This window comes from Bactrocera oleae, chromosome 3 (genome assembly GCF_042242935.1).
Source record: "Bactrocera oleae isolate idBacOlea1 chromosome 3, idBacOlea1, whole genome shotgun sequence".
Taxonomy (NCBI): domain Eukaryota; kingdom Metazoa; phylum Arthropoda; class Insecta; order Diptera; family Tephritidae; genus Bactrocera; species Bactrocera oleae.
This window is the reverse complement of record NC_091537.1, coordinates 77,384,542-77,456,630: the sequence shown is the minus strand read 5'-3', so window position 1 is coordinate 77,456,630 and position 72,089 is coordinate 77,384,542. Positions and strand designations below refer to the sequence as shown.

Below are 72,089 nucleotides of genomic sequence, written 5' to 3'. Positions count from 1 at the left end.
CACTATTTCATCTATAAACTCGTAATTGTACAGCAAGAGATATTGATGAAATTTTTCATGGCTTAGTACAATAAAAATGCATTAATTGTATACATATGTAGAGCAAACAAGAGCAGCAAACAATTAAATATTTTTATTAATAATTTGTTGCTTCTGAAAATATATATTTATCGGCACATGCAAACATTTATAAATTATATTCTATTTGACCACAGCAGCAATGCAAAATCTCTATATACACACCGACCTAGATTGATACAATAAAAAAACACAACAACAAATTATATATAGTTTTTGCTATGGAAACAAAGAACTTTAACATTTTTGACAATATTTATTAATATTTCTGCCTAAGAACGAAGATGCACCCATACACATTAAACCTATATGTACCTACAAAAGTTCTGTTTACGTAAAAAAAAATCTAAATTAATACAGCAACAAAATGCACAGATTAAATATGAAAGCTAAAAGTGCTTTGTATACAATCCCAGTGGGCAAACGTGTTAATAAGCAACTGGTCCTAAATTAAACCAAGTCAAATGGGTAGAGTAAATTAATTTAAAGTATAACCTGTATTCAGTGGCGGCAATTAGTAAGCGTCTTACATAGCCTATCGTATAGCCAAATATCATTTTGACCGAAAGTTTGCGTAAGCTAGATGAACTTGTTAAGTAAATAGGTGCTGTTATCTCTGTATTATCTGGTTATAGATAAGTAGAAAGAATTGATTGGCAATTACAACCAACAAGGAATCTCAAAAATACTCGTACAACTTCATATATAGTATATTAATAAATTTATTTAAAAATCTGAACTTTTTAAAAATTTCACCATAAACATTTATCACTTGATGCTATTTAGTCTGCCTCCGACCACGAACTTAGCCAAAGTAATAACAAAAACAGCGTTATTATCATCACTCAATTGCTCCAGCTGAGTCTTGTCATTTCGGTTACCTTAATTTTTTATGTTCCCGCCATTAACAGCCTTTAAGAGGATTGCTGCTTAAGCCAATTAACTGCGGATTGGCGTTGGCTGTGTGCTGTGTAAAAAATGTTACGACGATTTTAATCCGACACTCATTTATGCGTGTGATTAGTACTGAAATGTGGCGCTATTTAGGGTGTTTGTTGAAGTAAAGAGAGAGAAACCCGGTAGGAAATAGAGGTATACCTAGCAGAAGTAAAACTAAATTAGTTACAAATTAACTTTAAAGCTAATATACTAATATATAAACAGTTTCCATTATTCTTCTTTTAGCCGTGGGAAGGAGGTTATAATTTAGTTGACTCAATGCTATATAAAAGAGTATAATCACTGAATTATAGCTGAAAAATATGTCATCAGTCTAAGCTAAGTTGAGTTTTTGTTTTAACAGCCTTTTTGTCTTTCCTCCTGACTTTATTAATTAATTTATTTTTTCTGGGAACAAGAAATATAAAGCGATTGTGACAGCCTATTTTTATACCCAGAAAATGGTATATTAACTTTGCCACAAAGTTTGTAACACCCAAACGGAAACGTTAGACGTTTAACCATGTCTTTCTGTCTGTCTTTATATACGCAAACTAGACCCTCAGTAGCTGAAGAATCAAAACAAAACTCTTGCATGAAAACATTTTTTATTTGTGAAGAAAACAATATAATCAATGAAGCATGAACGTTTTTGTGAATTTGAAAGTGAATTTTTTTATCTTATCCCGCGGTTTCTAGTAGAGTTTGTAAATCCTTCGAAAACATAGTTATCTCTAGTTCAAATTGAACTAATTAATTAGCAGATATATACAGTGCACTAATATCTGCAATAATGCAGTAGAATGCCAATGACGGGCCAACAAGCATGGTGATGACTAAAGCCAAGAAACTGCGTGTATTTACAGCTGTACACCAACAACTACACAAATAACCAGTTATTGCAAATTGAATACGCCTATTGCTGCTGCTGATGTTTTGTTCTCCCTAAGATTTGTATTGAATTTGATTTCAAATTCATCGTTGACTGCAAAACAAGCATTAAAAGACTTTATTGTCTATTAAGTGCAAGCGTTCAGTTCCGCGGTGGTGATGCTAATATTTAGCGCGAACAAATAAAGCACAAATCTGCTGACAGCTTAACTGGCACAAACAGCGCTGAGTATACGTGTAAGAACTCTGGAAGCTTATGTTGCTGCTAAATGCAGGCAGAAATTGGACTGACAAAGAGCCTGTAAACATTTTTCCTCTCTAAGGAAATTATGGAATTCTGTGTAAAGTTAAATATAAATATGATGATTTGGTTGTGGTTTCTTTTTTTAGGACCATTAGTTTAAATTAGTTAATTTAGAAATAGATTTCGATTAATTTGAAGAAGTTATGATGTCTGTAAATGTCGAATTATTTTTCTTAATTTCAAAGCCTCACCCCTTGAAAATCACAATAAGTTGTAAAACGTTTGTTCTAAGCCTTAATCTAATATATAAACTTTTCACTGCAAAGTTTTAGTGGAAAACCTAATATAAAGTTTTCGCCATAGATTCAAAAGTGATCCAGCAAAAATTAAGAAAGATCTCTCTCTAAAATTTTAATTGAAAACTTGATGAACAAAACATGAATAATCCATATATTGTTCTAAAAAATTCATTTATTTAAAAATCCGTTTTTAACAGAACATTGTTCTTATCATATTTAATTCACTATTCCAAGATGGTATCAAAACTCAAAGTTACACTGCTTAATAATTATATTGACAATCACTCTACTAAACTTTTTCTTTTAATCAAGTGATTCTGCATCAACACATTAAAAGTTAAATACACATAACCATCAAATCTCCACAGTGGATTTATTACGGCATTTCATTCTCCAACTCATGTATCGGGTGATCCATTTCGATGTTTCCTGCTTTTTTAAAGAAAAATACATGAACATTTTAATTTAATAGGGAATATTTTTTATTATTCGAAAGAAGATTTTTTGGCATTTACTTTTTGAAGATTATCTCTTTCAAATGTTGACCGCGACTACGTCTCAGATGGTCCATCTTTTGAGTTCAATTTTCGATGACTCGTTCGAGCATTTCGACAGTTAACTGGCAAATGACACCCGTGATATTTTGCTCCAAGGCCTGCACGAAGTGAGATTGTCCGCAGAGATTTTAGACTTTACATATCCCCACAGGAAAAAGTATAACGGTGTGATATCACACGATCTTAGTGGCCAATCGACTATGCAGGAGTGAGACCATCTGCAGAAATAAATATCTACAATTTCCATATAAGTATGTCCATAATCCGTTAAGTAGGAGTTTAGCAAAATATATATAATATTAGTGAAATAACTTCAGATGTACAACTTATACTATATAAGAGTATTATTGTATGTGTCGCTTTCTCTGTGTGTATTTCGTAGTTAATAGGATGTCATGAATTAATTTAAAGTGAGTGCAAGAGACTAATTTCATGTCGAATACGACACGTTGTGACGTTATATCTATATATTACATATTAGTATCGTCGGATTATCATAATTCTCCTTGCAGCCAAATATGAATATGCTTAAATGTGTAAATTTATAGGTCTGCTTAATTGAAGACATAAGCTAGGAAATGTAAATTGCAACGGATGTGTGTGAATGCCAATAACTCATTTATGTTGAAGCGCTCTAATATTTTTTGAAAAACCATTTTGAATATTTTATTTTTTCTCATATGTACCCTTGAAGATACTACCTGTAGTCGACGCACTCTATATTTGCAGAATATAAGCAGTTTCCTTAATAAGAAATACAATATAATTCCTCCAATTTGTTATTTAAATCATACTGCTACATTTGATATGGTACAGTTTTATCCAAGTTTTTCGCATTTCAGAACTTTGAAAATGGTGTTTCGAAACTACGCATTTAAATTATTTTACTTATTTTATTTTCCTCTCCTCACTTGTTCTCCAGCGAACAAAGCGATTGCGGAACGAAAAGTATGTAATATAAATGTAGGTTGTTCAAGTTTTTCCTTCTGCTACTCGTGTATAATTCGTTGCGCATAGGGTAACCTATGATATAGGTTTAAGAGGCCGATCCTAAGAGGAATCTCACTTGGACAACTTAGAACGCCGGTCCGCTGTGCTACCTAAAACTCTGATATAATGGATTATAAGGCACTTATAAATCGAAAAAGCGCTTTGAGTCTATCACGAATTTATTGCCATGGCTAATGTCAGTTTCAGCTATGTCTTCTGGTTCGCAAAGATAAGACTACAGAAATATTCCAGCCTCAGCCTTCAAAAGGCTGGAAAATGGGAAAAACTGCTTGGATGTTGAAAATTAGCGAACTTTTCAATTAACGCATGAAAGTCTATTGGACCGAAGTCCTTCACGGCCCCTTAGACTACAGGATTTCACTTTATTTTTTTTATTACCTAGATCTTCATCAAAAGACAACAAAGATCTAGATTTAGAATAGGTAATCGATATTTAATAACTACTCCTTTTTTTCTATCAGGCTTTAGGCCAAATTTGGATATAAGAATCTTTAGAATTTTCCTCGACTTACTGTTGCAATTGAAAAAGTGAACATTTCGGGAACAATAGACTGCAATCGAAGGCTAATTTTATTTTTCATCAATTTCTGTATTTTAGCACAGTTTGCTAAATTTAGATTGTACTGTCTGTAATAAAGTTTTCAAATTTGTTCGTAGACCAGAAAGAAAAACATTTACGTAGCTGCTGATGCAGAATTCTGCCTGATATGTTTCTGGTCTGATTCTTATATTGGACTATGGGATAAATGTGACAATTGAGTGCTGCAGATGGTTGTATTTTTGATATAGACTTTTATAGACTTAAAAGATTGATTAAAAGAAGTTGAACCACTATATCTCCCAAACAGTTTGAGTTAGTGTAATTCCTACTTGAACTAACTTATGATTATTATTCATGTTCCATCCGGAGTTATTGCTCCTTATCTGCGATAACTACGAAAAAAATTACTAAACCGATTACGTCCGCTATAGACTCTTTTTACTTACTATCTCATCGTCTACACAAATTAAACAACTGCCGCATGAAGAAGACTACAACGGTATTCGTTTGTTTGCAATATTTAGCTAAAGTATGAATAGTAGCATGCAAGATACCATTTACTAGATATACTTATAAAAGTATTTACAGTTGTTGCTGAACTTAAATTTCCGTATCGAGAACGAGTACTACTTTTGCAAACTGCCTAAGATGTAAGGTTAAGTTTAAATTACAAGTAGTTGAAACTTTAAATATTTGAGCCCATTCAATGCCAGTATATTTTACAACATCCAACAAGACTGCAGCAATATGCAAACTTGGTCGGTTGGTATTGACACTCAAACATTGACAAACGCATTGCAAGCAGAGCTTACCTTTTCATTTGAACGTACATGCAGTCGCTGTGGATTTTGTGGTGGAACTTAGAGGGGTATCGCCGCAGACTTCTGCTTCATTCACATACTCAAATATTTATGCAATGTGGTCTTGAAATAATTCCGTAATATTTATATGGAAAATAGTTAAAGTTTTACTAATTAACTTCCGTATTTACTTTGAATGTTCATATGCATATATGTATTAAAAATTTAGCAATACGCAATATTTAACCACAAGAAGTCACCAGTGTTATTTCTGAAGAATTCAAATATGTAGCACGCATTGCAGAAATTTCGTAAAACACCCACTCACACATATATACTCGTACTCACAATTGCTAGTGTAAAAACCAATATTGAAATAAATATGTGTATGCTCACATGCAAACCATGTAAATAGGTGCGCGTTGGTTTTCGGTTAGACTGCACGTATCACGCTTCAAGCATTTCAAGTTAATAAAAAGCTTTGCATTTTAATTAAAAGCTTAAGTATCCACACAACTACTTGAAACTATATATTTTCCATTTAATTCAATTTCATTTCATTTGCGTAAAAGTTTTAAGTGCAAATTTACTTTGCATTATTTTTGTTTTATTTCTTAACTTCTGTTACATACAGCCACATATGTGAGTGCATTTACATAATACATAGAAATTGTAGAAGTAAGAAATATATAATATATACGAGTATTTTTTTTGTACATTCGCTATGGCTAAAAATTCAGTAGAAATTTTTTAATTGCCTATTAAAAATAATTAGTTACACAATTTCTGAAATTAATTAGTTATAATTACTATTTTATTAGTTTTGTGGAAACATTTTTAGTATTGTAGAGAACACATACTCTAAATATTGAACTTAAACTTTTTTTGAGAAAAAAAAAAAAAATCAAGAAATTAAATTTATATCCGAATAAATTAAATTTTGAATATTGCCTGACAAGAACATGATTTTGGTAGGTCTGTTTGATTTGCAGCTATATGCTATTGTAGTCTAATCTGAGCAATTTGTTTGTAGATTATAGCGGTAGGTTGCACAGTAATCTGTACTGAATTTCCTGAATGTACCTTGTAAAATTGTAACAGTAGACACCGGAGAACGTGAATTTGCGTAATAATATTAAATGATTTCCAAGCGTTGTACCAGAGTGAAACAGGACATGATTAAATGGCAAACCGCCACGAGCTGTCAAAATTACGTCATCCCTATTGGTAGACGCTATATATTATATTACTCTGCTTACTTTGCTAACTATGAGCATTAAAAAATTTCACATGCGATAGAAATAAACCCTATGTCATCCAAAGACTTAGCTTCCACAAAGTTCTTGTTTATTTGGCAATATGTAATAGAATTTTATAAATCTTAGGGAAAGTCAAGGACTAATTGTTGAAGCAATATATGCTAAATTGTGTCACAGCGCTGTAGCGATCGAATGAATCTCTAGACAAATCTAATCTTCAAGGCAAATGATAAGTAAAAGAAAAATATTAGATATTTCGAATTAGGAATCCTTTTCAAGCAAATATAAACAGTAAGCCAATCGATGACTTAGCTGAATTAAACCGATTTCTTACGTCGTTTTATAACTATGGATGAGACTTGGATCGATCGTTTACAGTGGACTGAAGTGGACTGGTTGTTCAGCTCCAAAGCAGGTGAAGTCACAACGATCAGCAAAGAAGGTTATGGCATCAGTTTTTTGGATGCAAAAGGAATTTTGTTGATTAAGTATCTGCAGAAAGGTAAAACAATCAACTCTGAATATTATTGTAGCCGTTTGGATCAGCTGGATGAAAAAATCATTGTTCATCAAGACAATGCACCTGCCTACAACGATGTTTTATCAATGGAAAAATTCAACGAATTAAAGTACGAATTGCTTGATCCTCCACCGTATATACCAGATTTGGCTCCCAGCGACTACTACCTCTTCAGAAACCTAAAACGATTCCTTTGCGGAAAGCGTTATTCATCGAATGAAGAAGCTATTACAGCTGTAGACGGGTATTTTGCAGAGCTTCCAAAAAGTCATTATAGTATGACATAAAATTATTGGAGGATCATAAGAATAAGTGTATTGAAGTTAAGGGAGATAATGTTATAAAATATATTACGTAGCAGTACCAAAAACAGCGCATTTCGATCGCAGACACTTTTCAGCCAATCTGTATAGAGCTGTATTTATTGTTTCAGCCATACATAGTCGAGCTCGATTTTTCTCGGATAGAGTAGGTAATATTATAAACTGGTCGTAGCTTATATATTGTTACAAAAACTTTCGAAAATTAGCACCAAATTCACTGCAAGCGAACGAAACTGTTCAGGTCCTATTTATTGTACTACAGGTCGTGTGAAGAAGTTCTCCCAAAATGAACTTTGACTTTTAGTATGGTCAGATACATACTATTATTCGACTAGGCGGACACAAAATAATTTAGTAGATTCCAATATGGCTTTAAAATATATTTTTACAAACCATATCTAAATCTGTTATTAAATAATCAGGTTTCTACAATAATATAGCAAATGATTTTATAAAGTAAACCAGTTGAAATGGTGAGCAATAATATCAAATTATTTCAACTGAAACAAGTAGCTCCCAGTTATTTGTGCTTAGTGTGTTTGAAACAACATTATCTCCGTCCTAGCAAAAACAGTAACACTAAATAGCAACAAAATAAAAAAAAATAAAAACTCATAACACTTAGGTAAAACACCTGAAACCAACCGAAACAAGCAAACAACAGAAACCAAACCAAAACAAGTTGCGCAACCAACCAATCAAACTAAATTGTCAACACCACAAAAATTAACAAAATACTCGCTACAAGATGAAGGAATAACAAGAAGTAAGAGAAGTGTTTAGCGATAATAGCGCTGAGAGTGAGGGAATGTTGTTGAGTCTTAAAGAAGAAGAAATTGAAACTCTAAAAGCGATGGTACTGCAACCAACGTATATATTAAATATTTACACCACTTATACATATACTTATGGAAACGTTATATCCTATAAGTAGTTTACCCTTTAGCAATCGGTGTCTTGCTACTGTCGGTTTATCACTCCACCACCAATCACCAATGCCATCGAAATTGTCAAACTGTATAAGTCAAAATACATTTTCGTAATTATAAAGAAATTTCAAGCTTCTGTTGTTGCTATCTGGGCACAACTATATCCATTTTCCCCGTTTATATAGATTCAAGTACTTTCGAAAATCAAATCAAATCCTTCGAGAACTTTTTTAGACTTGATTGACTTAAGATTCTGAACCGTTTTTTAGGAAACATCGCAACAGAAAGACGTATTTAGACGTGAAAAAAGGAAAGGGTGAAGAAATCTACAAGGTTCTTTCATCTGCAATTAGTGGACTAATAAGCTGAACAGATAGGAAAATTATACGAATCTTCTTACTATAATTACCTTCCACACTTATTCTAAGTACCTTAATTATCGTCCGCCGAAACGCCAAAAACCACTATATTAACTTCGCTTGTACCGAAGCTATGATACCCTTTACAGGTGAACATATTTCATATACTACTACTACATTTTGCATCCGAAAGAAGACGTTTTGCTAATAGCCTTACTAACTACGTTCTTTGATATAAACAACATCAAATCGAATTATAATTATTTGATAAGGAAACAAAGATTTAATTGAAGCAGCTGTATGCTATAATGATCGGATCTATACAATTTTTTTGGAGATAGTAGCGTTGCCTTGAACCATAACTCTGCCAAATTTCGAAAATATATTTTACTTGACAAATAACAAAGCTTTCCATAAACGGACTTGATTTTGTTCGATCTGTTTTTATGGCAGCTAAATGCTACAGCGATCCAATATCGGGGGTTCTGACCAAATAGCAAGCTCATTTGGAGAAACGAACGTGTTTAAAATCTCAAAAACTGAGGGTCTAGTTCTCATATATATGAACAGACGGACATTTCATTCATTTTATTTATATGTATAAATATAGGGACTCCGACAAACATAATACAAGTACATGTACGTTCAGGGTATAGATATGAATTCATACAATACATGTATCCACTTATAATAATAATAATAATAACCGTTAGAAAAGAAACCCCAAAATTTTAAAATGAATTTCGCCACTCATGGGACAACACGACTTGTAATTTTGAACACTCAACAATAAAGGACGACAGCGGCAAAAATCCCCGAGAAAGAATAAATGTTCCACATAAACTTTGAGCATAAGCCCCGTCTGTTGAAGCACCACATGCAAATACATACAGTACATGGCAAAAGTATGAGTACAATTACGATGGATGCTCTACTAAAGTTGAGGTACCTGCAACACAAATAGACACGAAACAAGCATGGAAATTATTTAAAAACAACAACAAAAACAACAAGAACATGGCCACAAAAATGTGTATTCGCTCGCTTACGCTGTTTGAGAAATTGCAACAAAAGCCTAGTTGCAAGGTAACCAGCGGAAGGTGGCAAACGTACAGTGTGGTGTCAAAGTGCATTTAAAAATCTCTTAAACCATACAAGTACGTGAGCGTAAATGTACGACGGCATGCACACTTATATGTAACAACATAAAGATTATTCATAAAACCGCAATGGTTGCTGTGCATAGCGATATTCTCGAAGGTACTTATACTCGACGAGTAAATGGTTATTTTCAATGAATTCAAATTTTATTTAAATTCTTCCTAGCTGAAGCTAGTTCCTCATATGATAGGGCCACCCCTTATTATTTTAAGCTTCATCAAATTGTCTACTGCTGCTTGATAAATAGATCAAAAATTAAAACGCTTGTTCTAAGACATAAGCCTATTGTCAACACCACACGTAGAAAATAAAACTCTTAAATAAATGTAAATGCGGTATATGTCTTAGATGAAGCTTGAATTTTCACCACTGATGACTGAGCAACTGATTCAGTTTGATGTATACGGTTTCCCCAGGACCTAAAAAACTTAAAATGACTTTAGATCAATGACTTTAGGAGTAATATATTTCTCACAGGGGGCCGTGAGAAAACCGACATTTTTTGAATGTTTTTTTTTTTCAATATTGTTAGTTTATACAATAATCATATTTTTACTAATCAATAATCAGTTATTGATTTATTTTTGAATTGACCACAAAGGTAGCAATCGTCTCGATAACGACGCTGACTTTTACCTTAGACCCCGCTTACTTAATAGGGTTTCCAGAGCATAATATATCCTTAACAAAGAAAAGTTAAATTTAGCAGCAATTTTTTGAAAAATTGTATACAATTTCTAAAGACAAACAATAACAATTAACAATAAATTTTGATAGCTTAAAATATTAAAATCGTCCAGCGAACTAACTCTAAGTTTGTTAAACGAATTTTAATGCAAACAGTCGAGCAGCGTATGCACAAGAAATTGGGGTTTTATAATTTTTGCGATAATTTTAGGTATTTTATTGAGGTAGTTGTTAAAATTGCACAGTATTATCAAACCACACTTGTATATTAGCTTCATTGGCTTGTGACATTACAACTAATGCTTGCTTGCATTGGTTTTACTTTGATTGATGATGGCACTATTCTGTTTATTGTCACTGCCGTTAACCGTTTAACCGCTAATCGCGGTTTTAGATGTTTAATTCCGGTTTCAGGATAAACTTTGTTCTGCCATGAATGTTTGTTAGATTTAACAGCCGCAGTGTCAACAATTTCTGTATAGCAAAGAAACAACAAAAACAATGATCACTACTGGCACGAAGGTGGCGCGTCAATATCGGAGACATGTGAAAAAGTATCTGACAGTTTTGCAGCAATCAAATTGCCCCTCACAGTTTTTGTGACTTTTACGAAATTTTATCAATATTTTGGTAATTTATTTTCTTACTAGTTTTCGCTGTATGCATTATTATTATATTTCATCCTTACTATATAGTTCCAAATTAAGCACAAGCGCATTCACAAAGATCTTTAATTCAACCACAATACACAGCCAAAAACTATTTATACCCACTTCCATGTAAAAGCGATGAAAGCGTATCAACCAGAAAAACCACTAACTTCGCTTGCACCTAGGCTATAATACAATTCATATATACAAAAACTCCTTACAAGAACTTTGATAATTCAGTTTATATGGCAGCTATATATTATAGTAATCCTATTTGAAAGTTTTTTTCGGAGATTACACCATTGCTTAAGGCAATAATACATGCCAAAATCCAAATGTAAATATTTTGATTTCAAATAAGTTATCCGGTGTTAGCAGCAGCCCATGGTGGGCAAACACTTTACTTCACAGCAATTGGTTTTAAGTATAATTCCCTCGCTTCGTACTTTATGCAAAGTGTATGAGTATTGCACTACATAACACAGTCGCTTGATCGGTCGATTGAAGGATCGTCGATAAAAGTTGAAATTAAGCTTTTATATAATATTTTTATACCAAGAAATCGCTTTTCAACGGCAGGCCAGCTCTTTCATCAAAGATCGATCCTATTGAGCATCTCCTCAATCATTGCTTTCTTCAAGCGTTGTACAGTTCTGCACATTAAATCCAATAATGGCCAATTGAGAAACAATTAAAGGGCTAACGCAGTCATGTGGTTTTTCTTAGCATGAAACAGAAACAGACCTATTTCTTATTTATATATTTAAATTTATGTGCAGTGAGTAGTTTCGAGAACAGAAACTACTTTGATGAATAAATATTTCTTGCAACTATCCTTGAAAGTGAGATTCAATAAATGTTGATCTTTATAAGATAATATAGTTCCTTGTTCTTTTACATCTCCTTTCATAATGTAAGCTAAGTTGATGGTAAATTAAACAAAATTTTATTCAAAAACTGATAAAAGTTGAAAGTTTCAACAGTTTTACTGCCGTTGGACCAGCAGTTCTGCTTCAAGCAAATAACTAAATATATTTGGAAAGCTACTCGAGCTTTTTAGGCTTAACTTTTGTGTCTGTTATTGCGTACTTTCATACTTTCGAGCTTTGACAACTTTATAGCAAAGCTTACATCTTGTAAAGTATTCAATCTGAGCGAGCCAGAAAAACATATTAAGAGTGCAAATAGTTGCTAAATATATTTTACATGTAAACTAAATTAGAAACCAAAAAAATGATAACATTTGCTACATCATAGCTGTAATACCCTTCACAAGAGCATTTTTTATAGCATAAATGCGAATAAAATGATCTTTATCTTGATTTTGATTTATCGGTTTATATGGCTACTTTCTTTGGATATTGTAGCGAACCATTAAATAATAATATATGCCAAATTTCTTGAAGATATCTCGGCAAATAACGAAGCTTTGCATACAAGCACTTGATTCCGATCGTTCAGTTTGTATGGCAGCTATATGCCATGACAAATGAGCAGCATCTTGGTGAGGAAAGGACGTGTGCAACATTTCTGTTTGATATCTCAAGAACTGAGGCACTAATTCGCATATATACAGACGAATAGACAGACGGACAGGCATTACTAAATCGACTCAACTCGCCACGCTGATCAATTATTTATATACTTTGTAGGGTCTCCCATGTTGTTTTTTGTGTGTTACAAACTTCGTTTCAAACTTAATATACGAGTATATAAAGTACGTGGCTCTGCTGATAAATAAGGCTTTTCAAAAAATAGTTTGTACCTCTGTAGCGCTTATGCAGAATGGCCAAGTTAGTACAGCAATGAAAATCCTACTTACCGTCATGAGAGGAATTGAATTGAAACTCAAATAACTTTGAAATTTTCTATGTAATTCTTATTTCTAATAACAATTCAGTACAAAAATAAATACATATTTTCTATGCAAAATGCTTGTCTGGATTTAAAACAAAAACTAATCAAGTTATTGTATTATAATTAAGCACTCTTAACTAAGTATCTGCTAGTAGCATTTTCAGCATCTCTGATTAGTTTCGTATAAAATACTAAGCTCTGGCTGTTCAACTCGCTTGTTATAATTCCAGGTTGAAAATGATTTCAGCGAACACTTTACGTAGTCCTGTAGGAAATAAAATAAGCAAAATTTTAATCTCCGCAACTCATTCTAAGAATTTAAGAGATATTACCTTACTGATATATCTTTGAATTCCTCTTACTTCATGGTTTCTAATAATAGCAATACTGGTTTTCAACTCTGAAATGTTCATCTTCATCTTATTCTGATTGAATTTACCTCCCTCTCTCCTTGGTGACATTTGTTAAGACTGCATAAAATAATTTGCGCCTTGGACCGCGACGTGATCTAGCCTGCTTAATCACCTTCTTTTACTTCATCTCTCAAGCTTTTCAAATATTGTATACTAATAATACATGATAGGAAGTTGTCCCCGCTTGAGATGGTGCTGCGGTAATGTTGAACTACTTTGATTGCTCCACTATATTAAATAACGAATCACCCGCCAACGCTCGTGCCTCCTGAGCAATATGTGCAATCCTTGTGTGAGATATACCAAACAACCCGCATAAAGACGTGAATTATGATTAGATGAAAAGGCGCTTGACGAATTCAGTGCAGTTGAAACCAGTTGCCCAGCTGACTTTGTACCGCAGAGCACATTGGACGCCATTTCGGACTTACAAGGTGAAGCTGAAAAGCAAAACAAAATTTTTTTTCAAAATACTAAAAAAAGTAAATACTAAAAAAAAACGAAAATGCGCGTTGGTTTTTTGAACACATACTGGATATATCGTGCTCTTGAGCTTATGATTTTATATTATTATCAGCAAATTTAATATGTACCATATACTTGTTATCCTAGCGATCAAAATTTTCTCTTTTCACGATTGAATATAAAAATTGCTTCAACATTAGAATATTGGCAACTTTTGTGTTTAAATGCTAGCTTGCATTGGCAGTGGGATGTTGCTGAGAACTGACTGCTTAGCCAACAAAGAGTCAAAATTTGCTCATCATCTAGACAGGCATATAAGACTGAAGGCAGTTGCAAAAAGAAAACTGACAGTAAAATGCTTCACACCCATCCAGTTTGGCAAAAGGCAATCGGAGGACGTTGACATACTCTCAGCTTATATACTTTTGCTTTTGTAATGAAAAACTATAATTCACATTTGTGTGCTCAATCTAACTGTGTACGTATCTTTATACTTTCCGCAATTACCCGCATGCAAATGCATTTCCTGCACTTTTGTCTTCCTCTGCGGTGTGATCGATTTTGACAGGCATAGTTGTAACTAACAGCATGTGCTGGTAAGCTTGTAGTGTTGAGTACTGCACGATTATTAAAGAGAGCAAGTGAACGTCACCCGAGAGTAAGTGTCACCTCAAGTGGCATAATCGTTTATCATATTGCCATAGTTGAAAGTGTGGCGCTTTTGTTGAGTGCAAATCGTGTATAAAACCATTGAAATTAAAGACATTGAAAACATGCGTTTTTTTTTTTGTCAAAATAATATGAGGAATACATGAAATCAGAGCTTATTGTCTTCTTTCAAATATGGAAATTTAAACATAACTTCTAATGCAAATTTTCAAATGATCTAAAATGGACAGCAAGAGATAACAACTGCTAAGTTCTATAATTGTTTTCAATTCAGTTGGCACTTGTTGATCGCTATGGAGATATCATTTTTTAAATAGAAAAGTGCAACCACTAAAATAAATCATTTTAAAATTTGTTTCAAACTGAGTCGAGATATTGACCTTAGGAACCAGTACAGTTGCGTAAATCGTAACTCTTGATTTTCACGTGGGCTATCTAAGTACGCCGCTTTTTAATCGTAGCCTCAGATATTCTGCGCCTGTGTTTGTTGGTAACAACTGATCATAAAATATATTGAAGCCAATTTACCATTTGGTGTGAGAATGCTGCCTTGCGGTACTCAGAATCGTTGCACCTGACATAGAACGACTAATTATGCAAGTAAAATTTTGGAAGCTTAGGCCTATGGAGATGTCAGACCTTGTTTAATGCTTGACGGACATCGGTAAAACAATATTTGAAAATTTTCATGGCATTAGTCATAAAGTGTCGTTACCGTGGCATTGCTTAATTATATTATACAATGAAGCCTTCAGAACCCAAGGTAATTCGAATTGTTTCTGTTCTGGCTTAATTTTATCTCAGCACATTTCCATTAGGAAGGGAAAGGGCAGAGTCTGAACATATCCTCAAGATCTTGACAATCAGGCTGATATCGTTTCCTGATAACGCTAATGAGGTGATTAAAGCTTTTTAAAGGAATATACTGCAATATTTCTCTTATGTACTCACATTGATTATACTCTCTCCCCGTGCTGTGATTCTGTGAATTCCATAAGCTCGCTGTTGCACCAATATAAACATTATTCGAGGATGATGACGATGAAATATCTGCGATATTCGATTTTGTGCGGTGAACTTTTTTACTGAAACGTTGATCTATTTTGTCGACGCAAATACCCATTAGAGTTGTAGTTGTCATTTTGTAAAGAAATAAAATAGACGTATGTAATAAAATGTCATAAAGGTAACATACGCATATTGATATATTTATATATTGGTATACTCATATATGCACTTTCATTCCAAAGTACCATTCACAAAACAACAATAAAAATAAAGGATGCAACAACTTAAGTGACAAAAGTAGCAATGCTATGGAATAGTAAATATGACAAGTTGATGCATTAAGCAGTTAAGGGCATTGCTCATGTAAGATAAATACAAGGATAAATGTTAAATGAAGCATAAAGGTCTTCATTTTATAACTGTATGCTTAACAGATGCCGAATTCACTTGAACAGAAAAACTTTATCTGTATGGCTTGTTGTGAGGAAGAGGACATGCGAAGAGTTTTGGAGCAGCGAAATTAACTTATATGTAAGAAATAATTGTTTCAAAATATTTGTTTATGTAAATTTATTTTTATTTTTTTCGGTATATAGCATTTATACGCACCTTTGTTGTTGTAGTTCGCAACCACCACTGGCACGGTATTTAGCGCCAATGTCGGTGCTACTGTGGTTACTGTCGTTGTTTGCGGAACATCTGCAATGCAAAAAGAGGAAATATTGCGCAGAGGTAAGGAGAGAGAAAAAGAGTAGAGTGTCGCATAGTATATGAATTAAAGTGGAAGATGCATAGTTGACCCTTTCAGTATTTAGATAAGTAGACGAATTAAATGGAAATCACATATATATGTATGGCAAGATTTTAAGATGTTTGGTTATTCGGTTTTGAAAAATACCTATTTTAAATTGAATATATTTGTAATAGTAGTTTTTATAAAGTTATCAAGAATCGGATATATAAAAATTTTAGTATTAAGTAAATAAAACGTAACGTAGAAAGTATTTGTATAAAACGAAAGCTTAAGTGTCTCATTCCCCCTCACAACAATAAAATTGAACCAATTGGGAAATACGTCCAACTAATAATTAGTACAATATTATTTATTTCACTATGATAAAGCGAAAATATATCAACGTCTGTACCACAAAAAATGTTTATTGGAAAGTAATTTTTTAATATTAAATTTTATTAATACAAATTTAATCTTTTAATATAGAAGGTCTAGTAAAAAATCTGCATTCTTTTTATACCCTAAACATGGTATATTAAGTTTGCCAAAATATTTGTAACACTCAGAGGGAAATATCGGAGACGCTTTAAAATATAAATCTAAATAATAAACGTGACGAGCTGAGTCGATTTAGCCATGTCCGTCTGTCTGTATATACGTGAACTAAGCCTTCAATTTTTGAGATATCGTAGTAAAATTTTGCACACATTATTTTTTCTCGAAACAGCGGCTGATTTGTCAGAACCGCCGGTCTCGGACTACTATAGCATATAGCTGTTATACAAACTGAACGATTGGAATCAAGTGGTTGTAAGGAATCTTTGGCATTTATGGAGGGTACTACAGCTTCCGTGCGACCGAAGTTAGAGTGTTTTCTTGTCTTTCATTAAATTGAAGACTATATTTAAAATAGTTAGAATGATCTGATTGAGATGAAATATACACAATTTTGGGTGAAATAGAAACACACGTTCATATTGGCAAACAAAAAAAGCTTCTCTGTGGCGATTTTTTTAATTTCATCAGCATAATTATTCGTAGAAAGGACCATGTAGTAATCACTTGCTGTCAAGTCTATTTGGCCAAAACTGGGCCTATTCTATGCAATTGTTTCTATGTGCTTCAATTGTTGCCAGTACTGGTCCGAATTAAGAGTTCGGCCGTAGGGGAGAAGTTTATAGTAAATAATTCCCGCCCAATCTTACCAAATATATAGCAAAACTTTCCTGACAGTCAATTATGGGTTGACTATCGTTTACGCCGCCTCACTACGACTCGACCATGGCTTAATTGACGTTGTCGAAGGTGAACCACTTTTCATCACCAGTAACCATCGGCATAAGATATGAATCGATTTGGTTGCGGTTCAGCAGCGATACGTAGATAAAAATTTAGTCCATGAGTTTTTTGCGGTAACTCGTGTGGCACGCATCCAGCGGGTTTGTTTTTGTATCCAACCTTGTTAAAATGGTTTCAAACTGTCTTTCGTGCAATGACTAGCTTCTAGGCAACCACAGCAGTGCTTACACGACGGTCGGACTTAATGATTTCCATTATTTTATCAATATATTTGGCAATTGGTTTTCAGAAACTAAAATTTCGCATGATTGAAAAACGAACGACGAAAAATACGTGTGGCACTTGGGAACTGCCGCAGTAAAGCTATTGCATAGCATTTTTTTATCAACTTATGCAATTATAATTATATATTTATTTTTATTGCAGTTTCTTTTCTTCTTTGATATTTTATTAAATTCCATATTTTTATTTGCCATTAAAAATATTGTATCCTAAACATGGTTATTTTTGCGTCACCCTGCTCTGTCTCTTCAATTTATTTGTTCTGCTTGAAATATGCGAAAATACGCCTAAAATTATGCAAACATTTTGCGCATACTTTGCAATCGTGTTAGGTTTATTTCCGTTACGGAAATTTTCGATTTAGTCCCGCGCTCAATGCCCGCGATAGAAGCTATGCAATAGCTTAAAATGTTTATTTATTTATTGGTGAGTGCAGAAACTTTTCAACCAACCTGTATATCAATTATTTTCAAACCGAAATCTTTTGATTTATTTACTAACACCGAACTTAATAATTAACACATGCCTTCAATTCTCAAATTGGCTAGCCACACAACAACTTGAGTGTTGACCTAAGTGGCTATGGCTCCTGCCCAACATATCAGGTATACAAGTTTAAAGTAGCATTTGAACACCTAAGAGTATGCTTTGATTGTGAGTATATGTATGTTCACTGTACATACCATATGTACAAGTATACTACTGTTCAACTCCATTATAATTAGTGCCACATTATTTATGCAATACTAATGGGTTGTTGCCAGCTAAGACACAGTCAAGTAAGTCTACATAGAGATGATAGACAAAGAAAATTGCCCAAAAACCACAACCAAGTTTGTAAATATGTAAAAAACTATTATTGTTGAGCATTCACACATTAAATTCTATTTCAAGCCACTTAAGGTTCAAGCTTTCATATAAATAGTTAAATAATACATTATATGTTTATAAGTGTGGCTTGCTAGCAGAAGCAGAAACAAGTTGATGTTATTCTGGTTAAGTATTTGTTTGTGTTGCGTTGCTTGAAGTAAGCAATAAAATATTTTAGCTGTTCTGTTTGTTCTACCAATTTCATTTATTACCTCAGAAATATTTGTTTGTAATTAAACAATTTCATAGTCTAGAATACAATAACCATATTGAACGGTATACAGTAAATACTTATTATTAGAGACACAATGTAAGTAATTTCTTGTACATATATTTGTAAACTTAGAATATTTTTACAAACTTCTTATTTCGACTCAGGCATTTTTAATTTCTGAAGGATTAACTATAATAATTGTGGATGTAAATATATATGTAAGGTGGCCCTGAATAATTCCGCGGTTTCTACAACTCGCAAGCATTTATTGCAGTACGAGTATGTTATCCAGTAAATTTAATGGGCTTAATTCACATTATGTCACAGTATTTCAGCAGTTATGAATAACTTATATAATTCCGACAAGTGAAATATACATATTTCGAGCTTAAAGTTTCAAGTATACATATATAATAGAGGTCATTCGATCATTCTCAAGGTGATAGAGCATTTAATATATTTTGATGTGGGGAATATTACTGACCAGTCTATTTTCCTGCCGCTCACGTATAGATCATTACAAGGCAGACCTTCTATGGATGGGGTTATAAGCTGGAGCCTATAGCATGTTTATGTTCGCAATATGACAAGCAATAATATGTAAGCTTTCTTAAAATATTTCGCATCCAGCAAAGGTATTTTTCACTACAGAAACGTTGTGTATTTAAAATGTTGATTACTTGCTCGTATAAAATTAATTACTCTTTTGCAGTAATTGGACGCTCGTACGTATTTTTTATACAATTAGGTGCAGCGTTTTCGTTGGACAATTTTTACTAAATAAATGTTTTTATCAGAAGCTTGACTTTATCTCTGATCACATTTGACCCGAACTGATGTATTTGAACTACGCGCACTAACAAAATCGGTAAATAATACAGATTGGTACTACCTATTCGTTTGAAGTTTAGACCCCATATGTCAATTAGTGTGTTTTTGGCAGCTGTTTGTTTACGGAGCAAAAGGTTTGTCTGGTGATGTTTATCATAAAAAAAAATGTAATAATGAGATTGCTTGAAATTTTGTGTTTACAATGGAATCATCGGTAAAAATATTACAGAAGTGTTTTTTGAGGAGTCACGAACACAAGTACTTGAGTGGCACAAAGCGTTCAGTGAAGATCGTGAATACGTCCGGGTCATTTAACCTCTGCTAATGATGATAACATCGAAAAAGGTAAAGAAACAATCTAGCGAATGGCGCTACAAAAATGAGCCCAAACTGAACGCCATTTCAGCCGAGACTTATAACAAGTGTCTGTTTTGAAGGTGAAAATAAAGATTTATATTTTGTAAATTTTGTGCAAATGGTGCCTAGTTTATAGCCAACGCTCTGTCAAATTTAAATTATTGTATCGTATATTTTAAATCCGCATATTCTCGAGTCTTTCTTATACATGTTTGTTTACTAGCATTTGCTTTTTCATATAGGTATATTGTTCACTTACGATAAAGTTTAATTGTGCCATCTGTATCGCCAAGAGAATTCTTCGCCACGCAACGATATGAACCAAAGTCCGCTGTGTCAACATCTTTTATGGTTAATCGCATCGTTATTTTGTAGCCAGTCTCAAATGTTTCGGATGCAAGGTGTTCACCTGCAAAACCAAATCGAAATATGATGTGTTAATAAGATATTTTTCTATAGGTAAATGTGTTTGAAATTAGGTCTCGTATATTTGGTTAAAAGCAAAGCAGTTTGCTCTATTTGCCCCAAATAAGTAAATTTTACTCAATTAAAGGTTGGAGAAAATTTAAAATTGATAAGGATTACATAAGAATCAAGTTTGTGTTAGGTACTACATTAGTCAAGGAAACATATTGATATTTCTACGCAAAGGTACATAAATATAAATATATAGAAAACAAAAAAATAGCACGCGCCTACGGACATAAATAGTCAGTGTGGACACCATTCAATTTCGTTTTAGGTATGAGTATAATGGACATATGTATGTATACCCTTTCTCAGTGATTATTTCGGAGTATTTCAAGAGAAATGCAGTGACAAAAAGTAATTCAGCAGTGACCGACCATTGCTGCCTATTAGTAAGCGTATTTAGGTTAATTGAAACAGAGCGACTATGTTAAGTAAGATAAAGTTTTGTTGAAAGGTTGAGGTATGATAAATTGATGCTGGGGGTAAGAAAAAAATTGTATAAGATAAAGTAAGATTTATTAGCGAGTAAAAAAGTTACGCACAGTTGCAACCTTGATGAGCTCTCTATATGACTCCAACTACTACAAAGGTTATCGAAGTCATTTTACCAAATTTTTTCACAGTTCATCTATTCAAACATTGAAAATCAATTCAAATGCTTATAGAATTAAATTTTCGTAGTAGGTCTTATTACTAATATGTAAGAAATTGAAAATATTTTCAGTTAAATATTTACTCGTATTTATTTAAATCGGTTCCAAAATTTTAAAATTCTGATTTCGTTCCATCTGAACTTAATTTACTTTGCAATTTTAATTTATTTGAGTGCATGTGTGTCACTCAACCACAAAAATGCAATAAGTTCTTGAGGTTTTGTCGATTGTATTTGCATGTTACTACAAAATCACTAAAAATATACACATACACTTACATTAGGGTAACGCAAAAAAGTTTCTATCGAATTTATGGGCTTAAATGAATTACTTGCGGGAGTAAATCTTTTTTATAACAGCTCGATTGTATTTTTGTATCTTGAACTGCATTTTTTGATTATTTTCATTTTTCTAAGCTTTTAAATATATGAATTTTTAAATTGAAAAAATCCTCTTTGAGTAAAAGGTAGAAAATATGCTCTAAAAGAATTCGCGAAATAAAATTGTACGGCTTTTGGTCCACCCTTATATCCATACAAACTTATTGTCTATATGGAAAATAGCAAAGTAACCAGAAACTTGACAGTAGTGTTACGGGGTCTATTTGATTTAGTGTGTGCGAATCTTAACATCATACTCGTATATACATACATATGTAAATTTAAAAGCATACTTACTCCTAACCTTTGCAAACTTCAGTATATTTAATATAAATAAATGTATATTTAAATTTTATTATACACATATATATATACCTTATATCAAATAAGAGCTACCTATATTATATTCTACAAATCTGAATTGTGATCGAAGGTTTGTTTTGCAATTTTGGCGGAGTGTTAAAATATATTTCGTATTTTTTCTAATAGTGGATGACTCTTAAATATATTATGTGAAAATGTTACGAGCGAAACCGAAAACGTCTATAAAATCCACAACAGAATTTTGGTAGAAAACTGCATGGGTTGCGCTTCGAATTGCCGAGGCCTACTTTGAAATATCATCTCTTATCGCTAAGTTGGAAGATCGAAATAATTGATGTATCAGCCTGTATGGCAACTATATAGAATAGTAAGCTTAATTTTCTTAAAAGATTTGTGTTTTTCATTTAAGTAACAGCCTTTTAGTTTTATCCCGTTCTACCTTTTATGTCACTTATCTGTCACTGTGTGTACGAGAAGTTAACTCAATATTCCAAAAACTTTTTCATCTAACCATTATCGGTTTTGTCATTTGCTGTATTTATCATCTCTTTTCCATATACATACTCGTATATTTAGTGGCTTTGTACGTGTATATATATTTTCTGACTTTACTTCTTCGTGGCAATTCAATGTGCAGTCGCTCGGAACTGATGATTTTACGAGTCGAGCGGATTATTTAAAACAATCGCGTCGCTCACAGATGGACTGTATCCATGCTACTATACCTTATTTTTTCTTTACTCTACTCGCAATTATTTTATATTTTTCATTCTTTTCATTTGTGTGTAACTTTTTGCTGGTTCTTATCCCTGTTGGAATTTAAATATGTGTGGATGTATTTGAGTGTGTTGTTGTCCATATGTCTGAATGCGGTTAAAACTGGCTGACATAATTTTAATTAAACGTCCGTTGCACTTTCCGTTTCAATATATAACAGCTATGTATATATTTGCAACAATAGTATTTAGAGTTATAAAATCACATGTTAGGCAACGGCTCGCAAATTGCGCACTCTATACTAAATAATCTTGGTTTCGGTTTTATAGCAGATAAAATGATTTTGCATTTTGGAGAAGCTTTAAAGAGCAGTTAGCTTAATAAAACCACAATTTTGTTCATTAAGTTTATGTTAGTTGAAAATCAAATTCAATTAAAAAAAGCGTTAAAAGTTTACAGCGTGTGGAATACTACTATCGTAATACTCATATATGAATATTAAAAAAAAAATGTCTAAAATATATGCAGTTATTCATGCATTATATTTGATTTCCATTTTGTTTTTTTTTTTTGTACCTACCCGGCACCATAATTGTGTCATTTTTCATCCAATAATTGATAGACTTCGGATACGCCTCCGACTGGCATTCAAGTGCTACATTTTGGCCGGTGGCAGCACCAACAAGCTGATTTTGTATCCAAATCATTGGAGGAACTGTAAGAAGGAACAAACGAGATAGATATATCACTAATATATGTTAATATATGGAAATAAACTATCAAATTACTAAAAAATATTTCACTAAATAAGATCTGTCTAAATAAGACTAGTATGGGTGTCTGGCAACAGCGGAATCACAGGTAACTGAAAATCAGACGCGCTCAAAAGAAAATGCACCTAGCCTTAGCTATCAATAGAACGGAAAAGGGTCAGAGCTCCTTTCTCTCTTTCTGATTTCTACTACTGCTTAGCTAGACTTCGCAAGCGCTTGCTCAGCGCTGGGCTATTAGTTCTAGCGCTGTCACAAGATTCTTTTGACCCAAAGCGGATCACAAGAGGTCTAGTCAACTCTTCAAACTCAGTAAAGCTATCCTTTCCCTAATTGTAGAAGTTCTTCTGTTTGGAAGAAGACAATGTAGACAGAAGCTTACACTTTCAGATATCCCTGTGAGCTGGTGGGAATAAAATAAAAACGTCTAAGTATATATGTATTGGCCACAAGGCGGTCTGTCAACTTATAAGATTTGATAACAGAAGTTATTTTTTCAGGCTTATCAATCGACTGTATATAGTAGTTTAAGTGCAATCCACTACTTGAGCTTCGGCCTTTAAATCAATTCTTACTTTCCGAAACTCGATTCTAAAAATAAGGTGCGCCAATTATTAAGAGTTAGGAGTTAGTTTGTTGTTCCAAAAAACTTCTCATTTTAAATTGCTTTTTTAGCATCCTACGTTTGTGAGTATACATACTTTTAGTCCCTGTTAGTGCAGAACTCTTTATGGCAAAAGGCTACTAGTTGCCATAATGATAATTGAGGCTTCATTATTTCTGTTAGCAAATCATTTAGCGTTTGTGTAATAGTCCATAGGCAATAAGTTGCATTATTATTGCGCTCACTTTCATAGTTGCCTTGAAAAGTTCAGTAGACCAAGCAAATTTAAATGCATAAATAAAACTACCAACAATGTGCCCTTAGCTGGCGGCGTTGCCACATATTTGTTATTACTATTTGAGTTGCGCAACAACTTCCCGGCAACAAAATAAAGAAGTGTTACCTGTGAACTTTTGCTTTTTGTTGGCGAGAAATGAATTTTCAAATTTAATTTAAAACGCTAGTGTAAATAAAAACATGAAAAAAGGTTGACTTCGACTGTACTGAATCTATATTACAGGTCACAGATTCATTTCTTATAGTACATAAAGATATAAAAAGACCTTTATCTCGATTTTGATCGGTCAATTTGTATGGCAGCTATATGCTATAGTTTCGTGAAGATATACAAGTATGGTCAAAAAAAAGCTTCCTATACAAGGACAAATATTTGATCGTTCAGTTTTTATGAATGCCATATGCTATAGTGGTTCAATATAGTGGATATTTCAAAAACTCAGGGACTTGGGACGTATATACAAACATGCCGACACTCAGACATGACTAAATTGACCCAGCTCGTCATGCCGCTTATTACATATAATTTATAGGGTATCCGATGTTTTCTTTTGATTGTTATAAGCTTCGTGGCAAACTTATTATACTCTGTTTAATTTTACAACGTAGACAACTAACAAACTTCAGAAAGAAAAAACAAACTAAGTTTAAGCGCAAATTAATTAAATTGTTTGAGAGAAGAGAGAGCGAGAAAGAGATAGCGATGCTAAGAGAATGCAGTCAGTGATTTCATATACAAAGCATACATTTATGAGCATGAGTGAAAAAATGTATCTACCTGATATGGGTCTAAGCTGCATAGATAAGCGAGATGGATATAAAAACAAACTTGACATAAGAGAAAATAAGTAGTGAGTGTAGCTAGATTTCAAAGTTTTAAACGACTAGTGTATGGAGGAAGACTTAACCTAGAACATCTTCGGAAATGCCCTAAAGCATAAATCTTCCTTAAATTCACGGAAAAAGTAAAATTTGCCTGTAAGTCATTGAGAATTTAATTCTTTGTAATTACTTTAGCCCTATTATTGCTTAAAGTCTGTCTGAACAAAAAATACCTCATGTTACATAAATGTTTAGTGCTTTCTAAACAAAAGCATAATTAAACCTATGCAAAAAATTTTCAGAATTTTGAACTAATCCAAAACTATTTATTATTTTGTGTTATTCATATTATAAAAAAGAAGGCAGTACCTGAGAAATCATTGATGAAATTGATAGCCACATTATCGTAAAATGATAAATTTTGGCTTTGTTATCTTGAATTTTTTTGGAAATACTAAATCTCAAAACTTAAATTTTGATCCTGTATTTTTTTGCGTTTATTTATTAGAAATACTTACAATGCACAACCAGCATGATGCGCTTGCTGACCGTTGGCGGTATGCCATTTGAAGCGATGCATAAATATGCTCCCATATTGAGGCGTTGTACCTTAGTGATCGTCAGGAAGGAACCATTGTAGGCGATTACTGTAAAAATAGAAGAAGAACAGTTGGGTTAAAAACATTATATCAGTTTTAAATAAAATCAATATCAACTATGATTGTTAATAGTACAATATGTATGGTAGACAACTAATTAATGAGATTATTTGGAGATATAAAACATTAAGTCCATTTGTTTATTAGTTAAAGTTTTAAAAATGTATATACATATATATATTTACATATATACGTTACTAAGCTTTAGCTTATTAATTGCTTTTGTTATTTCTTAATTTATGTAAAGAGTGTTCATGTCATATAAGTTACTTCGTTACACTGAAAGGGTATACTTGTGTGAAAATTTTTTTTTGCCTGTTTTGATAGTCTATAACTTACAAACTACCATACTAAAATTTAAATGAATATTTCAAATACTTTTTGAACCTTGAACTTGAAACCTTCTGAAAAGTAGCGGTCAGTAGTTAATTTTGTCAATCAGTTTATCTTTAAACGTGTTTTTCACAAAATAAATTTTCCAAACTGGCTGCAGGTGTAACTCGAAGTGGAGAACTTTTTTTAATAACTTTTAAAATAAAAAGCTACGTATAATTTACCAACCTTCCATATTGTTAGACAGCGATATGAGTTCGCCACCTTCGCGTCGCCACGTTATGGTCGGTGTTGGTGAGCCAACTGCTGCACATTTCAGTGTTACGTTGGCGCCCTCTCGTACCACCATATCTGTGCTGGTTGGATAATCGAGAATATCAGGTGGCACTGCTTGCGCGAAATGTCGGAAGAGCGCATGACGTAAAAACACCGAAACAAGTAAAACAGCGATGGACCAAACAGTGAGAATTGTAATGTTGATGTTGCATGCCGGTGACATAATGTTCATAGTCATTGTTATGTTGTCCAGCGAAGTCATCATCGTTGACATAATAATGATGCAGCAGATGATTTTGACATGGCACGTGATTTGTGAGTAGCAGTAGCAGGGGCGTTAAAATGTTGAAATTTGCCAAAAGGCAAATTGGCGTGTCATGTTGGGATGTTGTTGTTGACCAGCGACAGTGAAAGTAATTTTTATTTTGTTATTATTATATTTAGTTGTCAGCAGTAGGGTTACATGGACATTTTAATAACATTCGGATTTTCCACGCAGACAAGATCCATCAGTTGATATTAAGTTGCAGAATTGCAAAAAAGAAAGAGATATGAAATGAATACAGATTTTGTTAGTAAGTTGAAAATATTATATAATATGTTTTGAAATTTAGTTTATTGTATTTAAGGTTAGTTAATATTAAAAGAGTAAACTCAAAAATAACGGTAGTAGTTAGGGGTTGAATGAAATTCACACGTTTAAAAAAAAAATTTAAATAGACGAGATTATATGTTAAATGTGAATATTCAGAGCAAGAAACTTAAACAAAAAATTTACATACATTTACGCGATATTTTGACAAAACAAATATTTTTACGGGCCTCTATAGCATTATTTACCATATGTGGTTTAAAATAATCACACAAAATCAAAAATATGTAAATATTGCACATAAAACAAAAGAGTACTAAAGTTTGGTATGCAAATGCGGCATATTCGACATTGGTGTATTGTAGTGACGCTGATCTACTGTTTTATCTTACGACATATTTTACCACGAATATACGTTTCTCAATAACACATATATTTTTCATTGTACGTTTCACAAATTTATTCATATTTAATCATTTTTTTATGTACTTACTGCAGACCACAATTACGAAAATATTTTCTATAAAAATATGTTATATTTCATTCCATATAGCTGATGAGCTTTTAACATTGTACTCGCCTTCATAATTAAAATATAACTACTTGCATGTATGTATGTATATACATAAGCCAGTTTTAAGTTTTTATAGCCAAAAAATTAGCTGTATTTTATGGAAAATTTTTCGGTTTTAAAGGTAAAAGGAAATAACTGAACTAAACCAGAAAGTTTTCGAAAATTGTAAATAAATCTAAAAGTATTTAATCTTCATTAATATTTATTTTGTCGCCTTTAAAATATGCTTCTTCTGAAGCGATACGCATATGCCACCTCTTTTTCGAATCATCGAGACATGCCTTGTAGGCACTGTCCGTTCCCTCTGTGAATTTTATTATATATATATAATTTACGACCTCAATCGAGTCAAAACGGGTTCCACGGAGTGGTAACTTGAGTTTTGAAAACAAAAAAAAGTTGCATGGGACCAAATTCGATGAATACGGTGGTTGATCCATGGTATTAAACGCATTATCGTTCACCACTACAACTCGGTGCGATGGCGCATTAACGTCATGAAAAATCCATGAATTGTTGGCCAACAATTCCGGCCGTTTACAGCGAATGTTTTCGCGCAAACTCCACAAAATGCTCAAATAATACTCTTTATTGAGCGTCTGTCCCGTAACGAATTCATGATAAAACACACCTTAACTTTTGAATGTCTTTGACGTGGTAATAGTCGAAGTAATAATTACTAAGATAATAAAATTGCTTTGTATAGTGTAAGAAATTAATATAAGGGGGGCGATTTTTTGTCATGTCATTAAAGTGAGTGCACTTATTCAGGAGAGCCCTTCTATTACATTAGGGAATCAGAAGTGGAAAGGTGCAGCACCACTTTTTAACAATAATGATGAAGTAATTATTAAGTCACCGTAGATGGTATTATCTTGTATAATAGGATGGTTGTTTAGGTATCTTATTATGATAGCAAATAGTAATACAGCTGAGGCTATAGCTTGAGTTAAAAAGTACTTTAATGAGGCTTCTGTAGATATCAAGTTATTATTATTTATTAGGGGGATAAATGATAATAAATTGATTTCTAATCCTATTCAAGCACCTAGTCAAGAATTAGACGAGACGGTAATTATAGTTCCTGTTATTAGGATAAAGAAAAATATAATTTTAGCTGAATTATTAAAAATTAAAAAGAAAAGGGTTGGAACCTTTATAAGTGGGGTATGAGCCCAGTAGCTTAATTAGCTTATCTTTTTAAGTTTATATTTTAGTGTATGATGCACAAAAGTTTTTGATACTTTTAGGAATAGTTTAATTCTATTAAATATAATGAATGTAATGTTATTACATAATTTACCCTATCAAGGTAACCCTTTTATCAGGCAATTCATTGAATGAAATTAACTTATTTCATTTGAAATAGGGTGATTTCCTTAGGATTTTTTTTTTTTTTTTTTTTTTAATACTTAATTTTAATATATATGCATTATTTAATTAATTATAAAATTTTTTTGATTTACATAAATAAAAAAAGTAGTTTAAAAATTAAATTAAAAAGTTAACTAGATAATTTAAAATTCCAATATAGACATTTCCGAGAATTAAAAGACCAACTTCATATAAATAGAAAGATGAATACAATACATTTATTTTTATCATTAATCTATAAAAATGTTTATAATGTTAGATTATATTATATACTAATAAATTGATATAATTGTTATACATCTATGAATCTTAAGGCTTTGTTTTATATGATTATAGATATCTATTAATTAACTAAATATTTATATGTATATATATATCTATTAATCTTAACTTGGTATATCATTTATTTATTTTTAATATTATATAAATAAAAATTTAAAATTTATTAAATATAAATAAATAAGTTAATATATTTTAAAATAATTTTAATATTTTATAAATTTATTATTAAAAAAAAAAAAAAAAAATCCTAGATAAAACTGTTATATTAATTAAATACCTATTAATTAATCTAATTTTTTTTTATTATCTTATTTAATAATTATTTCAATTATTATTTATATTTTTTTTTGTTATTTATATCTATTGATTATTGAAATTTAATTATAATTTTATTGAAATAATTTATTAATAAATTAAATTAAATAAGTTTTTTGTAAAAGGTTAGTTTTCTTTGAATTTTGTTAATGAAAAACGGTAACTTACTTGGGGGGTGGTTACTGTCATGGGAGGAATTACTATTTTTTTTTTATTTAATAAAATTTGAATTTTTTAACTTTATGAATTAATAATTGTTATTTAAATGTGTTATTTATTTATAAATTACTGATTGATAAATTTTTATTTGTTAACATTAAAGTTTTATTTTGGCTTTAAATTTTATTATTGATTTATTTTATATGTAAGTTTTTGCGTGTATTTTTATTTATTTAAATAGTAATTAAATTTTAATTGTAATCTCAGTAAATAGAATTATTAATCAAGGAAACTTGGAGATAGTGATTTCATAGAGCATTGGTTAAATTTGTGCCAGCAGCCGCGGTTATACAAATAATGCGAATAAAATTGGTTTGGTGTGAGTTAAAATGTATTGTTTTGAAATAATATTGAGTTTATTAGGTGAAATTTTAAATTTGAGAATTTTTTTTGTGTAAATATTTTGAAGCTTGTAAATTTTAATTATAGACTAGGATTAGATACCCTATTATTTAAAATGTAATTATAAACACTAAGGTAGTAGTAGTTATGTTCTTGAAACTTAAAAAATTTGGCGGTATTTTAGTCTATTCAGAGGAACCTGTCCTGTAATTGATAATCCACGATGAACCTCGCTTGAATTTGTTTTTCAGTTTATATACCGTCGTTATCAGAATATTTTATTAGAAAAATAATTTTCTATAATTTTTATAAGAATGTATATCAGATCAAGGTGTAGCTTATGTTTAAGTAGAGATGGGTTACAATAAATTTATTTAGACAGATCTAATTTTGAAATATTTTAGTGAAGGTGGATTTGATAGTAAAATTTTAAAGATTGTTAATTTGATTTTAGCTCTAGAATATGCACACATCGCCCGTCGCTCTTACTATTAAGGTAAGATAAGTCGTAACATAGTAGATGTACCGGAAGGTGTATCTAGAATGACAGTTTAAAGCTTATTTAGTAAAGCGTTTCATTTACATTGAAAAGGTTTTTGTGCAAATCAATATAAATTGAACAATATTTATTTATTAATTTTTTTAGTTTTTTGATTTATTGTATTAAAAATAATTGTATAATTTAATGTTTTAGTAATTTTTAATGAAAAAATAATTTTTATAATAGTTTATTAGTATTGTGAAAGGTAATTGAAATATTTTGAAAAATTTTTGTAGTGAAAGAAGATTTAATTTATTGTACCTTGTGTATCAGGGTTTATTAAATAATTAATAGAAATTTATTGATCTCGATTTTATAAGAGTTAATAATTTTTTAAAGTTAATGTGTCAAAATTATTTTAAATAAATTATTAGAAATGAGATGTTATTCGTTTATAAAGGTATCTAGTTTTTTTAGAAATAAATTTAATTTACAAGTTTTTGATTTTTTGGTTATTTAATTAATTAAAATATTTATTAACTTGAATATCTTAAGGGATAAGCTTTAAGATAAATTATTAAAAATTAATAGTGGTAGTATAAAATGTATGCTTAGAATTAGCAATCATTATAAAGTTTGTTATAAATTATTTTATTAATTATATTATTTATTATATTTTAATTTATTTATAAAAATTGTTTTATTAATAATTTATAAAGGGGAATAATGATAGAATTAGTATATGTTTTGTTTAGATAATTTTTTATGTTAAGTTTATATAAAGAACTCGGCAAATTTTTTACCCGCCTGTTTAACAAAAACATGTCTTTTTGAGTTATTTTTAAAGTCTGACCTGCCCACTGAAATTATTTAAATGGCCGCAGTATTTTAACTGTGCAAAGGTAGCATAATCATTAGTCTTTTAATTGAAGGCTGGTATGAACGGTTGGACGAGGTATAAGCTGTTTCATATAAATTTATAATAGAATTTTATATTTTAGTCAAAAAGCTAAAATATATTTAAAAGACGAGAAGACCCTATAAATCTTTATATTTTGTGTTGTTTAAATTTTTTGGAATCGGTTTATTTTTATAATATAAAATATTTTGTTGGGGTGATATTAAAATTTAATTAACTTTTAATTATTTAAAATCATTAATTTATGAGTTATTGATCCATTAATAGTGATTATAAGATTAAGTTACTTTAGGGATAACAGCGTAATTTTTTTGGAGAGTTCATATCGATAAAAAAGTTTGCGACCTCGATGTTGGATTAAGATATAATTTTAGGTGTAGTCGCTTAAATGTTAAGTCTGTTCGACTTTTAAATTCTTACATGATCTGAGTTCAGACCGGCGTAAGCCAGGTTGGTTTCTATCTTTAAATTTTTATAATGCCTTAGTACGAAAGGACCAGGCATTAAAATAATAATATTTTATTTATAGAATGTGATTAATTACTATTTTGGCAGATTAGTGCAATAAATTTAGAATTTATTTATGTAATTTATTATTACAAATAGTACTTGTTTTTTATGGAATTTATTTTATCGGTTATTGGAGGTTTAATTTTAGTAATTTGTGTTTTAGTGAGAGTAGCTTTTTTAACTCTTTTGGAACGTAAGGTTTTAGGTTATATTCAGATTCGTAAAGGCCCTAATAAGGTTGGTTTAATAGGTATTCCTCAACCTTTTTGTGATGCAATTAAGTTATTTACTAAGGAACAAACTTATCCCCTTTTATCAAATTATATCTCTTATTATTTTTCTCCTATTTTTTCTTTATTTTTGTCTTTAGTTGCTTGGTTGTGTATTCCTTTATTTGTTAAATTATTTTCTTTTAATTTAGGGTTGTTATTTTTTTTGTGTTGTGCTAGATTGGGGGTTTATACTGTTATGGTTGCTGGTTGATCATCTAATTCTAATTATGCTTTATTAGGGGGACTACGTGCTGTTGCACAAACAATTTCTTATGAAGTTAGAATAGCGTTGGTGTTGTTATCTTTTGTTTTTTTAATTGGTAGATATAATATTTTAGATTTTTTTTATTATCAAAAATTTGTTTGGTTTTTGGTAATTTTGTTTCCTATAAGATTAGTGTGGTTTTGTATTTGTTTGGCTGAAACTAATCGAACTCCTTTTGATTTTGCTGAGGGTGAATCGGAATTGGTTTCTGGGTTTAATATTGAATACAGAAGAGGGGGGTTTGCTTTAATTTTTATAGCTGAATATGCTAGAATTTTCGGTTTCGGCTCTTTTTTTTCCTTCCATTCCGATGATTGTTGGCTCGTTTACATGTCGTATTTATAAACCCATGTCTTATCACCAGTTGTAATACATTCTATCTCTCTAACACTCGCATGATGATTTTCGAGCACGATTTCTTTCACTTTTTTGATATCATCGTCAGTGGTAGACGTGGAAGGACGACCAGAACAGGCAGGTCCTCGACGGTTTCTCGACCATCCGTAAAGGCTTTGTACCAGTCGTAAACTTTTTCGATAGAATAGATTCACCATAAGCCTTTTCTAGCATTCGCAACGATTCCGCGCACGAAATTTTGTTCGAATCACAAAATTTGATGCAAATTCTTTGTTCAATACTTTTTTCCATTGTAAAAATCGCAAAACACTGCTGAGGTCGACTGAATTCAACAGCTGCTGCAAACAAACTGGTTGACAGATCGCGCTCATTTTTGGCATAGTAATTAAGGACAGTGCTACCAACTTATCAAAAAAAGTGCTGAAAAATATTCAGCGCCGGCAGTTTAAATGACAATTTCCGGAAACTTTCTGGTCACAATGTTTTAATTTACATACGCATAAAAAACAAAACTCAAAATTTCAATTTTTGCTGATTTATACGATAGAGTGATATTTAGAGAATATTTATTCTAAATTTAAGTAAATAGACTTATTAGACTTTAGGTACCGCGTCGACTGCCTCAAAAAAGCTTGCAAGAAAACGCATTTAAAGTTTTGAGTTGCGACACCAGCTGCTAAAAAAGGTATAACTTTGAAAATAACTTGAATTTTGAAAAAATTATTTATGGCAAATATTTTAGAACATGAACAATGAAAGAAAAGTTTGTGGTTTTATGAAACCACAATGCAAGTAAAACTGTTTACAGATTGAAGGCATTCAACTAAGACTTTGCGGAAAACTATTGAATTTAGATGGTTAAACTCGCTGCTTTAACCTTAACATAACAATTATTAAGGAAAGTAATGACAATATGCAAAATATTGTACTATATTTATACATATTATATATTGTATATATGTATATATATGCTATCTCAAGTCTAAAATTATTCGGATTACAATTAGTCAAGTCTCCAGATAATGAATATGTGGGCCCCGGTTCCTATTGCCAACTTTTTACAGAAATTGTCGATCAAATTGTGGATTATAGTCTTTTTCCTTATAACAATGTACCCTCATGTATGTAAAATTTAATGAACCAGAAGCATTTATTTATTGACTTATCGCGCTATCAGTATTTTTCAACATAACCATTATATGAGGAGTGGACCTTGTTATCATGCGATGTTACCCATTTTCATACGCAAGGATCTGTCTCAGCGAGTTTGGTTGATATAGCTTTAGTAGTTTGTGAGATACATACCTGAAACCTTAAAGCTTTTCGTTTATTGATTAGCTTCAAGTATTACACATAACCGTTAGACAAACCAAACTCTTATTATCTGTTGTAATATGTTGCGCTCGGCTACACTCGAACTTAGGCCTCCTTACTTGATTTAAAATGGGTTTAATAGTTACAACTTTAAAATCTGAGTGAATACCAAAAAACATTTCTATTGAAATTTACACAGAACTCTTCATCATAGGAAGACCGTTTAACCGCATTGAAAACATTTTCACACACACACACATTACTAATTATTTCTATCTATTTTCTATACTATGCTCATCGAACTAGGAGCAGACCCACTAAGTAACCTATTTCTAGCTAAGTTCTATGCTTAAAGTTCATATTATCATCAGATTGCCAATTAAAACAAAGTAGAACATACATCACAAAAAAATGTATACAGTGGCCAATGAAACAGTATCATAGTTTCGAAAGAAAACGTTGCGCTAATTGCCACTGCTTACAACATTGTTGCTTTCAAGTGTTTTGCAACCAATATAAGGTTAGACATATGGTAAGTTAGTTGAACATGTTTGCGTCATGGTTGCGTTGAATACGTGAAAAATCTGGCGGTAAATTAATGGTGTGCACGTGACATGCGTGGCGTATACGTAACTTTCGCAAATAGTGGTACAAGCATGCATATGACAACTTGCATGAATATCACGTGTGTAGTTAAAAGAAAGGCCAATCAGCAAACTACTAACAACAACGGTAAATATACGCTAAATGAAAGCATATACTGGGTAAAAGCAAAATTATTGGAAAACAAGAGGAAACTTATTTTTTTTTTTATCTGATACGACGATACTAAAGTAAAACTACCAATATTTGCTTACTACTAATTGTTATACACTTATTAGTACCGAAGAAGTTTTGCTGCTATTTTCATTACAATTTCTTTGTTGTAGCAATTTTTTAAATGTCTTGGTTGATAAATTTGCTAGTTACTGGTAGTTGTTTTTGTTTTTAGCTGCTTTGTTCACTCTGTCAAGTAACCATTCGGTTCAGAAAAAATTTTAGTAGCAAGCAAGCATTAAGTAATGCCCATATTGATTGAATAGTCCAAAAATGTTTCAATCTTCGATGAACCAATAGGTAATATATGACTGGAGAGAAGAGCGAAATGTTGCAGTGTGAAATTTTTTTCTGAGCAATTGAACGGGTCAGTTCACAAAAAAAAAAATAGAAATGATATGTAGATTGATGCATAAATTTCATAAAACTAAATGTTGCAATAAACTAAAAAGGACACATTAACGCGATTAACTGGTGTTTTAAAGTATCCAGCTCATTTTCCTGACGTTAATCAATTTATTAAATCATTTTCAGCACTTATGCCAAAGGCAAAGTATACCAAAAAGTGTAGAATTAGAACGAAGATGCAAAAGAAGAATTATCTTGTTAGTTAGTTAGGTAGTTTACCGCAGATGCTTTAGTTTTGTCCAATGAACTTTTGCCTATCATTACAGCTTTCAGATGAAACTTCTAAAAACAGAAGAATTAAATTAAATGTGTGGTTTTATTTTAAGTGAATATATAACCTAAAAATATTGTATATATGAAAGTTTTTTATTTCTGATTTCTTTATTTTAAGAAAATCTGAAATTTATGAAAACAAATTGGAGGGCTGCTATAGTTTAGACAAATCATATATATAATATATATAGTTTATGCATGAAAACTATATAATAAGCATTTCACACGTTTTTGTGCACTTATACTCATATGAAAAGCTCTTTTAGCTTATGCTGCATTAAAGTTTATATATACTACTTATAGCTAATTGTACATGTATATGAAGGCGTAAATGTTAGGTGCCGCAGCCAACTCACGCAGGGCAAATTAAATTTTAATTAGTGTTAAGTACTGTTTATTTATAGTTGTTGTTGTTTCTGAAACGCATGTAATTTGTCATTTACTAGTTAGTTACTCATTAGTTTGAAAGTAATTGAAAGGTGAACTTGTTCATGTAATAACAGAAGATACAATAAAAATTCGTTAGTTCGCCTGCACCAAAACACAGATGCATATGTAATAGCAACTTTATGTACAAGTATAACTGAACCTTTCATTCAACAATTTGCATTCAATTGCAAATGATTTGTTAGTTCCTTCTAGCCACACTGTTTGATATTAATAACATTCAAGTCGAATAAAAGCTACTTAATAAATTATTTGTATAACAGCTACAATATATGCTATAGTGGCCCGCTCTGAACAAAATATTCAAGGATTGTAGCGTTGTCCTCAATAATAATTAATGCCAAATTTCGTGAAGATATATTGTCAAATAAAAAAGTTTTCCATATAAGGACATGTATTTGATCGTTCAGTTTGTATGACAGCTTTCTACTATAGTGGTACGATATCGGCGATTCCAAATTCAAATGAGCGGCATCTTGGCGAAAACAAGACGTGTACGTACATTGTTTTTATTTAAATCAACTTTCAGGCCATCCCAAATCTTATTAGTGATCCCATTAAGAGAAAGAACAGTCACGCAAACAAATAGTATTCATTAAGTAAATAAAATTTCCATGAACCTAACGTTTTAAGTGATTTCGTAGGATGTTAAGAGATGCATATTTCTATATATTTCAACTAATGCCAATTAAAACTTTAATTTAAGAATAGCAAGACTTATCGTTATAGCCTTATTTTAAAAACTCTGCGTACCGGCTATAGCAAATGCTCCACTGACTAGGAAAGTCCAATATAACAGGTTATTATCAGTTTACAGCTGTCGACAAATTGAAAAGTTGGTATTCAAGTGTAAATAGATGTTGTCGTAATAGAAGCCATCGGAAGGTGGAAGAAAGTGGTAAGTAAGTGGGAGTGGGGCATATGTATGTGTATACAAAAAGCTCGATATTAAAATGTAGCATGTAATGGCAATTGACAAAAAAAAACATTTTTAATTAATTTCATAATTTAAGTAACACGTGATATAGTGCGAGAAAACTGTGCCAGAGCACATGGAAACTCTTATCTACTTGGAATAATTATAGTTTTTTAAGATTTGCAAACTAACTTCAAAGCTATGAAGATCTGTTAAGTAAAATACAATAGTCAACGTAAACAGCAGAAGAATACGTCAGTTGCAAAGTTGTTGGTAATTTATCTGTGTGTAGCAATTCAGACAATAAATTTTTTTAATTTTTAAATTTTGTCTGTGATTGTTTGATTAAATTGTGGACTGAGTATGTCGGTAACCATATTGACATACATACTATCACTATAGACGTTACTTTATGAATAAATTTTTATAAAGGGTATTTATTTTAGATATATGGTTTTCCAGAAGCAGAAAAACATACACAGTTTTAAGTTATGACCAAGAATTTAGCTTGACTGTAAAGATAAGGGTTTGCCATGATGTATAAACCTGATTTGAGATAAGTGATTTCGGACAATCATCTGGATAAAATAAATTCTAGCTCAGAGGTCTAATATTCGACCACTTTTTGTAATTTAAGCCATATGTCAAGGCGTCAATAGTCTCGGGCATATCTGCGTTGACAAGCAACTTCACATAACATCACAAAAAATAGTCTTACGAGCCACGCCACAAACTCACGACTTGAGCTAATACGCTCGCCAAAAATTTTCTTCAATAAATTTATTGATTTTTACGCTGGCTTTTGCATTATCAGCAACCCTAATACGACAATTTTTTTTTTATTAACGTATCCGTTCAAGCAAAAGTAAGCTTCATCGCACGAGTTGCAAAGGTTGCTCCGAAGTAAGCCTGTTCATTATGAAATGGCAAACCCAACTGGGTTTAAATTAGGTAACAGCCGCACAAAAGACTAACTCTTAAGAAATCATTGTCTCTAAAAACTAAACGTCTAAAAAACCACTCATATTAGTATAATTTACCAGTTGATAGCAGTGTGGCAATACATCTCGCTGACAGCGCATTCGACTTTAGTCAAGAAGTGTCCGACCCCATAAGAATCAAGTTAATAAGTTCTCATCAACTTCAAAGCTGGTGAGCTTGCAATAAAATGAAACTTATTTACTTTAATGTCGGTGGTCGGTGTTTCACTGGCCCCTTTCAACCTAGCAAGAGATCTGTGGGCCACTGGATGTGTAAGCTCAGTAAGCGTTGGTTAGCAATCAACACCTATGCGGCAGTGATATACTTTTGGCTCAGAGTGGAGCATAAGAGATCCATTGAATAATTTGATCTTAGCAATGTTCTGACGCAGTGAGGCTAAAGATTTTAGAGGACGAAAATTATGAGAGTTGCACGGAGGTGGAGACATCTATATGCTTTCTCCTCCACTTTCCAGCTTTTGCTAGACTTAGGAAGCATCTCGATGAATTAGTTGATTTGCATGGAAGGTCATTTAATCAATAGGAGGTCTTCATCAGCCTATCTAGCTGGCCAAGTGCAATTATTCGTGGCTTGAGTGCCGCGTGACCTAATCTAAGGTCATATAAATTCAGTAAAACGTGCGTATGGCGGAATTAGAGTTTTAAATATCATATAAGTATAGTAAACGAATGGTACATAAACATAAATCCTAATATCTACATTGCTACAGATAATTATACATACATATCCCTGTCGCTTAAATCTAACTTATGGTAAAGTATATTAATAACATAACCAATTGCTATTTTTCAATTTTTTAGATTTATTTCGTGATATATTATATATAAATAGATTGACTCTATTATGTTTATCTTACTCACCCACAACATCCAGGTAACCAACTTGACTCTTCATCGGATCGGTATTAATCTGGCACATGTACCAACCTTTGTCCGCTTCCTTGATGTCACGAATTCTTAATATCCAAGCACGTTTCTCAGCGTGGGTTATACTCATTCGATGGTTCTTCGTTATCACGTGGCTTTGTATCGTCAGTATTGTTTGTGTATCGACACGCAGCCACGCAATCTAAGCGGTAGACGAAGTGGTCATATGACGCATAGGAACGCGAGGATATGTATTTGTGTGTGTAGATAAGGCATATTTGGAGACGTGTCAACCCGTTTGGCACAACCCATTCATTTTCATATTAGCAGATAGTGCGTTGGGCGACAAAACGACCCCATTCATATGTACGTTCGTTCATTAGTTTATTTTTGTTTATTCGTATTTGTGATTGTTTATTTTTATTGATGCGTGCAGGTGGATGCACGTATTGTCGGTTTGTTTATTTATCCATTGGACGTGCCAGTAGTTGAGTTGCATATTCCACGTTGTTCCACAGGACGTTGTAGTCATGTGAATGTGTGAAGGTGTATATGTTAGTATCAATAAGAAAGCGAAAGGAAAGAGAAAAGAAAATCATGTGAAAATTGCTTGTTTACCTTTAGTTTAATAGTTGGACTGTTTGTTGGAATATACTTTATTTGGATTTGCATATGTACACATACATATATTGCTTTTATATACATATATATAGTGAACATGTGGGTGTATTTATAAATCTTAATATCCGCCTGATTACTTGTGGCCGTTGTAAGTCTCATAGTAAATAAACTAAGGTAGAGTATGAGGACCTTGCTTTGAGGCTCATGGTCATAAAGGACTAATGAATGGGTTAATTTCGGTGGTCGAATTCGTGAGCAGACATATGTAAACATAGACATATACCACGAATATGGTTACCAATTTACATACGCACATATAATTTATTTGGTTAATAGGTCATATAAAATTTAATGTTTGCTTAAGGGGCACACCCAGCGAATTTTTTTACAGAAAAATTAAACATATATATATATGGAACCTTATAAAAAGATATACAAATATTCCTTTACACACGCACTTATGCAACTATGCATAACAGTTTTCCAACATTTAAAACGACCGAGAAAACTTACAATTTCTGCTCAGGAAAACATTTATTGTGACGCTTTCTTGCGCAGCTAGGGCATTAAAAAAAAATTACAACGACAAGTATATACGAAGAAAAATAAACTTCGCATCTTTTCAAAATTGTTTTGAAAATAGTATATTGCACTCATACAGACACATTGCATAGAGCAATATTAGTAATAAAGATTATAATTTGTTGGCGTCATAATGATTTAGTTAGCTTTGTAGCATACATTTAGGCGTAAAGGTGGAACATAATAAAGAAGTAATATAATGTATCATTTAGATGCATGTCATGTAAAATGTGCTTTGGTGAGTACATTATCGAGAGATCAAATGTGTAAGTTGAAAGAACTTTTGGAACTAGTATACAATGAAGTAAAGGCGGTGTGAATTATAAAGGCAACACTAAATATAAATTCGATTAGGAAGTTAAAAATAACGATGGCATCATAAGTTGTACACATGTACACACACTTTCAGGAACAGAATATTTTTGGTCAAAGCTATATGTAAATGAGATGGCAGCGAACAATAGTGACCATATTGTTTAAGTGTTTAAGTGCGTTTGGAATGGCGATAAATACATAATTTTGTATTTTTTACAATTATTGTTCATTAGGGATTTATATTCAAATAACCATATAAAACGCACTTCAGAAAAACATTCCCTTTTATTGTAATCCTTATAAATATATATTCAACTTTTTCAGCTTTCGACCAACAGTTAACAGAAATTTAGTAACGCACACAACGTGTATATATCGGTACTCAATAAATTAAGAAATCGATATGAAGAACTGACTTGTTATGACGCCAGAAAGTCGACTATAAATTCACAGGAAATCTTCGACAACGTCATTCGCTTTTTATAGGTCAGGCGAAGAAAAATTCTAGGAAACGTGGGTGAAGTATTAAAACTTATAAATATTGTTACGTTAAAATACTGAGAAATATGTGGGAAATATAAACGTAAAACAAGAAAAAACGTTAACTTCGGTTGCACCGAAGCTATAATACCCTTCACAAATACAAACGGTTCCTTAGAAAAACTTGATTCCGATTGTTCAGCTTGTCTAACAGCTTTTTGCTATAGTGATCCGATCTGAACAATTTTTGCGGAGATTCCATTATTGCGTTAGAAAACGATCCGTTCCAAATATCATGAAGATATCTTGTCAAATGAAAAAGTTTTCAATGCAAGAACTTGATTCCGATTGTTCAGTTTGTATGGCAGCTATATGCTATAGTGACCGAAATCGACCATTCCGACAAATGAAGAGCTTCTTGGTAAGAAACGGTCATATTCCACATTTACGATCGATATCTTAAAAACTCAGAGTTTAGTTCGTGTATATACAGATGGACAGACAGACGAACATGGCTAAATTAACTCAGTTCATCATGCTGATCATTTACGTATATATTTTATAGGGTATCCGACGTTTCCTTCTGGGTGTTACAAACTTCGTGGCAAACTTAATATAACCTGTTCAGGATATAAAGAGGTGAAAGGTAAACAAGTCACCACGAGCATGTGTTAAATCAGGTATCGACATGTTAATATGTGTCCAGTGGGCCAAAATGTGCACAAACGATTACAAATAGTTGTGACATATAGCAATTTACTTTTAAAATGGTTGAGTGCGCTCAACTAGCAGCAAGTTCCTTTTAAATGTGCGTGAATGTCGTTTGTGAAGAGTGCGGGTAAACATTGTGCATTTCAGTGTATAATTTCTGTAATATTTTTAAGCGTGCCGATAAATTCTAAGCAATTTTGGCGTTATTTGTTTTACAACCTTACTCTTTTATATATAGTCCTTTAACGCATGAAAAATTATTGATTTATGTTTCTTCATTTGAATAATTGTTCGTCAATTTTTATTTAAACATATTTCCTTTTATTAATTACTTACTTTGTAGGTTTGCAAATTATCAACAACACATTGCAGCACCGCCTCTCGACCCACAGATACTGTGACATTTTGTAATGGCTCACCGAATTTCGGTAAATCTATAAGGAGAAAAGAAAGTAAAATGATTTCTTATTTGTAAGCATAACTTTTGAAGCTAAATCAAATCAAAGCGTTCTTTAAAGATTTTTATTCGATTTTAGTTTGGGAAATAGCTGATTGTAAACCAATCATATTTACTCACTATTTAAATTAAATTTAACTTCCAACCAAGTATACGTACATATTTAATACCTTCTTAGCTTTCCACTACATAACCTTGAGTGATAAAGGGCTATAAATGCCACAGACACAATTAGATGAAATATAAGTTATAAGTGCAACTATAAGCCTATGGAGCATGGCTAATTATGTATAAGAATTATTAACCCAATTTCTATACACTTGCAATATGTTGCTACAGAGTATTATAGTTTTGTTAACTTAACGGTGACGAGACGAGTCGAAATCCAAATGTCCGTCCATCTGTCTATGCAAGCTGTAACTTGCGTAAAAATTGATATATCGTCATGCAGCTTTGTACCTGTGTTCCTTGGTTAAATCGGAAGGACATGTTCGTAGATGAGCGTAATCGGACTACTGCCACGTCTACAAAAAGCCCTTAATCGTAAACCTATAAAACTAAGCAGCAAATTAAGATACACAACTCTAATTTGTTGAGTTTAAAGTATATATCTCCCAAATCATTCAAGCTATATCACCTATATTTCCACAGAACAAATTAATTCGACTCCTCTTGCCACAGCATAAAAATAGGTGAATTGGGATGATAACAACACTCTTTCCCTATATAACAACGTCTAAAAGTGCGAAAAATCTATAGCTGACTTCCCAGAGACATTAAAATTTACATCCAAGATGGCGCAAGAGAGCTTTATATTAATCGGTGTAAACATGGATGATGGGATAAGATTTTGTGCATAGAACTATTTTAAAGTTCTCATGTTACAGTGCGACAATGGGCAAAATCGGAATGCAACCACGCCTTCGTAACTATTCAAGTCGTCCCACCAGAGCCTATGACTGACTTTTTACCGAAACAATCGGTCAATGTATGAAATATATAATTGAAATTCGGAGAGAGTTCTTTCCTGATAATATCCTGATGGATATGTATGTATGTCAAAAATGGATTAAATTGGGTCAATATTTCCCTTAGCCCCATAATAAATTGTTAAGAATGCACTTATAAAGGTATATTTATTTAATGGTGAACACTATCTTGCTTGATGAATGTTTTATGTAAAGTCTTTGACAAAACTATAGTGCCAAATGGAAGAAAGTCGAATATGTGAAGTAATATGAGGTTTCATCAAACAAAAGTACTCTGTTTTGCGGATTACCATTTCACTCCTGTAAACAGCGATATTTTCATACACTTTCATATGCTTTTGTACTCTCACGCGGTGGAATCACCTCAGAAATATGAGTATATATGATAAACTACGTGCACGCATAAGCAATAGCACACAAACAGATAAACACTCTCCAACAAATGTACACAAATGCAAACGAAAAGCTTATGCACTCAGTGCTGCGAGATTTTTTTTAAAAGCGATGCTGGAGGTGGAAGAGTTGAGTACAAAAGTGAAAAGCGATTTACAAAGGCGTTAAGCCATGCGATACGATTAAATGCAGTAATTTGTATACGATTTACTGGTGCAGACACATAATACACACATATGAGCATATACGCTTATACATATGAGGAGTGGTATATTTAGTTTGCCACGATGTTTTTACCACCCAGAAGAACCAGAAGAACATCGGAGACCCTATAAAGTATGCACTGTATCGAAATGATCAGCGTGACGAGCTAAGTCGATTTAGCTACATTCGTCTATCTATCTGTATATACGCGAACTAGCCTAATAGAAAACGTTTCATTTCACAAGACGTCTACAAATTTAGCATAGAGTATTTCCTAAGGTAATGCTATAATTGTAATGTTCAGGTCGAACTATTATATAATATACAACTTATCGATAAAAAAAAATTAAGATTTTTCTCTTATTAAGTAACATTTATTCGTCTTGAAGGTAGCAAATCGTTTGGCCTAAGCGCCATGAAGTATTTTAGGTTAATTAGTGCGTTATACAACAAGCGTCATAATAATATACGCTAAATCTCTGTATAATATCCTTAGAAATGGTGATAAGCGTAATAGTCATACATAAGGCACACAAGATCGTCATTCGAGAGATTGAAGACTGGAAACTAAATGACTACTTTATAAGAATTTTGATACAAACCTATTTCTTCATAATATCTTAACATGGTCAAGCAAACTAAAACCACTTGGCCTATCTTTATAAATTCATTTTAAATAACATTAGATTACTTAACTGTATATAAAATAAAGTAAAGATTTTTAAATCTAACCAATGCTTATTATTTGATGTTTACAGAACTTAATAAAAGCTTCTCTACTTACATATTTCTATATTAGAAAAATTATATTAAATCGCTGATAAGTATTGATATCTGAAAATTCTACCAAAGCTAAAATATGCTGAACGTACTTGTTTACTCATTTGTTGCTAATTTTTGCTTGAGTTATCACATTATGTTGTTTAACATGAGCTCGAACTTATTCAAGCGATGACTTTGAAGCGCATGAGACTTTCCCACCCTAATACGTGTTGCTATTGTCATCGTTAACAAGAAAATTACTGACGACATCAAAGCTATTCGAGCTTCCGTCAAGTTTATATGCTTTATCATATTCTTCTGCTTTGTTGTTTTGGCTATGACGTCAAGCTAACAATTGCTGATACGTGCACAAACATATGTATATATTCCAAAGTTAATAAGTAGACGTGTTAAGTCATACGAGTATAGGTACTTATTTATCAATATGTGCATATTTCAAGTGAAAACATATGTTTTTTTACTTATGTGGTTTTGTAGGTATTTGCTGAATGCCTAAGCCTGTATGTATACATATAAACATACACTTATATGTCGCATTTTATTTACTTAGCCACAAGTCAAACGGCGTGTGAATGTTAATAAACACTGTGTTATCATGGAAGTTTGTATTGTTGTTGTTTTCTCTCCAAGATTTTGTTGTGTAATGTTTTATGGCTTGGTAGGAAGCTCGATATAGAATAAATATAATAAAATTCACCTAATAAATTGTAATTTTTTTTATGGGCATAAAAGAGGGATAAAATATGTGCTGCTTTCCACTGCAAATTTATTTATATAAATATAATATTTTTAAACAGACATCAGCAAGCTCTATATGTGATATGACATGTGAGTTTAAGGCTTCATAGAAAATTAATGTACGTCAAACTTTAGAATGCGTATTTCGATTTATAATAATAATATTAGGTGTAGTGAAAATGAATATTTTATCCACTAAAAACAAGTCATTATTCACAACGTTCTTCTGAAAATCATTTTTCCAAAAAACATTATTTATAGACAGGAACAAATAGTATTCACTTGGTGCCAGGTCCTACTTATGAGACAGATTTATAGGAACCTTCCAAATAAGCTTTAGATATGTGTGTATATGCACGTCAAGTATCAAAGTATATGCGCCAAACGAATGATATACCTAATCTGCCGCATAATATCTTTTGCCGGCCCACTGGATGTCTGCTCTCATGTTAGGCAACCACAGATTCAGCTACCAGCGCAATTGCTTCTGAGGCAACAAAATGCTATACTGTCACAGGTTATATTACGACCTATTTCGAAGGCTTTGCAAGTACACAAATTACCCGCGCTCTTATTTGCATACTTTTTAAGTATATGTATATTAACGGATAAAAATAAAATACAATAGATTCTAAGCAAAGTTAACCATATACAAAATGAAGCCCCAAATCTATTTAAAAGTATATTAACTTGACACAAGAAGCTGAAGAAGGATGTATTTGGTGGATATACCATCAACAAAATTTATTTCGATATCAGTACTTTGAGCACTCTGAGGCAAAATATCTGGTTAAATATTATTTGTTTGCTCAAACAAATTTTCACAAAGCATTCTCTTCAATACATATGACTATATAATATTAAAGCTTTATAGTTTAAACATGTGGGTTTTGCTCTTTTTTATTATATATTATATTACATACTCACCTTTCTCAGGTAATAGTTTCGTAGAGGCGTCATCCCGTATATCCTCGAGCAACTCTTCATGATTTTTCATCTCTACGGCGGTTATGGCAAGCAAGCAGCAATAAATTGAAACCAGTCAAATCATGACACCCAATGACAGTGTCACCAAACGTTACCGTAACCATATCGATATAAATTGCGCAAAGACAACATATGCAATAGGAGATGAGACCGAGTTGGTAACAGCGTAGTTGAGGTGCAACACGTACATATGTATATGTTGGTTGTAACAAGCACATAGATATCAGATTAATGTTCGTACAATGTGTGAAAATATATAACAAATATAAAATATAATTAGTTAGTGAAAATAGTAGACATATATTTTTATATAAGTAGATTTCACTTTTGTGTAAGATAATGGGGTACGATTTAAAGTAATCACTTTTTTAGATGTTATGAGGTTATGGAGATCTCCTTCTTAATGGTAGTAGTGTCTCTGTTTAAGAAACTATTAAATTTATTTTCTTCAAACGCTTTTATTTCTGTACTTGTAAAGGGTGATCCATTTTGAGGTTCGCTACGTTTTAAAAGAAAAACACACATAAAATTCAAATTTAATGGGGAATATTTATTGTCATTCGAAAGAGCATTCTTTGGTCTACCGGTGTGATGTCACCCGATCTTGGTGGCCAATCGATTGGCACAAAACTGGAAATGTTCCAGATCTTCTTGGAACTTTTCACAAGCCCAAAGAGCGAAGCGATGTCACTTGTGAAGGTCGAGTGGCTTCAGTTCTTGCACAAGCTGTATTTGTATGCTTTCGATTTAAGATCTCGACGTAAAATGTGCCAAGTCGTTCCATAAGTCAGTTCGAGTTGCTGCGAATGGCGCCGAATCGACTCTCAACGGTCTTCGTGTATACTCTTAGCTGTGGCCGTTATATTTTCTTCACTGCGTGCTGGACGTGATCTATTCAGTCGAATATTATACAATAAAGAGTGCTTGGTCTCAAGATGGGTGATGGTGTTGCAAATAGTATGCTCAGTAAGCCGATTGTATTGACCATAAGTTGAGCGAAGCGCGCGATACACATTCTTTACAGAACGTGAATTTTCGTAATAAAGTTGAGTAATTTGTAAACTTTGAACAAGCGTAAATCTTTTCGTAATGAAATGCCAAACAATACTAAACAAAAATAACATGACAACTTGGCATGACTCACGCGTAGTCTGTCAAAAAAGGCTATTGAAAAATATACCTCTACTTGGATCACCCGAACATATCCATACAGTACACTATATATGTAGTGTATTCACACTCTTTAGCTATGACTATCACTCTCAATGAAATATCAAGGCGTAACAAGTGTTTATGTAAAAACTGAGTGTAATTGATCTTTGAATTTTATGAGTCACAGGCAGGATTTTGTGTTGAGCGATTGAGATTTTGAGTACATAATTTCTATTGTGTTTATATAAATTTATTAAAATGATTAGGAACTATATAAAGAGGCGGTATGTATTATATTTCTTACTATACTTGTATATTACATATTGCTTAAAATATTTTATAGCTAATTGCTAAAGATATTCAAATTATTATGGTATGAATGTCTGCAGATTAGACAGGACATCCCGAGTTATAGGATTACTACATATCAATACTCCCATAAGCTTACAGTTTTAAATGTAAAACTTTTCAATAGACCTATTTAGTATGGCAGATTAATGTTAAGAGAATATAATTAAGACACCAAAAGAAGCTCGGATCGATTCAATAAAACTGATTTCAGCTTCAAAAAAACATTGCGCAGAATTTTTTTTCTAGCTTTTAAACTTCCAAGTTTTTAGGGAAGCACGTGAAAAACGTAAAGGACTTTGCACAAGTACATATTTGCGGAATTTTCATGTTCCATTGGCCACATTTAACTCACAGCTGTTGTATGTTAAACACTACATCCAACCTGCTGGGTTATGGAAAAGAAATAAACCAAATTTACCATGCACAACCAAGTAAAGCTTATTCACAGTTCCAACCTTTCGTTTTGCTAAAGACTGATGCTTTTAGTATCATCGTTGCTTTATTTTCATTCGTTACTTTTATTGTTTGGCAGTTGAGGCAGGCAATAGGTAAACTTGATTTGACACTATACCTGCTCTACATATAGCCAACTTCAGTTGCATTCAAATAATCAAATGCTTCACGTATTGTTTTTATGTCACATAGACGAATGCTAGCAAACCATGGCACACCCTAAGGCGTTTAAGTACACTCTCGGTTTTACCATAAATTGAACAGCTCCTTCTGCAGTTAAAAATACAACGTGAAGTGTTGCCAGCATTTGAGGAGTAAAGCAACTACAAGTATATGCGCCGAGTATGGTTTACACACAATATGGTGTGGCTGCAAATGAAATGACGGCACTAACTGAAAATTATGGCAAAATTGCACTTAAACTGATATGCGATTATGCCAGAAAATTTGGTTGCAGTTAAAAATTTTAGTATAACAACAGGTTGACTTCCACAAATGATATTTTATGCAGTAGTGATGACTTTTGCACACGAAAGTACCCAGCTATTGACTTAGTAATTCCTTAAAAAAAAATGTCGCCGGTACTATAGTTGATATATTTTATAAATTTTTATCGCTTATGTGCAACGAAGAAACAGATTTCATATATTTTTTGGAGTCTACATATAAGTTTGTTTCTAAGATAATTATCTTTGCAGTACTTATTACACATCAGAATATTCAAAACTAATATTCTTGAATCAATATTAATAATGCTTTAAGATGCCCTAATAGCAGATTTTCCAATTGGAATAAAACCCTAATGTAAACATTAAACTTTGATAGCTACACTCTAGGTAGTGGTGCGTTTAGTCTTGCCTGGCTATGATATACTTGTAATATATATATAAATAAGGTTTCGACTACTAAATTAATAATTTATTATAACACTTTGCACTTTAAATTTAACGTTGATCAAGAAGGATTATACGCTTCAGAAGGCTCATTAATGATAACTGAAGTTACATTCATCTACAAATACTTACACTTATTCAGTAATCAAGACCAAAATTTTGATACGTAGTTAGAGGCATGCCAAGTCTGACTTAATGTGTATACTCTCGCAACGTGTTGCTACAGAGTAAAATACTTTTGTGCACCCTACGGTTGCTGGTATCACCTAAATCGATTAGTTTATCTAGATTAATATATAGTTATATGTATAAGTATATAAAAGATTAGGATGACCAAATCTGTTTAATTATTGAACTATCCGTCCGTTTGTCGAACCATTCGTGCGATAGATCGAGTAAAAGATGAGATATCTTGATATAACTTGGTACACATGTTTCTTGGCACCATGAAAAGATTGAAGTTACAGATGGTCGTAAGCGAACTAATAATACGCCAACAATATATCGTTAATCAAAAACCTGTAAAGTGCCAAAAGGAAGCTACACAATTAACTATAAAACTGTAATAAGATTCTAGAGATCACAGTATTGAGGGGAATCTGTGGGCTAAGATTTCTCAAAGATTGGCTATAACTGCTTGTTTCTTTGGTGTTATACCTAACTTACAACTACTAAAGTACACAATTTAATACTCTTTGGTACTTTGGATGCTCCAGAGTACAACTTATATTTAATTTTCTGTTATAACACACACAAATATTTCGCACGCACTTAAAGTACGCTTGAACGAAAAAAGCCTTAAATAAACCTTATTAATTGGAAGCAAAACAGTTCGTAAAGAAAATATATAGAAATACACATTATTAAGCAAACTGTACTGCATGTTAATTTCTAATCCTTCTTCTGCTCTATCAAACATAATCTCATATGCAATTTCGCAACTTTTCTGCCAAGAGAATTTATAGCACTCGTTCGTACATACGGCCGAAATCGTGGGTTTTAAGCCGGTGTTTCTAGGACTTGTAGCATACGCTTATGTTTAGTGTTTAATTTAACTCTTACACAGCGATCAAAAGATATGTATTCCAGTCCATAAATTTATATATATGTATGTTCAAATATATGTTTCTAGTTATACTGCTTCACAAGTAAAAGTGCATTTTGTGCACTAACATGTATAAATCTGGTGGTGATTACTCCTACAAATGCAATTCGTCTCTGTTAGCATATTCCATTTTAGTAGTTTCATAGATCGAGTTTTAAATAAATTTCGCCTATAGTTGAAATTTATGCACCTACTCTTGACATATGCGCTGCACTTAAATATATTAATATATTCATTGTAGCTAAAACACAAATTTATTTATATGCATACTAGTATACTAGTACAGTGAATATAGATACGAATACGAGAGGTGTAGATAGTTTCCAAATTCTGACACTTTTTCTTTTGCCGTTCTTTGAATACTCACTAACAAATACATATATATTATATGTTAATTTGTATTTAACACTTGTGTGTCTATATATACATATATGCTATATATATATATAAATATACTATAAATTGCCCATTTACAATATGTAAACGGTTATGCATTTCAGGCATAAAAAAATGTTTAAGAGTCAGGTCGTTTTAGTGGTTTAAAACTTCAATAGTAAAATTCCAACTGCAAACTTAAATTATTTAAATCTAAATTTTTAACCTATAATGAAGTGAAGTATTTACTACGTAAAAGTTAATCGACTTTTTTACATACCATCCACATACCATACATCTTTGGGCCATGATCATGATATGAAATTTGTGGACCCCAAAGCCTGTAGCTGACTTTTTCCGAAAATATCGGGCAATATGTGAGGTCTAGTATTGATATTATGATTACTCTCTTAACCACTTCTAATTACAAACTATTCTCTTGCCTAAAATGGTTGAAATCAGGACAATACTTGCCCTATTTTAATAAAAAGTTTTGGCAATACCTGATGCTTGCAAGTTCCGACTTTGATGCTTGCAAGTTCCGAGTGTATTTAATATTCGGTTACATCTAAATTTAGCCCTTTCTTACTTATTTTTAATTACAGTTATTAGTCATATAGAGCTAGATTAGATTTAACAAACATTAAAATAATCAAAATCACATGGTTTAGATACGCCAATGATTATCTGAAAATTATAAGTATAGTTTTGAAAATTTCTTCTGTACGCTTCATATTTTACTAATGATTAAATACCATTAAATATTTAAAGAAATATTTTACTGTTTTGAAAAAATAGTTACCGCACATTGACTATACAAAATTCTGCACATTCACGTATACCATACGTAACATGCAATTTTAGACACTTCTCTTAAATAAATATGTTTTTGCTAGTCATTAGTGCTTTTTTGGATAAATTTAATTAACAAATTATTTAATTCATTTCTTATACTAGCCTGTCACAAAATTTTATAACCTTGCAATACACGTATTCAACACTTAATCTAAAAAGCTAACCAGCACACTCATAAATGCATATTCATCAGAACTAACCAAAAGTGTTTGTAAAAAATGCTAGAAAAACTTCCGAGAAAACTTCAAATATACTTTCTTTAAACTGAGATTTATCTTCATGTGCGCGGACTAAACTTTTGACTTTTTGTGACGCATTGCAATGCTCATCCAGTTGCTTGACCTTTGCCCACGCAATCTTCTCAGCCAACGCGTTACTAGTTTTGTCAGCACAGCGCCAACTGTAAGTCGTATCTCCGCAGCAAACTTCAAACTGTTTACAGTTGACTCATTTTGTCTGCCTGTAAATGTGGAAAAGTATTTATTCAACTCTGAATGCTCTTCTTGTTTAAAAGCTGTCCTTTTGTGTGATTATTTGAAAACCAAAATGTACACCAGCAATTTTCGATGTAGTGTTGTGAGCATATAGGTAAATTAGAATTTTTCATTTTTAACTTTTATATTTGAATCTTAAACTTTAATACTTTTCAATAACGAATATTTAATTTTATTTACAGGTTTAATGCTAAGTATAAGCTCATGTGTAATATATATATATATATATATATACGGTGTAGTAACAAGAAATCCTTTATTTTTCCAATAGATGGCGTTATTTATCTGTATCTCGCGTTGTGTAAGTCCGATCTGGTTCGGTTGAATATTAGAAAGATAACTATTATTATACTACTATATTAAAGTTTTGTTTGAGCGCTCACCGAGGATGGGCACTAGCAAAAAAAATAGCTGTATTTTACAGTTTTTCTTCGATAAGGACGAAAACGCTAGCCAGGCGGCTGAAAATGTAAATAGCGTTTATGGTCCTGATACTGTCATAGCTAATACGCGTATGGAACGACTTGGCGCATTTTACGTCGAGATCTTAAATTAAAAGCGTACAAAATACAGCTTGTGAAAGAACTGAAGCCGCTCGACCTATCCAAGCGAAATCACTTCGCTCTATGGGCTCTTGAATAGTTCCAAAAAGACGTTTTCGAGTCAAATTTTGTTTAGCGATGCGGGCCATTTCTGGCTCAATGGGTATGTAAACAAGCATAATAGCCGCATTTGGGACAAGAGCAACCTGAAGAGATTTAAGAGCTACCAATTCTTCCAGAAAAAACAACGGTTTGGTGTGGTTTGGGGGCCGGTGAAATCATCGGTCTTTATTTCTTCAAAAATGTTGCCGATGAGGACGTAACCGTCAATGACGACCGTTATCACGCCATGATAAGATTTGATACTTGAAATTGAAGCTCGTGATATCGGCGACATTTTGTTTCAAAGAGACGACCCCACTTTCCACACATCGCATCAATCAATCGATTTATTGAGAGAACACTTCGGTGAGCAGATAATTAAACGTTTCGGGTCGGACGATTGGCCATCAAGATCATGTGATATCATGCCGTTAGACATTTTCCTGTAGAGATATGTAAAGTGTAAAGTCTATGCGGACAATCTCGCTTCGATTCAGGCCTTGGAGCAAAACATCACGCGTATGGCTTGCCAGTTACTAGTAGAAATGCTCGAACGAGTCATCAAAAATTGGACTCAACGGATAGACCATCTGAGACGTTACCCATTATATTTGATTTTTCTGTTATTGTTTTCTTAAAAAAATAGGGTACCTCGAAATGGAACACCGTATATATACGCTCCCGGCTAGCACTTATATATACGTAACTGTGGTCACTTTGATTACATTAACGCCATTGTGCAGCGACCAGCCAATTAGCCACTGTTACAGGGCATTGAAAATGCTGTGAAACATATGTAAAACAAAAGCGTAAAAAACTTTTAATTTTATTCAACCGCCGCTCTGTCATTTTTCGCACGCGCGCAGACAAAAGGCTAAACACATCACTTACACCATGGCAACGAAATGCATATTCCACAAGGCGCAGTCTACTTTTTTTTATTATTTGCAGCAAACCACACTTAATGCCGTTCTGTATAAAAGCTTTAGTCTCAGGAAATTCTAGCACGCTTTCACTTGACTTCGGATTTTTGGAACATGGAGTCGCCAAACCAAACTTTCTTCTACCATGCGAGGGAGAGGTTGGTGCGTAGAAGCCGCTGAAGCTTATAACCACTTCCTAGTTTTGGGGTTTGTAACAGGTCGTTGCCATTTGGCGTCGACCCTGTAAGGTAGAGGATTGTAATATCTCTATTTTTTGGAATAAAATGAAATACTTGTAGAAAAACCTCAATAAAAACCTCCTTCTAAATTGTCCAGTGTTTGCGAGATCAAGGCTTAAATATGTACTTGGGAGCTCAGATATCACACTGAGCTGGTGGGCATAGAAATTAAGTGTCTAAACAGATTTGTATAGGCCTCAAAGCGCTTTGTCGACTTATATGGTCGCATATAGGAGTTTTTTTTGAGGCTTTACAAAGAACTACATATAGTAAAACCTAAAATATCCTAATATGATTGCTGAATTGGAAACACATCATACGAAAACACACCATCCTCAAAACCATTTAATATTCGAAAACCGCGGAAAAGTACAATACATATACAATAGCTCTAAAAAGTTAAACAATGCGCTAAAACGCTTTTGCACAATTATAAATGTTTATATACAAATGTGCTCCTGGGAGTTGCGGTACTAACGTTTACAATACATTCATAGTATTCGTTGTAGGGAAAACTAACTTACCAAAATAATGGGCGATATGATCGCGCTCCTCTGACTCCTCTGGCACGCCACTAGCGCCACCTTCATTATCAAAGCCGTGCAGATTCATAATATTTTCCAAATCCATATTCTCCAAACTGCTACTACTACCACCGCCAACCCCACCACTATCGTGATAGTGATTTTTGCCACGCATTTCGATGGTGAACGTATGTCCGATGGCATCACCAGCTGTGACAGTCATATGCGAGCAATAGGCAAGCGGCAGTAAACTACCACCAACATTTTCGCCTTCCCCAAGCCACGGCCAGAAGCTGTTAATACAAATTGCGGTAATTAACAGAAAACATTTTGGTATTTTACTTTTCCATTTAATTGGCATTATATGCATTGGCTGCAGTACTGTATAGGTAGTATTTGTTATTGGTGTTATTATTGTTCTTTTCACTATCTTTCTCGCCACTTTAGTGCGCTTCGTTGGCATTCTGCGCTGTGCAAATGCAGTCGAGTTCGCCGACTTTATTGCGCGCGACTCAAGGAATTTTATTTGAGTCATTTCAGTGTTTGTGACGTCGATGATGCGCCAAAAAGTATGCCTCGTCGCGCAACTATTTTAAAATATTTGCCGTTGTTACAATATTTTTTGCGTTAATTATTTGTTGTTATGCTTCGTAACCTTGTTAATACTTGTTCATAAAATTTTCAGAATATTTATCTTCTACAGAAATTCTCTTTTGCTTTCACTTTCAACGAAATTTTGTTTCACTTTGTGATGATATCGCCCAAAATCTGAAAGCGAATACAGAAAAATGTGGGAATATTATTTGATAAATAAGTATTTATATAATAATTACATATTAGTTACATTAATACTAACTAAAAACATTTAAAAAAATACAATAGTTAAAGAATTACATACATAATTGATTATAAGTAATTTCTTCTATTAAGAATTAATTTCCTCAGCCTTACCAATTCTTTACAATAAATAAATTACTAAAAATATTGTAACATTTACAAAGAAATATAAAAAAGGAACAAAGATATTCATATAAATACACGCGTACATACACAATTATCTGTAAAGGATAACATTTAGCTTAGGGCTTTATTGTATTTTAGTTTTGTACTGTCAATACAATTTCTTAAATATAAATAATAATAAATAAAAACACAATTAATTTGAAAGAGATTGAACTTTTAGGAAAATTTAAATCATAGGAGTAGTGGTTGTGTAAAAGTCTTTTACCAAGATCAAAATAAGCTGCCAATTGCAGTCCCTTATAAGCCACAGCTGCACAGTGAACTCATGCCTTGCCAATATATGAAAAGTGCAAATTTTTTGGGCTAAGGGGACAGTAGGGTTTTTAATTTTTTTTTCGAATGAATTTTTTCTTACATTTATAATATTTTAATATTGTTTTGTCTTAGTTTAAAGTTATTTAGAGCAAAATTGGCGAACTTATGAGTATTTTTATACCTGTCTTATGAACATCTTACATCAGATTTCAAAATTTTAAAGCGTTTTCCCCACAACTCACGTTCTCAAAGTCGGTGACCCACATAACCTCAAAACTACTGCACCGATCATTTTCTATAACTATTTTTATTATATTTATTTAACAATAACAAATTTACAAAATTTTTCGCAAAAAATTGCGTTTATTCCTTGGATGTGTTATCAAAACGTAAAAAAATCAACAAATTGAAACTTTGTAATGTCACATGATCCAGCACCGAGTTATGAGAGGCACTGAAATTCAACCAGATTAATTTTTGTCATTGTTTTTTTTTATATTTTTCCACGCAAATTCAACAGAATATTTCTCAAATATTTTAAGTTTATAAGATTATAAAAATAGATTTCAACATTTGTCAGATGTTGAGCGCACTAAAATCCATACAATGCGAGAATATGGTGCTACAATTAGAGATATAGCCGAAAAGCTACATCGTAATAAAATAAAATATATGTTCCTTTTTGAAAAATCCTGAAAATTATGGAACAATTAAAAGAAGTGGAAGTCCGCCAAAGGTTAATAAACGGTAGAAGCGGAAAATTAAACAGTGGCAGTGAATAAAAATATTTCCCCAGTAAACATTATGCACCAATTAAATCCGACGGGTCCAGCAAACTTGTTGTGGCAAGATAAATGGAAAAAATAGTTTTTAGTGACGAAAAATATTCGACGACCACTGAAATCAAGACCTTCAAGAAAATTTCAAAGAGGATCCTTCATGGTATGTCACACGCCGACTTAAACCTAATGGAAAATCTATGGGGGATACCTTCGCGCCAAGTTTATTCCAGTGGTCGTCAATTTGATTCCTTGAGGAAACTCAGAAAGTGAATTTAAGCCAAATGGAAAAAATACCGCTTTCCATTCTTTGCTCTTTGATTGAATCCATGCCACGACGTATAAATGCTATTATGTTTGCTAACGGTAACCAAATACATTATTAAAATTGTAAATAATTTTAAAATCTTTGCATATTAACTTTGCTGCCTATGGAACCTACAGATTGATTGAGCCTTATATATAATGAATAAATTCTTTTCGTAGCTTCATCAGTATGCTTTTATTTTAGCATGTTTTTATATTTGTAACTGTTCTCAATGGCACTAAAACGACAGTAGATATATATTATATTTGAGTGGTACTGATCCAACAGTTTGAGAAACACTGCAAAAAACAACAAAAAAAATCGCAAATTATGCAACGTGCAGCTAAAAGCATCAACCGTTGATGCTGTTTCGTTAAGTAAGATTTGGTTAAAAGGTCGATCCTAGCAAGGATCTCAAAAAAAAGAAAAAGAGCTTAGAACGCCGGTCCGTTCTGGTATCGAATACTTAACATATTTGTCTTTTTATTGTGATATTGTTAATACAATTTATTACCTTTTTGGACTGATTATTTAGTAGTCCTAGGTAGCAACAGACCTGTGCCTATGTTATATATAATATATCTTCAATATTAAATAGTTATCGGCAAAAACATTTTGAATATTTAATATTATATATATACTTTATATCATTGAATATCCATTCTAAAGAAAAGTTGTTCCAAAGAATACGAAAAAGAAAGATTATTATTCTAATAATATATAGACTGGGTTATACATTGTAACTTATTGGTACGATATAAGTCATCCATAACCAAAATGACAGTTACACATATAAACATTCATGAATCTATTTTTTCTAGCATAAAACTTATTTTGTTACTGTCAATCTGATTTCTGCGGTTTTATTTTCAAACCACTTATTTAGGTACAAGTATATATACGGTATATATGTTTATTATATTATTAATCACGACCGTAAGACTAATACAGCTCAGTTGAACTTTGCAGTTTGGGCAATCAAGATAAGAAACCACAATGAAATGGTCACGAAATGAACATTTTAGCATATAATGGAACTGGGAAACAGTTGACAATAGACAATTAATGTAACTCCAGACAAAAAGCGACGAAAGAGAAACAGTGACAAAAAAGAATATGTAAAGAGAAAGCATAGAGATAACGATTGCGTGGACAGCAACAAAAGTGACAATGGATAAGTGATAAGTAAACAAAAAATTACTTTCTAAACTTGGAAAGAGTTGGGTGCTATCAATGCTTAAAGCATTATGCCAACAAAATCGTGACAAACATATATATATTTAACAAGTAACGAAATGCTAAGCTCGGGTGTAACCGAACATTTTATACTCTTGCAACTTGCAAGGATCATAGCAGCGAAAATACCTTCAGGTGTTAGGAAAACTTTATATTGAAAAATTTGCCAAAACAATTCAACATTCATTATACGGCAAAATTGTAAATAAGTTACAATCAAATTTGGTATTTATTTTTTTGGTTAACATTTATTATAAGTCATAGACTCACATAGTTTTATTACTATATTTTACTTCGCATCAGCTAAAATTATATTAAAATCATCTTCAAATAAGACTTATGGGATATAAACTCAATTGAAGAAGCTAAATTTAATATAATGAGTTGATGTAAAAAAATCAATTAGAAGATCGCAATTTATTATTTTAGCAGTATAAGGTTTGAACCAATTTCTAGACCAATTTCATTCACATTCTCACACAATTTTAAAGAAAACTTGTTCATTTAATATTAATAATTGTCACATATTTCGTTAGGTGGAAAGTCGGAAATTATTATATGGGCTATAGCCCAGACAGAGAAAGGGATGGGCTAATTAAGTTATTTTGACATTGCTGAGGTATACTTGAGAGGATATTTTCAAGCAATTTTATAAATATATAACTCACACATTGAACGACTTGTTCGGCATAAGGTTTGATAAAATAATGAAAATCAATATGCGTTGTAGTATATACATATATAGATGTGTCCAAAGGAAAAGGTGAATTCTGAATTATTTTGAAAAGTACTTATTTATTAATTAATATATATTTCCTCCCCTTCAAAGTAATTCCTCTCGGATATAATACACTTGTGCCAACGCTTTTCCAATCCTCGAAGCACTTCTGAAATGCACTTTTCGGTATCAGCATCAGCTCTTCCTGCGATTCTGACTTAATCTCATCAATTGTGGCAAAACGCTTTCCTTTCATTGGTTTTTTCAGTTTATCGAATAAAAAAAAGTCGCAGGGAGCCAAATCTTCTGAATACGGAGGTTGAGGCATGAATACGGTTTTGGTTTTGGCCTCCTGAGCGATACTAATACTACATTACATTTGCTCAAAATTGAGCAATTTCGGAACAAACTTCGCTGACACACGTTTCACACCCAAAAAAATTCGAAAAAATTGTATGACATGAGCCGATTGATATGCCAACATCCTCTGCAACTTCGCTAATAGGGATTCGACGATTTTCAAGAACAATTTTTTTCACTCTTTCGATATTTTTTTCGCTTGTGGACGTCGTTTCAAAAGTCTTCTCGGGCCTTTATAAAGCGCTTGTACCACTTATAAAAACTTTTTTGAAACAAAGTGGGCTCAACCATTGCCACAAACAACATTTCAAGTGCCGTGGAGCACTGTATTCCAGTTTTAACGCAAGATTTAATTCATATCTTTAATCCATTTCTTTTAAAAGCTAAAAATCGAAGAGCACACAAAAACGTGACTTACATTTTCTGTTGTCAACCACAAACTACTAATCGAAAATTTCTCCTAATGCAAGCACATGATAAACATTTGTGTTTGATTATAACAAAAATAAAATATCAATAATTGAATGTACACAGCCCGCGGAAAATCAAAAATTCACCTTTTACTTTAAACACACCTCGTTTGTATGTATGTAGTATTTGGGAGTTGGGTTTAATTCGTAGACAAAATTCACATATTTTCGGTATTAAACTATATTATATCCAATATTATACGATGAATTTTAGTATATCCAATATTAGTCAGTTAATTTTGCTAAAATATCTTACATATTGACTAATATATATGGCATAAGGCCATTCGGAAGTTTGAAAATTTTATGTTAGGTATTGTCTATGAGAAATAGGGGTTGTATTGATCCGATTTTATATATTTTTGACAATACATAATACTATTAACAGAGTAAAATGCTCCCTGAGTTTCATTAAAATACTTCCCATACCATCACCTGTGATTAGTTATAGTCACAAAGATGCACTGTTTTGAGTAAAAAAACGCTCTCTCATTTTCATTGAGGTAACTCACATATTGACCGATATGTGCGGTATAAAGTCACCTGAAAGTTCGAAAATCTTTATATTAGGTATATGTGGGCTAAGGAAAATATTGATCCGATTCAACCCATTTTTGACACTCCGATATATCATCATCAGCAAAGCATTAATTTAGAATTTCAATTATGTATTTCACACATTGACCGATAGTCAAGTATAGGCACTGGGATCCACATATTCAGATTTAGACAATTTTTGGTCACAAGGTGGCATACTTTAAAAGCACGCAAGTTTTACTCTAATACATACATTATGGCTTGATTTGCATAGTGGAAAGTAAAAGAATTAGATGGAATTTACAATAGTGTTATAAGGGAAATAGGCGTGGTTGTAATCCGATTCCGCCCATTTTCGCATTATAACATAGAAATATAAAAACATTTCATGTCATTTGGTTGCAATCGGTTGAGCAGATATGGGTTTTCACCTAAAAATAGGCGGTGCCACGTCCACTGTCTAATTTGAACGTGGTTCCTATAAAGTCATCTCATACCATATCAGAGATTAAATTTAATATCTCTGACATGCTTGATTTATCGCGCTTTTAGTAGTTTTTAACAGTACCCTTATATGGGAATGGGCGGGGTTGTTACCCATTTTCACACTGTCGATAGAGGTGCAAAAAACGTTCATTCTCAATGAATTTTGTTATTATAGCTTTAGCAGTTTAGGAGATATGCACATTAAACCTAATATGGGCAGGACCAGGCTAACCTTTTAAAAACAAATTTAACTGCACAGCCTCTCCTTAATGTGATCCTGTATACCAAATAACAGTCTTGTATCTTATTTTGGAGCTAAGTTATCAGCAATGATTTTTTCGAATTTCAACAGCGGCTTGTGCATTATAATCATTCCAATTGCGAAAGCTTTGTTTATTAGCGTTGTCCCAGAATAAGTCTGTTCATTATGAAATGACAAACCAAACCGAGCATAAGTCATGTAGCAGATGTCAAAAAGCCCAGCTCTGAAAAAAGTATTGCCTCATTAAAATTTGCTGATCTAAAAAAACAATCATTATCTTGGCAAAAGTCGTGGCGAATGTTTGAAAAGTTGCACTTATATTACATTTCCAGACATAATCAGTCCATATATTAAAATTTATTTTGGTATAAAAATTAAAAATGACACTTCGAACTTTACTCAAAATTTTGGTGACGCTACAATAACGCTTCGACGAATTTGATATCGTATTAGCAACAGTTCTGAGAAATATTGAGGATTATTTATAAAGGATGTTTTTTTAGAGGAATAGAACTTTAAATTGCAATAAAACAACGATGGATTATTCGATAGACATGAACTTTATTTATCCGAAAGATAATCTTATGGCATTACATTTTAATCATTATTTCTGGCATATTACCGCCACGGCTGGCTCGGATGTAGTTTAATCTGGACGTCCAATTTTCGATGACTTTTTCCAACATTTTTGGCCGTATATCGGCAATAACACGGCGAAGGTTGTCTTCCAAATGGTTAAGCGTTTGTGGCTTATGCGCATAGACCAATGACTTTACATAACCCCACAGAAAGTAGTCTAGCGGTGTTAAATCACAACAGCTTGGAGGACAATTCACAGGTCCAAAACGTGAAATTAGGCGGTCATCAAACGAGTTTTTCAATAAATCGATTGTGGCACGAGCTGTGTGACATGTTGCGCCGTCTTGTTGGAACCACAGCTCCTGGACATCATTGTTGATCAATTCAAGAATGAAAAAGTTAGTAATCATGGCTCTATACCGATCACCATTGACTGTAACGTTCTGGCCATCATCGTTTTTGAAGAAGTACGGAACAATGATTCCATCAGCCCATAAAGCGCACCAAACAGTCAGTTTTTCTGGATGTAACAGTGTTTCGACATGCACTTGAGGATTAGCTTCACTCCAAATGCGACAGTTTTGTTTGTTGACGTAGCGATTCAACCAGAAGTGCGCTTCATCACATTATTCATAAAATGAACGCAGTGCGCGATACGTATTCCGCACAGAACCTTTATTTTCGAAATAAAATTGCGTTGTTCAGGTGTGAGTCGATTCATGATGAATTGCCAAACTAAACTGAGAATAAATCATTTAAAAGCTGTTAAATCGGTCGCCATCTTGAACAGTAATGTCAACTTAAAGTTCTATACCTCGAAAAAACACCCTTTATTAAACGTATGTACTACATACTAAGTTATAGAAAATAATTGCGAAACTTAAAGAAACTAAGACTTCCAAGATTTTAGTTTTATGGATATTACTGAAAATACGAGTGATAAACTGTAGTCTGATGTAAATCACAAATACACTTACTTAAATTTATATTCTTGCGTTTATTATTCTACTTTTATTCTAAATATTGTTTAAAATGACTGCGAAGGAATTAAATGGTTATAACAACGATGTTACAGATTTAAAAGTATTCTATTGTAGGATGCCAAACAAGCAGTCTCCGTAAGTTACAAATAGTTCCAAAATTATCAAAATGTGGCTCTATGTATCTTTAAGATGTTAATTTTAATTCAATCAAGATACAACAGCTTAAAAATATAAGCTTAAAACAGCTTAAAAATATAAGTGCGCAGCCGTAACGAATACATATTCTCCCTCGATTTATCCATTCAAATACAAATATCATTCATTTTTTCAGCAGTCATTTATTAACCAAATCTGTATAATGCAGAAATACGAAAAATATAAAGCCCACAAAATGTATAAAACATAATAATGAAATAATACGTTAGCAAACAAATCTCTGCCTTCCTTTCCCCAAGCTCTGGGCGCAAGGCCAGTGCGTGCGACACCTGTATTTTCAAGCCATTCGTGGCAGCTGGTGGTGTCGTTTTTTGTCATTGTTTATCGATTTGGCTTTCAGTAAGTAACGTCAAATTTATATCCGCTTTCTTTTCTCTAACACCTCTTCATTTATCATTTTTATGGTTTTGTCTTTCAAGGTAAAAAGGACAATCGCCGCCTGGGGTTTCCTAGCTTTTGCTTTGTTTCATATGCGCTCGGCTGTCAATCGGCCGATTACATGAGAAAACCAGCTCATTTACAGTAAATTTGTAAAGAACAAGAGAGAGATGGTGAATTTAGCTATTTTAGTAGAGGTGACAATATATAAAGGAAACTTATCAATGTACTTTCACTTCAAATAGCATATTTATAGAATTGAAGAAACATGCTTTTTTCCAATCTCGAAACCAAGCTTCAGCTCTCGTTTCATAAAAAAAATAAGGAGGAAACGATACCATTCAGCATTTTAAGAGTTGGTAGTAATGTCAAGAAGGCAAATCATAACTCAATAATAACTTTTCCTACAAGAACAAAACCGACACATAACAAAGAATGCGGCTGATTTGCTAACAAAAGTTATGTAAATGAACCAGGTAGACTAATACAATTCAATTCGATGAATTTCCATAACAAATAAATCACCTACGATATGGTATCCGTTTGGCGTTTGGAATGCGATTTGACACGCACTTCTTTGACACATTTCTTTTTACGAACTGTTCTTCGATTTATTCGCTACTTTATTAGTTGTATTCGTTTTTGTGCGAGTGTTAGTACTCAAAGACCTGTTCCTATAACAATTTATTCACATTTTATTTTTCCACTATTTTTGGAAATTTTACTTTGACTATATGCTGATTGTTTGGCTTGTGTGAATTTTAGATTCTATGGGTGTGGCGTTTATGATAAGCGATGGCACTAAAAATAGTTTAAGTAATTTGTCATTCTTGTATTAACACCTTAAAGGTATGAAAATTTATTAAGCTAGCAGCTTTGCATATGCGATTGGGTGATTGTTAGTTTTACACACAAGATTTCGACCTCTGTAAAGAGCTGTGAAATGATATTGTCTCATTATAAGCTAATAAACTAGTTAAAAAAGTAATGGCTTAACAATAGCAAAATAAGGGTTAAAGTTCAGATATAGACGAATATGCTAGTCTATACCATTATTGGAATACTTTATGTAGTTTGGTTTATAAAATTTATGATGCGAGTTATTTATGTATTTGTATACATAATGATATATATCATTTATATTATATACAACTTGAAGTTTATACATGGTTCAGGGTATACACATTTGCTTATTGAATGCTACATTGGTCTTAATGTATTTTTTCAACTTCCCGCTAAGAAAATGGAAAATTTTCTAAAAATCGGGAAGATATTGGTTTCACCCCATTTTGCAAAAATCGAGTTCTCAACAGATCTCGACGTTCTGAGGGTCGAGAAAGCTTCCCCGAACATTTCTACGATGATGTCCGTATGTCTGTATGTATGTGTGGATGTATGTGTGTGTGTGTGGATGTATGTGACCCTCTTATAACTATTAAACTGCTCAACCGATTTGAATAAACTAAACGGCAAAAGGGTTTCATTGCACTTGAATTTCGTGTAAGTTTGGACCCAATCGGACCAGTAGATTTCGAGAAATCTCAAAAATAAAAATTTTGAAAAATCGTTTTTTTCGAATTTTTTCCAAACGACTTGACCGATCGACACCAAAAACTAATCAGTTCTAAACTTTGAAGAAACACATCGTTTGCCGCAAACCGGGTCGAAATCGGTTGATTTACTTGCTAGATATCGAAAACGAAAAATTTCGAAGAGCTCAAAAGCAGTGAAAAAAGCGAAATTTGAACGTTAGCGTATGAAATTAGAGGGAAGTTGCAGGGATGGCCCTTGAGGCCAACCGTTTTCCACATTTTTTTTATACAAACGAGTATATTTATATTTCGTTATTTAGTAATGAAATACATGTAAATATAACAGACATTGAGCAAATCATCTGTCCAATATTATCTTCAAACTTTATATATTAAGTAAGTATTTCTTTGCAAATGTATAATGTATGGACAACTTAGCATGAACGCACTCATGCCTACCCATGACAATGTTACTCATACGCACAGGTCGTAGTTGCTTACACGCTCACAATTTCCAACCATGTTTGCTGCATCTAACTATGCACACATAACATTGCTAGAGCGTTTATATGTATGAATGCAACTTCCCTCATTTTCATTTGTTGCTATCAAAGCGCATCCGTTTGCGGTATCTATTAGCGGTAGCGGTCTGCGCGTACAATTCTAATCAAATTAGCATTTCACTACAGAAGCTTCTACTTTGTTTTCCAATTTGCATATATACATATACCTGAGTGCACGAATACTTGTGTGTAGTGTGTGTATCTCTTTTGCACTAAACGCTCTCATTTAGCTTTAATTAAATGTGTTTGCTTCCGCTTTATGCATTTAACATTTTTGTCATAAAAATTACAACGATTTTGATTTCTATTTCCTTCCTGTTTGTTGCAGCGAACTAATAAATTTTGAGTGTAAATGATTGGTGGAGGAAGGGTGGTCAATTAATATGTTAATATTGTATTATTTGTTTATTTTATTATACAGCTAGCCGACTACATTTATTTATGAATGAAATAATTAATAATTGCATGCATAATTGTGCTTTATACTAAAATGCAAAATGTAAAATTTTATAAATTAAAAAGAATGTGTGACTTATTATAATATAATATTAAAATTGATTTCCCTAATTAAGCATTTCCTTATTTAGTATTTTTGCGCAAATATGAATAGAACAAATATTACTATTTTATATACAATTAAAACAAAATCATTGCAAGCTCGATTTTTATTATTTCGTTGTGATATATATAATCTTTGTACACTAAAATTTAATTTAAAATTAAAGAATTGTGAGTATTTACTTTTTGGTTAGTATGAAAATTAGTCAGTAATAATTCATGCCAGAGCTTGAATTAATGACTAAATAACGGACATATTTGCGTCGACATTATTTTTTTATATAAGCAACAACAGTTCATAAAACAAGACTTGTTGGTACTGGGTTAAAGCTGCTTCAGTTTGTTAGCACTGCTGATTATTTTATTAAGCCAATATCCGTTGATTACCTACATTAATAATAAAAATTATAAAGAACGAAACTATAAGCAATAAAATTTCAAATAGCAGTCGCATCATTCCAAAATCACAGCCATCACCGGGCTTGAACTTCCAGTTTACACAGCCATTTTTTAGAATGGAAGCTAAACGACGAAACGCATCATCAATATTCTTGTTTAAATCTGATTAATTGGATACGTTAAGTGGACATCCTAAATAAATCCTTTACATACAATTTAATATTTATCAACTTAGCAATCAATCAATCAATTTACACGTTGGTTGAAAAGTTTCTGCGCTCGAAATGAAAAAATACTGTTTTTGGTACGAAATATATTTTTATATTTAATATAATCTCTCTTAACTTCAATACACTTATTCCAATGATTCTCCAATAATTTTATGCCATCCCTATAATGATTTTCCGAAAGCTCTACAAAATACCCGTCTACGGCTGTAATAACTTCTTCATTCGACGATAAACGCTTTCCACGAACGACTAGTTTCATGTTTCTGAAGAGGTAGTAGCCACTGGAAGCCAAATCTGGTGAATACGGTGGATGTTCAAGCAATTTGTACTTCAATTCGTTAAATTCATCGCCATTGTTGAAATTCCATTGTGTACAGGTACATTATCTTGATGAAAAATGATTTTTTGTGCTGCGAAACAGCTCTTTTCTCACGATTTTTTTCATCCAGCTGATCCAAAAAGTTGCAATTATATTCAGAGTTGACTGCTGTACTTTTCTGCAGATAATTAATCAATAAAATTCCTTTTGCATCCCAAAAAACTGATGCCATAACCTTCTTTGCTGATCGTTGTGACTTCACCTGCTTTGGAGCTGAACAACCAGTCCACTGTAAACGTTCTTGTTTCAATTTAAGATCATGGTTGTAGATCCAAGTCTCATCCATAGTTATAAAACAACGCAAGAAATCGGTTTTATTCTGCCTAAAACACTCCAAATTATGCTGAAAATTTTGTTTTCGATCCAGTTTTTGTTAAATTATTAACGTGTGCGGCACTAACTTTCCAAGCATGTAAAATGTGAAGTACTCCTTCATCTGAAATCCCTATGGCAATAGCAATTTCACGTTTATTCAAACTTGCATCTTCACTATCAATATTATGAATTGCTCAATGATTTTTGGTGTGGTTGCTGTTTTTGGTCGTCCTACGCGTGGATCGTCTTCAAGCCTAGTACGACCACGTTTAAATTTACAAGCCCAAAATTCAGCGGTGCGTTTTGGAAGTGAGAACTTCTTATCCACTTTCAATAATTGCTCATACATTTTCTTTGCATTTAAATCATTTATAACAAAGAATCTAATCACTGCGCGATATTAAATTTTTTCCATATTAAAAAAATGCTCTGACAATTTCAAATGGCTTGTAAATTAAGAATTAATGGACAGTATGACTTGTAACTTGAGAGAGAAAAAAAATTGGAGCTAGTAGCGCTCTTTGTTTGGGAGACCAACAAACTTTGCAACCAACCTTTACTTAATACAACAACACATGCACATACTTTGATATTTCGCTAGTATTTCAACAAATTCTCCAAGTTTTTCCACGCATTTTATACGACGAGGAATGCACACGTTTGTGGCGACAAGCGCACTGAAAATTGACAATCAGTTTGTTAGCCGCTTGACTGCATTCTCTATTGAGACCTTCGGTACGAATTACGAGAACTGTAGTTGCAAAAGTTTATGTGCTACTAAAAGAAAATAAACCACAATTTTTTTAAAAGAAATTAACTCACGTAACGTGTTTTGAAGTGAGACACCCACGCGCAACGCTTGCTAACTCCAACATTTGGTAGTGACAAAAATGTTGAACGCCAATAATGTATCTATTGTTAGTTTTTGTTATACCTTGAACAGAGTATACTCCGTTAGCCACGAAGTTTGTAATACCATAAAGGAAACGTCAGAGACCCTACAATATATATGTATACTCGTATATAAATGATCTGCTTTACGAGCAGAGCCATTTTCGTCCGTCTGTCGGTCTGTCTGCCATTTCTTTAAGAAGCTGCTCATATATCGAAACTCCCGATATTAGACATCTATAGCCTATAACTGTCATAAAAACTGCTCGATCGGAATCAAGTGCTTGTGTGAAAAACTTTTTTATTTGACAAAATATCTTCCCAAAAATTGTTCAGATCGGACAACTATACCATAAAGCTGCCATACAAACTGACTGATCACACTTAAGTCCTTGTACAGCAGAACAAGGTTTTTATACGAAATTTGCCAAGAACTATTATCCAATACAACGGTATAATCTCCAAACAAATTGAACGATAAAGATTAAAATAAAGATATTTTTGTGTGCTTTATGCTATAAAAAATGCTCTTGTGAAAGGTATTATAACCTTGGTGCAGCAGAAGTTAACGTTTTTTCTTGCTTTTATATTGAAATATTGGCTGAAATGCATAAAAGTCAAAGAAAATGCAAATTTCATTCGAATATACGCGCTTCAGCTACGAAGACAGTTCTCAGCGCAAAAAGTTCTGCTCTTCACGATTTGCCGCAAGGGAGCTACCACCAAGCAAATATAGTGAGCTGCATTCATCTCTCCTCTGTCAGACAAATATTGCGATATACAGCAGCTACACTCCATATAGGTGAGAAGCAGCTAAAATGTCAGCAACAACCAATATGTATGTATGTGTAAAAAGAATGCTGATAATACACATAAATATATTGATGCTTATAACCGTATTCGTGTATACCTGCATTTTAAAACCAATGACTCTACTACTAGCTATTGGCGTTAGTAGTTGTATATATATACAATGTGTTTGGTAAAAGTTGTCGAAAATTAAATGTAGGTCAAACAAGGTGCAGAAGCTAACATATTGGCGTCAGCTTTTATCATAAACTTAATATATTTTTTAGAGTTGAGTGTAATCCTAACAAGAAACGCTACATCAAAGAGACGGTTACACTTGATACCCGTACATATTATTATAAAAAATAAAACGTTTGCTCCAGATCAGAGATTTAGTTTGGAAGATCTAGCGTTTTTAGTTGATTGAAAATTGCATAACTTCTCTGGACAGCTTCATTTTTATTCCATTTAATACTTGATTAACACGATTAAGAGTCCTGGTTAAGAGCCAGTGCACTAATTTTGTCAAACTATGTACATTAGATATCGTAGAAAACAAACAGTATTGAATGTTGAGCGAACAAATGGTCACGAGTTGACAACAGAACGGCTAGCATTTTTGAGCCAACTACGCCCTCCTCTTCAGATAGTTTATTAGTAATTACTTAAGTAGTCATGTTTGCTGCTCCATAAAATATATTTTTGCTCACTTTTCGATTTAAAAACATTCTATGGTACACCATATATTTCGGCTGTATTAAAGATGCACGTTGTTACCATAGCAGATAACGTATATTGAAGTCGTAGAACTTTGTAGTTAGAGCATTAGAAACTCAAACTCCAACACAGATGCAAACGCAAGGGAATGAACACGTGGCAGCAGGTAGCATAACAAAAAAACAGCAAACACTATTCCTTATTGACAGTACCGTCTTAGTACATAAGTTTGCAAAGGAAGTGCACTAAGCGAACTAATGCCAGCGTTGACCAAATGCAAATATATTAAAACGGCGCGGACGCTACATTGAATTTTTTGGCGCGCAAAGCCTTTTTCTTTTTTATGAATGGCAAAAGTAAACAAAACATAAAATTGTAGAGCGCCAGATAGCGCAGCATGTACAGCAATGGTAGTTGTATATTCACATCTTGTGCGGAGCACACTCGTTACTTAAAAACTATTAGAATATAGTGAAAAAAATAGGAATACAGTTGATTACGTATACGCCATGGTCTCTCTGGAAATGCCAATGGCTAATGTGGTGCACAAAAATACGGTATGCACTCACTATTATTGTTGTTGTTTATCTATGGTTCCTCCATTTACACACAATTTAAACTTTTTATTTCTATCACTGTTGCTTCTGGCAATTCTTCACTTCCGAGAAATTATTTTTTTTACTATGAAGAAAAACTTGCCAACCATAATGAAATTAATTAGATTCAATAAACACGCAAGAACGGCACACTCGTTGTGTAATCTCGTGCTTATAAGAAGGCGACGGGATATGAATACACAACACAATTTTCTTGAAATTTGGTTCATTAAATTTTAGTAAGTTATTTCTGATTTGTTGAGGCGAAAATTGTAATAAAATCATGAAGGATTTTATATTGATTTTTTATTTTAATCGTTTTGTCAGTTTTGTTTTTTTTGGCTTTGTTGAACTTAATTTTGAAATGTTCGCTGGATTATGTGTTCACACTTATAAATAAAATTTTATATCAGCAATTCAAATAATTATTTCTTAATAGTAATTTCACACTATACCATACTAAGCAATGCACATGATGTGTTTGGTAAGATATTTAGTTAGTTATTTGAAACACATATGCTTTGATAGAGCAAACATTTTTTTTTAACTTTGAATCTGATATTTAAAATATCAATGTTACGTTACGTGTGTTTGAAAAATAAGCGGAAATTTCATTTTTCGAAAAAAAAAACATATTTACTCATTCGTTTACACTTATGTTGTCGTCTTCAAAATAGATCCCATCCGAAATTGTGCATTTATGCCAGCTCTTCTTCCAATCGTCGAAACAGTTCTCGAACCCTATTTTTGGGATAGATACATTTTTTGTTTGGCGAAAAGTAAATTACTTATGACAATTTCAATTTTGTTATTTCATGCTATTTAATGTTATATTACGGTATACTATGCTATGTGTTGCTTAGACCAACCAATTGATATTACATGTGTTATTATATTAAATATAGCATATAAATATGCTTTCAAAATGCTTACTTTTTCTTTGTTTTGTAATTTTAGTTATTTCATAAATGTTTTGTATGCATTACTATATAACCGATTTTTATTACATTGTACTTAAAATATATCTAATTGTTCAACTTTTTAATTTTTTGTCGTAATTTAATATATTCTTATGTATTTGGGATAAATTCAAACTATCTTATTTTTTTATAGTATATTTGTTTTATTTAATATAACATTATTTTATTTAATTCAATTTAATTATATATTTATTTTTTATTTTTATATTATATTATATTTTATCGCATTTTTGTTTTATTTTATTTTATATTTATTTAAATTTTATTTAATTTAACTTTTTTCAATTTTATTTATTTTTATCGTATTTTTGTTTTATTTTATTTTATATTTTTTTAATTTTATACAATATTATTTTATATTATCTATTTATTTTATTTTATAATTTTATAATTTTTTTTATTTTTTTTTTGGTTTTATTTTAGATTTCGTTAATTTCAATTTATTTTTATATTATTTTATTGTAATTTATTTTGTTTTATTTCTTTAATTTAATTTAATTTTTTTTATTTTGTATTTTATTGCTTTTCCTAGTGTTATTCGAGTTTTTAATTACTAATATTATATATTTAACATCAATTTATTAATCTATCTTAACCTCACATATTTTCATTAACTTTTATACCTTTCGAAATTAATAATTAAATTTCCCTGCAGATTATAATTTCATTTTGTAAACCTTCAAAAATAACACCACGATTATTTATTTGATATTCTTTGGTCACTTAACTTAACAATAACAAATTAACACGATCGCAATACAGCTGCAGAAATATATTCGTGCAATAATTTCGAATTCACTCAAATTTGAACTGTGACATTATCACCGGTTTTATTCATATATTTTAAGTAATATCTATATATATGTACACTAACACCACATTAGGCGCCCATTCGGCAAAACACTACACAACCATTAACAACGAAGTCCAAAGTAAAACTAAACGACTTTGTAAACGACAGGCACTGATGATATGAGCAAATTGCACTGGCAAAATCGTCCTATCGACCAAGTCAACTTCGTTTGCTAACGAGGCTTTAGCGGCAGCGCTGCTAAACGAAACTTCGAAACGAAAGTAAACGAAGTGCCGATTTCCTTACAAAGTCAGTGCTGCATTGTAGTTGTGTGTGGAGCACTGTGGTTTCGGCAGCTAACCAACGACGAATGAAATTTGTCGGAAAAACGTTT

The 72,089-nt window shown here is 32.3% G+C and overlaps 2 protein-coding genes across 3 annotated transcripts; one reads left to right on the top strand and one right to left on the bottom strand.

Moving 5' to 3' along the window:
• Positions 1 to 13,130: 13,130 nt before the first annotated feature.
• On the bottom strand, positions 13,131 to 55,126 carry LOC106625689 (uncharacterized). Of its 2 annotated transcripts, XM_070106967.1 has the most exons (12): positions 54,365 to 55,126; positions 46,297 to 46,368; positions 42,142 to 42,239; positions 39,091 to 39,298; positions 26,505 to 26,663; positions 25,803 to 25,931; positions 23,372 to 23,506; positions 20,506 to 20,655; positions 16,270 to 16,359; positions 15,604 to 15,750; positions 13,438 to 13,958; positions 13,131 to 13,370 (listed from the first exon to the last, which is right to left on the bottom strand). In XM_070106967.1, the coding sequence occupies exons 1-11, from the start codon at positions 54,897 to 54,899 to the stop codon at positions 13,747 to 13,749; spliced, it is 1,935 nt and encodes a 644-aa protein (XP_069963068.1). In that variant the 5' UTR covers positions 54,900 to 55,126; the 3' UTR covers positions 13,131 to 13,370; positions 13,438 to 13,746. The 2 variants fall into 2 exon arrangements, with proteins under 2 accessions (XP_069963068.1, XP_069963069.1); XM_070106968.1 differs by lacking the exon at positions 26,505 to 26,663.
• On the top strand, positions 32,245 to 33,042 carry LOC138856454 (NADH-ubiquinone oxidoreductase chain 1-like). Its single transcript, XM_070107569.1, is given in 1 exon segment — positions 32,245 to 33,042. A coding segment is annotated over 1 exon segment (774 nt). The 5' UTR covers positions 32,245 to 32,268.
• Positions 55,127 to 72,089: the final 16,963 nt, after the last annotated feature.

Bases quoted from the DNA above. Each gene is read 5' to 3' on its own strand.
- LOC106625689 (XM_070106967.1), bottom strand. From the start codon at position 54,899: ATGACTCAAATAAAATTCCTTGAGTCGCGCGCAATAAAGTCGGCGAAC. The intron at 39,299-42,141 runs GTAAGTAATTAA...TCTACCGCTTAG, and splicing joins ATAATTTGCAAACCTACAAA to ATTGCGTGGCTGCGTGTCGA. The intron at 16,360-20,505 runs GTAAGTGAACAA...TTTGCATTGCAG, and splicing joins TGGCACAATTAAACTTTATC to ATGTTCCGCAAACAACGACA.